The sequence below is a fragment of the Staurois parvus genome, unplaced genomic scaffold (assembly GCF_062004578.1).
Source record: "Staurois parvus isolate SC_StPar_1 unplaced genomic scaffold, SC_StPar_1.0 ptg000183l, whole genome shotgun sequence".
NCBI lineage: Eukaryota > Metazoa > Chordata > Amphibia > Anura > Ranidae > Staurois > Staurois parvus.
The window spans coordinates 1,380,286-1,452,374 of record NW_028317979.1 but is presented as its reverse complement, the minus strand read 5'-3'; the positions used below and the strand labels follow the sequence as shown (position 1 = coordinate 1,452,374).

Here is a 72,089-nt window from a genome sequence, read left to right as displayed (position 1 = left end):
GTGCCTTTGTTTGCATATGGTGTTGTTTATATAATTAACGATTATATAAAAAAAACACATGTGCTGTCACTGAAGAGGAGCTCTGCCCCCCCCGAGGAGCCTTTGCAGTGAATAGACTGTCTTCCTCCGTTTCCTTATACACATAATACAGGGATCACTTGTCCCAGTTAATCCAGGCAGAGCCCACGAGTGTAGACATCACTTCACCTTTTTTGTTAGGGCAAAGAGGAACACCAGGCATACCAGCCCTCGCTACTCGAAGAGAGCCAATTCAGATGTTAAGACTCTCTCTTTCTCTTCATCTTCCCATCACACAACAGAAGAATTTCCAGTTGGTTGGATTAGGATAAACTTTACCTTTACTCCAAAGTTTTTTCATATAACACACATTCTAGTGGTATACAGCCTTTCAAATTAATCATTTTTTAACATAGTGCTGGCATAATCCATTTTTTAGGTGCAAAATGTTATGTGGCTAAGTGGTTAGCACTTCTGCCTAGCAGCACTAGGGGTGCAGGTTCAAATCCCAACCACAACACTAGCTGCCTGGAGTTTGCATGTTCTCCCTGTGCCTGTGTGGGTTTCCTCCCCCAATCCAAAGACATGCTGGAAGGTTCCTGTCTAAATTGGCTCTAGTATATGTATGTATTAATGTGAACTAGGGACCTTAGTTTGTACATCCCTTGAAGGCAGGGACTGATGTGAATGTACAATATATATGTGAAGTGCTGTGTAAATGGATGGTGCTATATAAGTACCTGTAATATTATTTTTTTTAAGTATTCTGGTGCTCAGTCAGTTTTCCTTCATTCCCATGTGTACTCTCCTGAATCCAACTGTCCTTCCCAAGTATAAGGGTATTTCCTCCCAAAAAGTGTACTCACAGTCCATGGTGCAATATAATTTTCAGCCCACGTTACCTCCCATCTGCTTTCTCCTTGGTATGCACTTCAACCAATTGGCTCCTCCCAACAGCCTAAATATAGCCTGTGAAGGGTTCCTAAATGACAGGCCCATTGCATAGCTCTTTGGGACCCTTCCTTAAGGGACCATAACACTCTGTTAACTCCCGTTTACATACAACTCCCGTTTGACACCTTCGTGCCACTACTAATTGACTACCAATTACTTAGAACAACAGAACATAAATTAAAGTGACATTAAACCTTTGGGATTTTTTTTTGTTTTTTAACAAACATGTTATACTTACCTGCTCTGTGCAATGGCTTTTCACAGAGCAACCCTAATCAACTTCTTCAGGGGTCCCCCGCTGGTGCTCCTCCCCCCTTCTGAGCACTCCATTAACAAGCCACTTGCTAAAACGGTACTTGTGCGGGTTCGCTCCCAAGCCATGCTGGCTACGTCCATTGACACAGATAGCGAGGCTTTGCTCCCTCATCATAGGATTTGATTGACAGGAGCATGAGCCCCCGCTGCTATCAATCTTCCTTGTGAGGAGGGTGAGAGACGCTGCTCTCTAGCACAGCGCTGAATCTAGATCAGGCTTAGGTAAGTTAAGGGTGATCCTCATTACAAAAGGGTTTTTACTTTAATGCAAACCATGCATTAAAGTGACTGTAAAGGTTTACTTTTCTTTTTAAATAACAAACATGGTGTACCTACCTGCTCTGTGCAATGGGTTTGCACAGTGCAGCTCTGATCTTCCTCTTCTCAGGTCCCCCACGAGTATCCACTATAGCAAGCCGCTTGCTATGTGGGAACTCATGTGTGCTCATTCCCAAACCCCATTCTGTGTGTACATAAAACACACAGAGCAGGGCTCAGCCCCACCCCCCACTCCCTCCTCCCTAGCTGTGATTGACAGCAGCGGAAGCCAATGGCTCCCTCTGCTGTATCTCAGCCAATGAGGAGAGAGAGAGAGCCAACAGAGCAGGCTTTGGTAAGCATATGTAGGGGGTTGGCAGGGGAATTTGCATGCAGAAGGGTTTTTTTTCCTTAAAAGAGAAGTACGGGTTTTACAAACAAATTGTACATACCTATGTGGATGCAAAATCGATCTGATACCACATCTCTCCCCTGCCGCCTCTGCACTGACAAATGAGCGATCAAACACTGCTGATCGCTCAGTTCTCCCCTCCGCTCTGAGCAGAGAGTCATGACTGTCAGTCACCAGCTCTCTGCTCTGCCCCTCCATTCCTCACTTGAGCATTTGGCTGGAGAGGAGAGGGAGCTGCTGGCTCAGTCTCTAAGAGGCACAGCTGAGAGGCTGAGCCACCTGCTGGCCAGGCATATGGGTGAACCCTGACTGTAAAGTTGGGATCTTTCCCCTGCTTGGACCAGCTAAGAGCTTTAGCCCACTGTTGGCTGAAAAGGGGGTCACAGGAGTGCAGTAAATATTAGTAAATAGATAAGAAAGTATATCATATTTACTTGTTTAAATAGTTTTTTACATTTATTTAGTTACTTCCTGGTTTACAAGCCTAGGCAAATGATGTCATGCATTCCAGGAGTCTTCAGGAGAGGAGGAGGGGTTTTCCCAGCTAAGCACACCCTCTTGCCTGTATGCCTGAGCTAAGGGCAGATGGATTCCAGGACATAATTACTAAATTAATCATCTGTCCTTATTCAAGATGGTAACGGCCAGAAATGCTAGGGGATGTTTTTCTAAGTGATTTCTCAGCAAATGGTTGGATGGGAGAGCTTTCTTTGAATAATAAAAATTAATCAATAGTGCTTTTCATTTGTGTGCTTAGATACAGTGTAGTTCTGCTTTAAGGCTTTAGAACCATTATTAAAAGAATAAAATAAATTACAAATAAAAAATAAATTAAACATAAATACAGTATATAAATATACATTATATAACTGTTAGCACAAGTATTGCATTTCAACCTTTGTTAAGCAAATAATTCTCAACAGAATAACAAAGCATATAAATAAGTGTAATATGACAGGTTCGGAAGGTAGACTCAATGCTCAATTTCAAGATGTCGCCGAACAAAAAGTTCAGTCTTCAGCTCTTGACCAGACCAAGAGAATCTTGTCTTTTAGAATATATTGCCCATATGCAGAAATAGTAAAACACAATTTAAATTCTTTAAGCAAAGAATTGTCCACTCCATAAGAACATAATTGTTTAGGAACGCTGAGAGAATCCCAAACTGCAGCTTCATAAATGGCATGGGGTTCCCACTTCAAATAGTCAATTAATTCCTTAGGAGTATAGTGGAAGTCCAAACCATGGTCCATAGTAAATAGCCTAATTATGTGCTGCTGCAAGCGGGAAAAAGGGGTCAACCAATGGGCATGCCAGCAACCATGCCCTTTCCCAAGAAGGAGGTAGGCATCATGAACATGCTCTCTCTGTGGTACACACTTCAACTAACTCCCCCATCTATGTGTAGCCTATCAAATGGATTTGTAAATGACAGACCCATTGCATAGCTACCTAAAATGAGTCTTCATTAAGGAAGCCTAACACCCTGTTATAGGCATCCCCCTCCACATCCAATACTAACTTTCCCTTACTCTCATACCAGCTATTATGCTACTACATGTGAGGAGTAGAAGACATGTGTTGGCCATGAGTCACTCTGGTTGGAGTTGGACTGTCTCTCCTTACCCCCATATGACAGTACTGGACTTATCACCAAGAGCTGTTAAATTTAAAAAATGGAATTGAGTCACATGCTTCTCTTTAGGTGGACGTACAGGGTAATTCTAGCTGTAAATAGAAGGTACGTATATGCAGAATGGAGGCTTGGAATTAAAGTGCATGGGCAAAGCACCAGTTCATTTTAAAATGCCAAGTATAACTCAGCCTGATTACAAATATTTAACATACAGGTATGATGTTGCCTGCAATGTTGAGTTACTTTAATGCCAGGATAGAAAAGGAAGTATATGGGAATCATATGGGATTCCAGACAGAAACAGCAATGCTGACCATGTATGGCAAGATAAAGGCAAGCGATGATCTCTATTTTGAACATTGCTTGCAATTAAGGAAGACGTGTCACCACATTTAAAAACCTTAGTTAAACCCCTCCAAGGGACCAAGTGCATGTGGCACTTGGTCCCATTCTGGTCTGTTGTGTAGTTGTTGAGCATTGTGGTCAGACATCTAGCCCTACCCCCACTGCTGTCCAACCACACTGCTGACAAGGAGATGAACATATTAAGTTCTGATTGACTGTCAGGCGTCTCTGGCAGTATTCAAGAGGGACTTCACCCTTACCTTTAACATTACACCATAGGCACCTTTAAAAATCCTTTAAAAAGGTCATCTACAAACAAATAGTTATAGATAAAATTTATTGTTTGCATACCTTATTTTTTGTTTCCTCCCCAGTCTTCTCATGGCGTACATTTCACTAAGAGCAGATGAATCCATGCCTCCTAACTTACTGGAATTCTGGGTCTATCTCTTGGAACTTGTCACAGGAACTTTCCAGAATGCATCTGTGAGGCCCTGGTTACATCACCAGCACCTCATTCTACCAAGAAGTAGAAACACAGTAATTGTAAGTAAAAGCAAAAGCAATATTCCTTGGTGTCCTCTGTTGCCCATTCTCACCTTGGGGAACTTTTGTCACAGTCAGCTCTGGCAGGTCTGTGTGATCAGCCAGTTGCTAGTAAACATGTAAGGCACATGTAACAATGTGTTAGGCCCTTATTCTTATTCCCTTAGTGAGATATGTGTAGTTCTCACTCCTGTCACTATATGTCCTCACTTATACTTATGTTATTTATTTAGTTCCTTTCCTTTAGTTCTAACATTAGGGGGAATCCAGCATAGGACTAAGATGTCCTCTGCTGTGGGCTCCAGGCCACAGTCACAGTTGGACACCAAACTCCTGCAAGATTTGGGTGGCCACTTTGTGACACAAGAGTGATATCCTTTATATATCACAACCGTATCTCAGGCTGGGGTGATCAGCAAAGAGGATTTGTGAGTACAGACCCATTATCAATCTGGGAGAAGGTAAGACCAGCAGTCATGCGAGTTCTTTTTGGATATGTGCTCCCCCTAAGAGGGGCAGCACTCCCTTGACTGGTGACAGGGATCAAAGAGTACAGAGTTCACTCCAGTATGGAATACCTTTCTGAGGACAAAGACTGTGAGTATAGTTTCCTCCGGAGAAGAGTAGTTTAATGTTTGAGGAATACTTCATTGGAGCACTGTTTCTTGTTTAACTTGTTTACATTTCCGATTTACACCTCAGGAAAGATTTGTTATTTATTGCTTTTTCATTCCTGTTGGGACATTTGTTATTGAGAATAAGGACTTCTCTTGAAAAATCAAGCATGAGGAGGAATAGAAATGGCATCTGTGTGATAGTGGACTCTGTAAGTGGTGTAGACTAGTCTGGCTGTATCACACTGAAAGCTTGTCATGTCCCTGAGAGTGCGGGTCAGCATGTTAGTGTCCCCCTGTGATGGGCCTAAGAGTTTGGAATATTCAGTTCCTGGTTCAGGACATGAAAAACCCCAGCTGGGCCGGTTGGAAGTCCACATGGTGGTCCAGGGATTTATGTTCCACCAGTGATCAAAAGCAGGAGAAAAGAGTCCTGAGTTCATGGAAACAATCTTGGATAGCCCTGAACCAAAGTATTAAGGTGTACCAAGTAATATCTTGTCATCTCACGTTGGATAATATGGGCTCAGTTTGGGAAAGGAGTAGTTGGCCTGCTGGATGGTATGCACTGCTGCTGTATAGAGTAATGGTTTTGCCTTTTCCTGAAATGCATTGCCAGCTTTGGACTTTGTCATCTTGATGGACCTGCTGTGGCAGAGGTACCTCTGGGTGGTGGTATTGAGAAAAGAGAGATCTACCTCGCTCTTTTATGATGTATACTTGTGCTGCCTGTAGCTGTATTAATGTATACTTCACCACAATAAACCTCTAAAAGTGAGGTCTCTCATACATAAAGTGTCCATGAAACAGTATTAAATCTGTGAAGAGGTGAGCCCCGAATTAAAGGTGTGGATTTCTGACTCCTCTTAACTTCATGAAGCAGGATTTGGCTTAAAAACTGGCTGCAAGGGGGCCTTTTCACGCTGTTTGTGGCAGAAATTCCCCAAGGATAATGAGAGCACTTCCATATAAATGCCCACAAATTGGGCTTCAGCTTGGAGTGGAGATACAGCCAGTATTAACAGAAATAAAATCGTGCTTTTAATCCACAACAGGGCAACAGATCAGAATGGGACCAAGTGCTACATGCATTTGGTCTCCTGGGGGATTCAAATATGAATTTTATATTGTCGTGTTACTTCTTCTTCAAAGCATAAGTACACTTTAATCTCATATTCTTTGTTATTCATTATCCATGCACCCTGAGTAAAAACACCAGTTGCAAGATATACTTCTGTTTGATGAAAAAAAAAACATTTCAAATGCAGATACTTTGAAAGCAGTTTGATGACATCCTCTCTTCTTGCAGCAACTTCTTCCACTCATCACTAATGGGAGTTGAAGATAAATGTGAAAAAAACTTTGAGATGACTGAACAATTCATCTATTGTCCTTCATGCAACTCCCTCTAGTGGTGGGTGGGAGAAATTGCTGCAGGAAGAGAGAATATAAACACGCAGCTTCCAGGCTGGAGGTCCCATGTCTGAAATTTACTTTTAAGAGCAAAACTTGTAAATTACTTTTTAAGCAGGTTGTAAGCACAAGTGAGGATGAAAAGTACAATGCAGGTAGTGTATTGTACATTTCTATAAATTACAGTATCTTTATAAATCCCATCCTCTATGTTTCATCACAGACAGTAGGAATGCCTGGTGGATTAAGCCTGGTGACTGATAAGCGCAGGAAGCTAGCAATGAAAAAACTGTTCTTGACCCCAAATCTCTTGGCGCATCATTTACTTCCATAGACACCAAGGGGGCTTTGGGTGTCCCAAATTTTATTACCAAGTAGCCTAAATTGCCCTCTATGAAGCTAAAGAGGCCCATGGGTGGACTTTGGTGCAACCTCTTATGCCCCTGAAAATCTTAAGTCCTTACTGTGGATCCCACCTAATATACGCCCCCCCCCCCCCCTTATGAAGCACACCCTGAAAGTCTGGGATGGTGTTAAATATTCCAGTAATATATCTCCACCCACCTTCCTTTACTTCCTCTCATGGGTAATCCCCTTTTTATCCTCCTCAGCCTACCATGGGTGTGCAGCCCATGGCATCAACACAGCCTTTTCCTTCTTCAAAAAAGACTTTAGTCTTTCATGGTAAGCCATCTGGGAATGTTTTCAGGTCCCCCTCTCTGAACTCTATCACTATACACATATTAGACACTGGATTGTTTCCCTTATACAAGACAAGGATCATTCTAAATATCTGACTATCTTTGCACATACTTGTCATTATACCCCTTTAGCTCTTATATTCATCTCTTTAGTATACTCCAAACTCAATTGCTTATCTGCACCAACTGTACAAATCTATGTAGCAAGGTGGAAGGAAGACTTAACAGCTCAAAAATCCACAGCAAACTGACAAGCCACTTGATCTGCCACAGCCTCCTCCACTATTATTATCACTACTCTTAAATCTGCCTACAAGGTAATGACCAGGTGGTACCTGGTCCCATCCATACCAGCCCATATATCCCCTGGCCATGTGAGACTATGCTTAAATGGATACCAGACCACCGTTGACATCCTACATGTACGGTTGACTTGCCCAATGCTAGGCCATTTCTAGACCAGGGTCTTTTCACTTTTGCACACATTATTTGGGGTACAATTCTCTAAGGACCCTTGGCTGGCCCTCCTACATTTTACACCCCTAAACATTTCTAAGCCTCAGTTCAAATTGGTTCACTTTGTATTATTGGCCTCCAAGCTTGCAATCACCAAAGCATGGAAAAAGCAATTTACCTACTTCTCTTAAGTGGAACAATGAACAACTTATTAATGAACAACTTACTAGCATTCTTACTAATATGATACGATAAATTCCTAAATTCCTAAAAGTTTAGAATCTGTTTCTCACATGCTGACATCTCACACTTTCCTTGGGGAATTTAGCTGTCATATGAGAAATCTGCATGCTGGTTGGATACCTCCTCCATAATGTCCTTTTCCCTCCCATCTTTCATTCTTTCCTATCTCTTATTTTGCCTTTTACAGTATCTCTACTTTTCAGATGATAACAGATGTCATATCAGTTGTTGATCTCTTGTTTTGTTTATCTTTTCATACTAATTGTAAGCAAATGATGACCCACCCCTCTATGTATTATCCTTTATTCAATAATTTATTAGCTAATATTCCATGTCCTTTATTTGTGAACATCTACTTGTACAATCTGTTAGTAGTATTTATTCTTATGCTAAAATTGATAACGGTATTTTAAAGAAAAAACTTGCTCCAGTAAGTAAAACACATCTAGGCTAGCAATGTGTGATACCTTCATATAGCCTTTAATAAAACTTAGCAAACACTGGTACTCAAACATTTTTTCCAAACTCATCTTGCAACAGAAAAACAGAATGGATGGCCGCACAAAAAGCAATGTGGTGGATGAAATCCTTTATTGGAATCCTTTACATGCAATATAATAAGAACATGACAGCTCCAAGACAGGACAGAGGAGCAGTAGATGCATTTCACACGAACACGTGCTTAGTCATTACTTAGCTTTCAGTCACAAGCTGATAGAGACCAATCAAGAGATATAACATGTGTGGCTTCCTCAGAAGGGTTAAGGTGCCCATTGGCTTACTGCACTTCATAATATAGGAATATCTACTGCCAACATGACCAGTATGTTCTAAAACATTTGGATATATTCTTTTTTACAAAATGACTTTATCATACCAGGATTTATTAAATATGACTGGATTTTGGCTCTCCGGTGATAAATAAACAGCCAACAACATAGCTTGCTTTCCACTGCTTGCTAACAAATTTACAGCTTGCTATACAGCCTTTGGTAATAGGCTGTTGGCTTGGGGCTGTTGACTTTCAAACTGATGAGTTTAAAGGATACATTCACCTCCGAGCCTTTTAGATTGATGCTGGAGATGTCATAAGGATAAGGGCTCCATGGCTCATATTTTCTGGTTCTGTCCCCTGATTAAAGGCTCCTGGGAGGTGGTTAGAGAGGTGCTGGAATGGGTACTTGATGTTGTCCTCCCCCTGGATCCGTTGCACTACCTCCTTGGTCTCCCTTTTAAAGGGATTCCCACACATTCTAAAAACATAAGCACACATATTTTAACGTCCGCCATACGAGTGATTCCTAGATTCTGGAAATCTGTCAAGACACCTACTTTAAATTTTCTTTTGCAAACAATTTCTGCTGTAGGTGAAATGGAGTATCTTACTGACTTACCAGGTGATTACCCTGGCCAGTTCGCAGCTGTCTGGGAGCTATGGGATCAATCCCCTTATAGCAAATGAGTTGGATTGCCTTGAAGCTATGTTAATCACTATATTAATTACTGTTACCTGCCATTTAGCCATGCTATTGTCCTATGTCTGAATTGGTTATTCGTTTTTGTTTTTTATCATGTATACGTCTATATGTTGCTGTGGGTGTATTTACACCCTTATTTGTATATGTGTAAAATTGGGCTTTAGCCCTCAATAAAAAAATTACAATATAAAAAGGATACGTTCACCTTTTATTATAAAAAAAAAATATGTGCACATCTTTTTGCAGGTAGAAAAATGTACATTTATTATTTTTTACGCTGGAGCCTGTAAAGCATTGCAATTGTGATCAGCAGATCGTGGGTGCAATGTCAGGCTTCTGCAGACTCTCAGTACACTGTCTGTCTGTACCTCCCACAGAACTCTGTGAATGAATAATGCAGCCATGTGGGTGGAGCCCTGCACAGTCATGCTGTTTTTGAATTTTGATAGCAGGTACTAGGAGAAGATCCCTTGCCCACTGTCACAGACAGAGGGATCAGAGGTAGAGGAGGCAGAAGCTAGAATGTGTTACATTTTCCACCCAAAATACAAGTAGAACATGTAACATGTTTAAAAGGTAAACTTTGCCTTTAATTATCTTTGTCTGGATCATGTCAGAGGCACAATAGACTGGATTGTTTTAATAACTCAGTATACTTTTTACAAGTCTCTGGTTTTCAGTGTGAATATCTAAGTGCTGATAATGCTGGGTAGATTACTGCTAAAAGCCTTAATGGCACTGTTAAAGAGTCCCTTGAAGCGTAATGGGAAGACTCTGCTGAAAAGGATGTGTAGTCACTTAATTGTGTCCAGGGGTGGGAAGGGGTCAGAGAACAAAATGGGCTTCCAAAGTTCAGAGCAGAAAGGTTGCCCTGTGCTCCTTACTCAATTTGGGGGTTTCTCAGACCTCATTATCTTCACGTATGCACTGTTTGTTCTAAAAAGATTCCAAGTCTGGAGGAAGCAGCAATGCCGTGGATACCATGTACCATAATTAACAATAAAGAACATATACCTGGAGGAACCTATTTTTAAGTATCTCTGCAGTAGGATTGTGTCCTTTTTTCCACTTCAGCAATGGCTGTTTGCATTCAACACATCTCTGGCCATACAATTAACACTTAATAATCTGAGAGTGTTTTCAGATGTTCGATATTGAGTTTAATGGGTATTAAATATCACATTAACAGTTAAAAATATTTTTAAGTGAATTAAGCCATTAACAATTAACAGCCTTGCCAGCTGATCATTTGAAACGATGATCCATCTTTGTAATGTTTCTTCTCTGCTATTTAGGGGATTCCCTCAGACAAACGTTATCAGAACCATGGTATTAATCTGTCATAAGTAAACCATTTTCTTTTATCTCCTACAGCTGCTATTTCACACCTCGCAAAAAGAGCAGTGATGTGAATACAAATGATTATCCAAAACTCACATCCGACTTCATAGGGAATGGACAATGAAAAAAGAAATCACCACAGGCAAAATAATGTTAAAGAGGAACTCCAAGCAAGAAAAAAATAGAATAGGTACTGTGTAAACTGTATGGAGAAAGATGATTATTCCTAACTGTTTTTTTAGGGTTAAGTGTAAGGTGAAGATTTAAGCAATCATTGCCATGAAAACATTTTTAGCAAACAAATACACCTGCAAAATAAGAATACGAGTCCCTGGTTCCTCCTGCTGATCTCCACCCATTACAGGACAGCAGTAATGTGAAGGACAGCAGGAAGACCCAGTGAGAGCTGGTACATATGCGGTATTCAGGTGATCTGGCATACGTTTCCCAAATATCGCATGCGATGTTGAATATGTGAATTCACTATATCCCTTTATGCGGTATTTACCTCAAAAAGCATAAACTCTGAGTAAATATCGTATAGCATGGTGTTAAAGTTAATTCACTAAAGGAAATAAATGCATGCGATAAATAGGTAGGGGACCAAGCTTGTGATAGTTAAGGAATGTGTTATTTTAGCTGTGCAAAGTAAATAAAAACACAGTGTTTTTGACAAAAAAAATGTCCCTTGAAGTAGACCCAACGTCAATCACGATACACTGACCTAAACGAAAAAAACAAAACACAAACCTACACCGATGCTTGGCTTTAGCCTAATGACAGCTCTGCTGCCTACCAGCTGCTAAACAACCTAAGGAGTGGAGCCACCTCATGATGTCACAAGGTGACCCAGGCTCCTTGTGACATCATTGACCGGAGTGGAACTTCCATCCCTAAATGACGAAACGTGCATAGGGTGGGGCATAGGGCATTTGATGTCACCACACATGCTGAACTGTGAGCTCGTGGCTGAGAATTGTGGCCAGAGTGGACAGCTCTGTATAATAATATAGCTATTGTACTTGTGTCAGTGGAGACATGTTAGTGAATTTTTAAAAAATAAAGTAATTGGATTCAAAGATTTTTATGCTATGTGATTTCCTTCTCTTTCCTCCTGGGTATTGACGATCGGGACCATACGAGTATACAAGAATGCAAGAGAGGCTTTTGTGTCTGCAGACTATTGCTCCCTGAGAATGCATGGCTAGCTAGTTACACACATGCCAGCAAATGTTTTTGGTGAGTTCATTTAGTATTTTCCGGTGGTGGATGCACAGCGGTGTTGAAAAAAGAAGGTAAAAAGAGGACAAGGATTAATCACTTGTTTATTTATTCACTTGGGACTTTGTTATATATATACATATTTTGGGACTTCATTCACATTCACATATATACGGGACTTTTTTTGCTGAATTGTTGATTGACATATATTTATTCACTTATTTATTTGTGATTTTGCTATATATACATATTTATTTCATTGGGGATTTTGTTTCATATTTGTGTAGATAATATATAGGATTTTTTTGATTGACACATATTAATTCACAGTATAGTGATAGAAGGAATTTGTTCACTGCACTTCATGTGAGAAATTGATTTTATTTTCACAGAAAAAATAAGTTAGTTTATGGGATCCTATATTAGATGAGTTAATGTATTCCAATTACATGTGCAGTGCCACCCTTGAGAATTTATGTAAAATAGGTTGTTAATTTATACAAGAAGGCAGCAGCATTGCTTATATGTTTTTTTGCGAAGGTGGTTAATACATATCGAGGACATATTGTGGCACAAATCCCCAACCAGGGGCTGACAACTCATGGGGCCCCCGGGTAATAGGGGATCATGGGGCCCCTGTGTCCTTGCCCAAACTCAAAAAAGCCTATGAAAAAGGTACCAGGGGCATCTCATGGGGCCCCCTACTGACCCCAGGCCCTCGGGCAGTGCCCAGGTTTCCAAATGGTCAGTCCCCAAATTTCATTATTTTTATCATTTCAGAGCTGCATAACTGAGACTTTAAACTCACTTTTCCCAAAGCTCAACTAGACAGCACAGCTTGGCCAAGAATCCATCCCCAGCCTGCAGATTGTACAATGAAGGATCAACAGCACACCAGAGAGATCAGCACTCTGCTCTCTTTGTTTGTCAGCAAATTTCCAGTATTAGATCACTAGTACTGTATGATGCATTAGAGTTTGAATGGTTTATAATAATTCCCCTTGCACACCCTGTGCTTTGTTGTGCAGGGGACTACATATATAATTAAAGAATACTAGCTGTATTTAACTCCTTAATGCCGGAGCCTCCCAATCCTTTATCTTAGGTTCTGCAGCATTTTGCAGAAGCGCAGTACAGTCCATTTAACATGATTTCCTATGGGACAGGTTCACATCTCCGCGTTTTCACCCAGTGCGTTTTTTGGAAAGGGTCAGGGACTTTTTTGAACACAAAACATTGCATTTTTGGTTCTATAGACTTCAACGGGAATGCTGCAGAAAAGCATGTATTGCATTTTTGCTGCGTTTTTGATGCATTTTGCGTTTAAAATCTGCCTAGCAGCAAGAAAAAAACAAAAAGGAAAAAAAAAAGCAAAATACATCAAAAACATGGCTAAAACACAAGTGCAAAAATGCAAAACGCAAGTGCAAAAACACATAAAACACAACCTGCATAGGTGTGTACCTAGGGTTAAGGGGTTTTTGATGCCAGCAGGCAGGGTGGGGTTTATGATCATGTGACTGCCATGATTGGTTGTCACAGCGGTCACATGATCAGGAAGCTTTCTGCAATCAGGAGCTTTCCGTTACACACCACTAACTGTGCCCAGAGTGCGTGTGGTGCGTGCTCTTGGCACAGTTCTGCTTTTCTTTGAGGGTGCATATATGTGTACTCTCGGTGCAGAGGTTAAAATAATTTAACCTCTTCACGCCGGCTGCACACAAATGTGCGGCCTCCCAGCGTCTGGGCCTAGACGCTGAGCGGCCGCACATTTGCGTGCAATTAACAAAAAACATATGTGCTGAGAGCGTGCACCCTGCGTGCTCCCAGCACACATATCCGGTACTCACAGAAAGGTCCTGGTCTGCTCTTTCGATCGGGACCTTTCCCAATCATGTGACCTCCGTGATGACGCGTCACGGCAGTCACATGATCCCTAAACCCCGCCACGCCCGTCCCGCCTCCTGAAACTCTTAAAGGGCCGGGAGGCGCCGGCAGGAAGGGGTTAACCTATTTTAGGGAATACATAACTGTATTAAATAGTATATTTTAAAATCTGTCTGGTTTTCAAGTTTAAAAGGGACCCAAATTCAAAAGTGAACAATTTCCTATCTTATAGAGAACACATAGAATATTAACTGTACCTAAGAAGTACTCTGAAAAATCTCTTTTGTCTTGAATTCCTTTTAGAAACAGCAGTACATTTTTCTGTCTTGTAACTGTGCTTATGCTCTCCCATTCCTGTAGCCCCATAACGGTATATCAGCAATGTAAGGTCATCTAAGCACTGCTGCTACTAATGAGCTGCTCACTGTTCTTGCTTGAAAGGAAGCTGTACCTGGGGACCTCAAGTGCAAGGATCCCTCTGCTTCTGCCTTATTCATTATGTGGATCTGTGCTTCCTCACATTTCCTGCAGCTCCGAGGTATTAAGTACCTCACCAGTCATGGGGGCAGCTCTGACATGCAGAAGCAAAATCATGTCCCTTTACCAAGATGACCACCTCCACACAGTAAGACCCAGTAAATTATTCATGGGTAAAAGATCTGCCTACTGGCAATACTGGTGAACAGCTGTTTACCCATTCTTTGCCTTTTCTTGGGACACTGCTTCCGCACTACAGGTCCACTTTAAGGCTTGGAATTAGGGATGCACCAATTCCACTTTTTTTAGACTTTTTTATGTACTCGCCAATACCAATTACCAATATCTGTTGCCTAATAAGAGTAGGTAGAGGGGTGGTTTGGGAGGTGGGGGTGGGAGTTAGGGAGTTGGGTGAGGCTGGGTTGAGAGAGGGGGGTGAGTGAAGGCTGGGTAGTTGAGGGTGGAGTGGGTTATGGGTTTTGAGGTGGAATTCCTGGGGTGGTTGGGATGGAAAAGGCTGTGATTGCTGGGGGGGGGGGAGAGGAGGGGGATGGGAGGGTCATTGGGAGATAGCTGGATGGCTGGAAGGGACCTCTGTTGTGTTAAATTGGGTTGATAAAGGATAGGGCATGAGGGCTGGGCTATGTATTGGTGGCTGTGGACATATTAAAGGAATGTAAGATCAGCCAGTCATTAATTTGCAGCAGTGGATAACAGTAGGAGGCTTTAGGAGTTGAGGACAATGTTGGGAGGGATGGAAGCTGGTGTGGGTTGGGAGCGGTGGGGGTGGAGGAGGGAGCTGGAAAGACATGGGGCAGGGCCCTGGTGCAAGAAACCATGAAGGGCCCCTTCAGTCAAAACAGCATGGAAAAATGTAAGCATGACTAAGAGTATGAAAGTCCTGGAAACGTGCACCGCAGCTAATAGTGGCCATGGCCAGTGGAAGGGTACTAAATAGGGATTAAACAGAATTTGTGCCTGCAGTATACACTGCACACATATACCACAGTGCTTGTGCCCATATTACTAAGGGGCACTTTGGAGGATGTAACAGTCACTCTGGAGGTACTAAGTTATTGCCTCCAGAGTGTCCCCTTACATCCTTCAGAGTGACCCCTTATCCTCCTCCAGAGTGCCCCTTTAGTGCCTCTGGAGTGCCCTCTTACATCATCCAGAGTGTCCCATTACTGTACTAAGGGGGCACTCTGGAGGCACTAAGAGGGCACTCTGGAGGTACTAAGTTAGTACCTCCAGAATGCCCCTTTATATCCTTTACCAAAGTGCCCCCTTATGTCCTGTACCTCCAGCATGCCCCCTAAGTTAGTGCCCACTTATGGCCCGCCTTCTCTTCTGGAGTGCCCCCAAAGTTAATCCCCCCTTATGTCCTACTCTTCTAGAGTGCCCCCTTAAGTAGTCCATGTTCCCTTATGTCCTCCTGCTCCTCCAGAGTGCCCTCAAAGTTTGTGCTCCCTTATGTCCACCTCCTCCTGCGTGGACCCTTTCACATACCTTCTGACCTGGCTGTGAGTGGTTGTCACTTGTGGAAAAATCCTTCTCTATGCCTGCAACTCCAACTCTGTACTGCACATGCGCAGTTCCGGAGCCAGGCGAATAAAGCCAGGCCTGGCTTGGCCTCTACTTGTGTGGATGGGCGTGTGAATATATGCCTCACCCCACTGCCCTATCTGAGGCCAAGCCTGGCAATTCTGTAATTGGCTGGCTCCGGAACTGCGCATGTGCAGTTCAGAGTCGGAGTTGCAGGCGCAGGGAAGGGACGCAGTCCCGGAGAAGCCACCATGGGGGCAGAGGTGACAGCCAGCGGAAGGAGGAGATTGGCAAGGCATCAAAGGTGACAGCTGGAGGGAGGGAAGTAGGAGGAGGAGAAGGCTTCCTGTGAAATCCCAGGGGAATCCCACTGACAACTGAAATGTCATTGGTTGTTAGGGGCGCGCTCCTTAACAACCAACAATTGCCAGCATTCTTTTGTTTACATTTCAGCTGTCAATGGGGGAATCCTGCTGACAGCTGAAAAAATTAACCTGAAGGTATTGGTTTCAGGTATTGGGGAATTTGCACGAGTACAGATACTCATGCAAATGCCTAGTATCGGCACCGATACTGGTATCAGTATCGGTGCATCCCTGCTGGGAATGTAGGCAGAGGACAGGCTCTACTCACTCAGGGGTCCCATTTCCATTCTTATAGGTAACACTGTAAACTGGGTTTAAGTAGATTTGTAAAACCAAATCTATTAGCAACATCTATATAGCAAATATTTGGTTAACAAAAGTCCCTCTTTGCAAAAATTGTCTGAGAGTGTATTAAGGCTGTCTTGTACATTAAAACAGAATAATAATAAAATCTGAACAGGTTTTACTTAATGGCTTATCCATTTTAGAGTGTGAAGGTGAATAAGACCACAAATAAGACTGAAGTATTAATAGAAAATTTAAATCCCTAACTTAATTAAAAACAGAGTCTCCTGCGAGAACTTTTTAATTTACGAGCCATCTTTCTAGAAAATATTCCAGCATTAATTCACAGAGAAGCCATGTTGATATCCACCCTAAATCTTTAAGAACTGATCTCTGAAGAAAAGAAGCAAATGGGTAAAAAATGTAAGAAACTGACAAGCAAGACAGCTTAATTTTTCCTTTTCTCTCTGGAGGCAGCTCAACTTCTCGTTATATATGCATTTAATTATTTTTTTCATAATTTGCAAAATATTAAGTTAATGTTATGTGCATCTGTACTTATAGTTATGTTTCTCTCTGATTCATTACGAAGCTAGGCAGTCGTAGATCACCCTGTGTACCCTGAGTATTTTGCCGAGTACAAAAACACATTATTGCATTTTATTTCAGTGGACTAGAATTGTTATTTTTTTAAATAGTTTTTCTAATATGGAAATGTTTTTGATGATAATTAGCGCATCATTCAAATCAAAAGTGAAATTGAAACCCTATAATGCATAATGAGGGCTTAGCCCATCTGTGCAGGGCTTCTGTTCTCCACCCCAGAGTTGGTCTTGCAACAGGTTACCCTATTGTCAACAATGGCCTTTCTGGGAACACTGGGCTCAATCCACTAAGCAGTATTTACACTTTAAGATCAGTGGTAGAATATGTAGCTCATAGCGTTTTTCAAAATTTTTTTTGCAGTTCACTGAAAAACGCTAATAAAATACCACATGCACTATTTCTAGTAATATTTTAGTAGTGAAAACATGCGGTATTTTAACATCATCATTAACAATCAGGGAATAGCTGGTTGTTAAGGATCCGGCCATGTGCTCAACAACCATGATTCATCTGCTGTGAGCGGGATTTCCCGCTGGCAGCAGAATGTAAACAAAAAGAAGAGCTGGCATAACATTTTTTTTTTAAAGAAAAATGGTGTGGGGATACCCCCCAGAATCCATTCCAGACCCTTATCCAAACATGCTGCCTGTCAGGTCAGGGAAAGGGGGGGACAAAGTGCCCCTCCCTCCTGAACCATACCAGGCCACATGCCCTCAACAGGAGGGGGATGCTTTGAGCCTACGCACCGTGTCCCCATGTTGATTAGGAGAAGGGCCAGGGCTGTGGGGTGCATGCATAACATCAGAATTTGGAAGCCTCGTTTAACAAGGAGGCCCCCAGATACAGCCCCCCCCATGTGAATGAGTATGAGGTACATCGTACCTCATACTCATTCACCTAAAAATGGGCAAAGTAAATAAAAACATAGGCAGTTTTCAACAAGTCCTTTTTTAAAAAAGTTCCCTGAAGTAAATCCAGCACCAATATTGATGAACACTGGCCGCAGACCCACACAACAAAGCCAGGCCTGCACCCAATGCTTGGCTCCCACCAACTAACAGCTCTAATGCCCATCTGCCGCTGGATAAACTTGTGATATCATTGACCGGGGAATGCTGGTTAAAGGGACCTTTTAAAGGAGGCTTCCTGTTAAAAGGGGCTTCCAAATTCTGATAAATCACCCCCTGCACCCCCACAACGACTGGACCAGTGTTGTGGAAAAGAGGCCCTTGTTCTCATCAACAAAAGCGAGCAAAATCCTTTCTTGTATTAAAAGAGGTATAGACTCCAGAGAGAGAGATATCATTTTACCCCTGTACAAATCATTAGTAATACCTCATCTGGAATATGCAGTTCAGTTTTGGGCACCAATTCAGAAAAAGAACCATGGCGGAACTGGAGAAAGTGCAGAGAAGGGCAACCAAACTGATAAGCGGCATGGAGGAGCTCAACTATGAGGAAAGATTAGAGGAACTGAATTTATTCTCTCTTGAGAAGAGGAGATTAAGGGGGCATACGATCAATATGTATAAATACATCAGTGGTTCATATAGTGAACTCAGTGTAGAGTTATTCACGTTGAAGTCATCACAGAGGCACTCTTTACGTCTGCAGAAAAAGAAATGTAATCTCCAGACATGGAAAGATTTCTGCACAGTAAGAGCTGTGAAAATGTGGAATAGACTCCAAGGGCCTGATATGGATGGGGGGGGGGGGGGGCATGCTGTTTTTTTGAATTTTTTTATGCCAGCTATTTTTTTGCTTACATTCTGCTGTCAGCAGGAAATCTCGCTGCCATTGGATGACTCAAGGTTATCAAGGTTAAAAGTAAATGAGTCAAGCGGCTGCCAGCTACTTAACAACCAGATGTTAGGGATGTCTGTGGGTGCAGTTTATCGGTATTTACTGAGCGTTTTTGTTTTTTGAGGTAAATACCGCATAAAGGGGTCGTGTACTGATATTTTCAGTATCACTTGTGATATTTGAGAAAGATGTGTCATGTGACACAAATACCGTATGCGATATGCTTTAGTGAATTGAGCCCACTGTTCTCTGAACCTTTTAAATATTTGGACAAGGGAGTGCTAAATCTATCCATTCAACTGTTCTGTGTTCCTGAAGGGTTGCAGGGCACTTCCCTCACAAAAGTCATTTGCTACATCTGTTAGCATGTCAAAACTGCATGCTGTGAATTGTTATGAATACTTTGGCCAAGTGGTAGCATGTTGGTATAGCTTTCATTTGTAAGTTAGCACCCCAAATGGCCAGGGGCCATACTTCCATGCTGTATGGAACACCAGTAGGATAACATAATTTCACTTGTCAGTGACACCTGTCTCTGTACTGACTACAGAGAGATACTGAACACAGCATGGATTATCTCCACCAGCTCTTATACAAACATTGCACGATATATTTTACTCTCTTCAGTCCAAAGGCTTGGAGGGAAGCTGCTGTATACTTCACAAGACCTTGCCCACCTTAGTCTCCCGTCCACCACCACCTCCTCCTCCTTTCCTTTACTTCTAACTGTTAACTACCCAGAAGGTGAACCTGAAGGTTTACACTCCATTCCCCCTTTCCATTCACTGCAGGAGCACGCTGCCACCCTCTTCACAAGTAACAAGACCAGACGTTGTTACTAAATCAGAACTTGAATAAAAGACATTAGGATCAATACTCCCATTGACTCTTCAAGATAAAGTTCTTTAGAGGTTCCATAAGCAAGGCAAAGTGTCAGTAATCATGGCATGTTTTCTTGGCCATCCTCTCCCGTTCAGCATACCCCTGAAGAAAGACGTGTTCTGAAACTTCTGGGTCACAGGAGAGGGTGAAACACTACTTCTCAGCTCATAGCAAGTGTCACAGGCAGTTTTTTGCTATGTTGGATGTATGATTTTAATATTTGTATGATGTGTCAAACTATAATGTTTCTTAACAACTTTGCAATAAAATTATTCACATTTACATTATTTGTTTTGAGTTGCCTTAAAAGTCCCACCTAAAATGTTGGGGAACACACCTCTGGGTATAGACTGATGTTAATAGGTCTGGAAGGACCTTTTACCTTTTTTGCCTTCTTTTTCTCACCTAGTTATTGATTTGGAATGGGTATATTACCTTTGGGATGTTGGAAACTAGAGAATGAACCCTGTGTTGGATCCATATGCATAACATCAGTCTGGGGTTCAGCTGAAATAGAGCATTCCATTATTCTGCTTACAGTTGTTAATAAAAAAAGTCTGCACAACAAAACAAGTCCAATCCATGAGTAAATACACATACTGATTGTACTTGCTGACTAGATTTGCTATTTAAATTGAAACTATTATAAAGGTACCATTATTACTTATCTGTAGTATTTTTGAAATGCTTGTCAGGTATTTATCAAGCCTTTATCATGCCTTATTTGCATATTTGCAAGTGTTCCCTAGTGGGACAGTCAGTATCCTTGATGGGTGTTACAGTATAATCCTATGGGATAAGCCACCTGGATGGTGTTCTCCTGTGTATATAGAACACAGTAAATATGACTGATACCAGCATCACCATCCCTATTTTTGCAGGGTTGTTCCGATTTTCAGATCCATGGACAGATGGCCAAGACTGAATATATTATCTTAGAAATGTTGTCATGTCTGGATGGTACATGGTAGGTGATTCATAAGGGAAAACATATGACAAAAATATAGACATTTGGCACATGGTGTCCTTCCATGAGCATCACTGTGTCTTCCCTTTAATTTTGAAATTTGTGTCTTTTACCAAGATTACATCACAACGCATATGGTCACAGTATACTATTATAGCCTTTCTAAAATAACTTATATTCTTATTAATTAAAAAAATGGATAATCCACCACCTAATTTATACTATTATAAAACTATTATAGTATAGTTTGCATTCTGCTTTAAAGTTTTCAAAAAATGTTTCCCAAAATATTTTTAATGTAGATAACTAAATCAGTAAAATTTCATATAAGCTTGAACAAGTAGTCATTTACAATATGCAGCTTTTGTTAAAATATTACATAGAGAAAAATGTAGTTACTCACCTGCAGTGTAGTGGGACACATAAGCAGTAGCATTAACCCTTTCTATACATATATTCATCCAGTATTTTTTGTTATATAATAATTCTTTCTCTCACCTCATCACAAGATTGTTAGTTAATTCTTATCAATCACAGATTGACTGGAAAGTTAAAACACTGAAAAAATAAAGACAAGAAAGACCTTCCCTTTTATGTTCCTTTTCAAGAGTCAACAAACTGTACTCATATCACCTGCCAAGTATAAGGTTATTGAAGTATGCTAGATTAAGCAGAAAATCTACAGTCCATCCTGGAGTTGTAGCTGTCACTGACTCAGAACTCTCATTTTTATAGATATTGTAGATGTGTTTTTTCTTAAACAAACTGACAGTCATTCAGTAAGAAAACAATGTCGATGGATACTTGCTAAGAGATATGAAGGATTAAAGTGTATTATTTCAGATGGTCTCAATTTGATTTTAAAAACATACTTACTGGACTGTCTGTGAGACAATTTCCTCTGTATAGTCTCAGCAACAGGGAAATATATCATTGCACATATCCAGGATATGCCAGGTTTTCAAATAACCACATAAAAAGTGACCTAATGAGCCTGTAGACCTAAAACACCAGTAAGAACCAGCACCAGCATTCACAACTATTTAAAGATACTGTATCACATCTCTAAATGACACAACTAAATGAAATCGAAAGTTCCCTGCAAGAAAATGGGTAGTATAGTTGTGACCGGGGCTCACTCCCCCAGCACAAGTGGGTATCTTTAGCTTGTGTAAGCACTCATCAATGCCCAGGACTAGGTGGGGCAACACTCATTTGGTCATCAAACATTATGGTAGTACCATGACTTACCGACACGCCGTACACTGTGTGCAGTAATATAACACAGGCTTCCTCTGTGAAACGTGCTGTCCCAAATTACTAAACACCACCCTTAATGTATGTTGCATTTAGCAGGGACACTGCTGACCCTGTGCTCTCTCCACCAGTCCAGTGTACCTCTGTCACCTCACTCCCAGTGACAGAATGTGGTCCTGCTGAGCACTAGCATGGACCTCATGCGTGCTCTCACTTAACTCCATCAGCTCTCCCGTTCCATGCGGCTTGGCAATGGGGTCCTCGTACCGTGGTTCAGTCCAGGGTACTTTGGGAGAACCAACCGCTATGGAAGGAGCCAGCTCATCGACCCCCTTGCTACTGGAGGACCTGTCACCTTTGCCAGGTACCACTTCATGAATGGCTGTAATACACTCTCTTGCCAAGTTAACCCTTTGTAGTGGTCTTGCTTCACATCACCTTCTGTGCTTTACAGACCCTGGTCGTCTGATACGCCATGTGTTACCATCCACCTCTTGAATAACTTCAGACCAGGCTCAGAATGTTTTTAAAGCTTTCCTGAGAACTCTCTATCGTGGCAACGTCCATGCAAACATAACACAGCTTCAGCCCCAACTGTCTAAGCCTAGACTGCCCAGGTGTACCTTAATAAGGTGAAAATCCATGTATGGTGTCCTCCAAAAGATTCTTTCAATGTTCCAGTACTCTGTGGGACTGCATAGCGCAGCAGCCCCTTCTCAGTTTCCCATGTGCAACAGTGGCTCTCGGGATCTGGCCTTCCCCCTTTTAAATCTGCACAGGGAAGGAAGGGTGGGCCCAAAAAGCCTGGGAAAAGGAGCCCAGACATACCTAACCCCTTCCCAGCCTGGGCAGACTAATCTTGCTAAAACCAAACCTTCTATGCAGGCACTTGCCTACATACTCATCTCTCCACAGATTCATGTCTACTATCTCAGGTGCAACAAAATCTATGTGCAAAGTTTATCCAGGAAAAAGTTGGTTTTAGAGTGAAGTCTTCCCGCAGAGAGACTCTGCTTGCAGCTGGTTGTTGTATGTGGCTGGAGCCGACAGTACTACTGAATACATGCAATATAAACCTTGGTTTTGGGCAAAAGACATAAAAATGTAAGTGCATTTTGTTATTGGTCTTTTAAGAATAAAATGATTTTACACTATGCAGCACCTGTTTGTTCTCTGAGCATGGTCTCGAGGAAAGAGAAGGTGGATTTGAGGAGGTGAGTGGACTGAGTGAAACCATTGATGTCTGGATTAAGCAGATTGTAATATGTGATACAAAACTAAAGTCTGCAGCTGACTAGTGTTTGGCGAGTAGCTAGTGTTCCTGGTGGAGGAGATCACAACGTGGACATTGGAGATTGGAGGAGAGATTTCTTTTAGAACACAAGCATTTTCTTGGATGAGCTTTGCTTGCACATGGATTTTGTTGCACCTGAACTTGTTACTTTATTGAATATATGTATTTGATTGCACAGGACATTTTAATATATGAAACTATAGCACTGGACACTTTTTTTTTGTTTTTTTCATTAAGTTTTTTATTTTTGCATGGTATTTATAATATTTGCACATTGTTTTTAAGTTTGTTCGGAACATTTTACAGATTGGACTATTTATGTTTTTTTGTGTTGTGTACAAATTTCAGGAAATTACAATGTGAATTATATTGTTGGTTATTGCTAAAAGGGGACAGCGCAGTCACCATGTATAGGTTGGATTTTTATTGCTGTCTGTATCCCACTGGGTACACAACAGTGAGTGATAAGCAATATCCTCAATATCAGGAAATTTGGCACTTTTGACAGTCTGTATTGAAAGATTTCCCCTTTTCTCCTGTTCTGGGGTCAACTGTAAAGCTTAGGTTTTTCCCCTCACTGTCTGCCATGAAGACAACAGCTACCAGGATAGAAAGTGGATATTTAGCATCTTCTTTTTGGCATTCATTATATCTGTGCCATTAACGTGTGCTATACTATTTGGTATTATGAGTCTTTATTGGATCTCTGGGGAGGGTTCCCCATTGTAGATCATATACACAACTTAGGTTCTATACCGACTTTTATTTGGCACTTTGTAACTTAGCTAATAATAGCTGGCATTTGTTTTGTACATGTTTTGATATACCTTTAATACATTTTTTTGTGAACAAAAAAGTGGAGTTTAATGGGAGCTTGTAAACCGTCCCCACACTACACAAAATTGTAAAGAAAAAAAAAAGTTCTGGATGTTGTTCCACTTTAAGAACAACACATATTTTGTTGTCTGTAGCCTACAGATTTTATATACAAATTATATCTGTCTGAAGTCATAATGGAGGGCAGTATTGTCCCTTTACCTATTCAGGTGTCTGTGTAAAGGGGAGCCCCTAAAATGCTGATACTAAGCTTGCCTGCACTCCCCCACCACTCCTCATTCTCTCTGTCATGTGGCAGTTCTTGGGTCTAGCTATTGGTTGCTAGACCAAAGCACTCTCACAATGCAAAAGGTCATATGCTCCCCCTACCTGAGTATCATAGGGTCAGGGGCCCCTTTATGAATGGGCAAAGTGACAATGTGTCTTTAAAACCTGGGAATCATGCTCCTCCACAATGTGCTGAAGAATACAAACAAAACTGAAAAAAAAAAAAACAACAGAGCTGTCACTGTAGATGATATGTAAATTTCTAGATTAAAGAGTTTCATGTAACCAAGCGTAATTTTAATAAAAGATGACAAATCTGGAAAAATATGAGAACATGTATGGTACAGACAACAAATTATATCCTGTCATGTACAGTTAAACTTCTGCCACGCATTTTCAAATCTGAATACGTGAACTATCAACAGAAGCCAGGAATATCACTCCTATAAAAAAGTCTTCCTAAAAATCTATGTAACTGTGCCAATTTTTTGATACAGATATTTTCTGCCTGTTCAGTGTAAACAGACGCATTTTCCAGTCTTCATAATAAGCCTTGCACATAATCTGTGAAAACAGTTGAGAGTCCAGCTGCTTCAAATTCTCTTTCTAAATCATCAACCGATGGATATACCTTTACTTCAAATGTAGAAAGTCTGTAATGAAAGGAAATGCAATATAAGATAAACTTCAGGCATTTTTTATTTAATTTCAAACAGAGTGGCTATGAGATAGAACCTTGGTGCCAAACCTGTGGCCCTTTGGTACTTGTTGTGCAGCCCTTGGACACCAGCAGTCTGTAAGGGGAATGAGAGCTTTGATTTGTAAATGGGTAGTAGTAATGATTTCTACTAGCCTCATGTAACATGTCACCAGGCTCTCACTGTCACTTGCAGCATGTTTCCAATATCTAAACAAATCTGCAGCATGTCCACATTTTCTGACCATCATTTTCTCATATACTGTACATTCCTCAAAGTATATTTGCAGTTTCTAACATTCCATTCTAGCAATACATATTGAATGCTAAAATTGTATGTACTGCCCTTTGTTGATATCAGGTGCCACAGCTGAAGCCCCCTATACCCCATAACATGACAACCACTGGGATTAGAACCTCTGTCAGATTTTTTTTATTGTTTCCTGCTACCCCATTGAGAAGATTTTCCTAACCTCACTGTTGTGCCCCTGGGATGGTAAGTGAGGAGAATCACAGGTATAAAATCATTTTTTGATAAAGTAGGGAGAGAATGGTGGCAATCAACGTTCCCAATATAGGGAGCCTCAAGTGTGACCCCTGGCATAAACAATAGTCAGTGAATGCACATATAATGAATTAACAATGATGAATAATACTACAAAAATATATATAATATTTTATAATTTAAAATAAAATTGTGAATTTATTACAGAAAGATGTCAAAGGCTGCAGACATGCAACAAGAGATGGTCAGAGCCTGCAGACATATCTGCATCTGGAAAAGTTCTCCTTACTCTTTTTTGATGGGTGTCATACAGAACAAGAACTTATGGGAATTACCCCAACATGAACACAACTGTAAAAATAATCTCTCTTATAGAGTGGGAAAACCTATAAGGCTTTTCTTACAGTCTGTACCTCTCTTAGGGAGATTTTCTCCACATCCTGCCCAGTTAAAGATTCTCAGGGGTAGATTTACTAAAACTGGTGCAGCTATGCATGGAAGCCAATCAGCTTCTAACGTTGGCTTGCTTAATTAAGCTTTGACAATAGAAACTGGAAGCTGATTGTTTCCTGTGCAGAGCTGCACCAGATTTTGCACCATGCAGGTTTAGTTAACAACCCCGTCAGAGTCAGACATAACAGGGGCTGGGGGGGAAATCAATGAAAACCCAACAGTGGGTCCTTAGACTTCCCATCTATATCCAAAACTAAAAAAAAAAAATAGGGGTTAACATTGGAATAAGCCATGTCAACTCTCATTTCTTCAGTAGATTAAACATCATTGGCACTAAGCACTTATAAACCATGATACTCATTTTTATAGTGATTTAATAAAATGCAGAGTAAATAATCAACAAAAAGTGCAAAATCCTTCATAAAAATATGCAACATTTTGAGCCACCGGACTGGCTCCTTCATAGCATGGAGTACATGTTCCATGCTTGAAAAGAAGCCTGTTTGGTGTCTCAAAGCATCTTTGTTTTTATGAAGGGTTTTGCACTTTACTTGTTGCTGTCTATTTGCGTTGCATTTTATTAAATTGCTATATGGACCATCATGCTTTAAAAGTCTTCTTTGTTCTTGCTCTACTGAAGAAATGTTTGCCTAACCTGACCATACATAGATCGACTCCTGTTCAACCACAGTGGCCACACATGGATCAAAATTCATCTGCTCCCTGCTGAACTGGCCAAATTGTGATCCATGAATGGCCAGCTTAAGTCATGTCATTAGGCTGTCATCTATTTGCACCAAGAATCTGATAAGATGTAGATTGGTGTGAGCTTTATTGTGTGATATGATGGTACCTTCCATTTACCTTTTCAATGGCCAGTGAGGCATTCCATAAGACAAAGGCTGCTGGTGGGACTAACACCAAATCACATGGGAGAAAAAACTTAGAACAGGTTAATATTACTGTCTGTGCTCCATTTGGAAAGATTTTCTATCACTACCTGTTTTGGACAGCTTAGGGCATAGCATAGAACCTCTTTAGAAAATGGACCAACCAAGTGGTTCTAAGTGCATCATACTCAATTGAGTTATATATTAAAATCATACACCTGCTTGTGCTGCTTATATCACTTTCAGATTAAATTTTAATTTAAGATTTATTGTCCCAATAAAAAACACTATTGCTGTTTATCAGTAAGGGAAATTACCTATTTTGCTCCTGTGACAATTTAACTTCACATAAAACACTGATCATTTTCTCTTTACATTTCTTTCCACTGGAGTCCACATCCACTTTGCAGCTTTTCTGGAGGACCAAGTACTCCTGTAGGAGAGACCCCAAACACAAAAAGGAATTGTAAACAGAACAAGGCATTTTAACAGAGCACAGGCTAGGTATGTATGGTTACTGGATACAGACAAGCATTCTGGTCTTGTATAAAATTAGCCCCAAATATGACATCTTCCCGGTTGTAGAAGGAGTGAGTAGATTCTGCACGCCACTTTAACTACTTGCCCTCCGGAAGGTTTTACCCCCTTCATGACCAGAGCATTTTTTTTGCTGTTCAACATTGTGCTACTTTAACTGGCAATTGTTTGGACATGCAACACTGTACCCAAAAGAAATTTGGTTTTCACACAAATAGAGCTTTCTTTTGTTAGTATTTGATCAAAACTGGGTTTTTTATGTTTTGCTATATAAACAAAAAAAACTAAAATTTTGAAAAAAAAAACAAAAACATATTTACTACTTTCTGTTATAAAGCATATCCAATAAAATCAAATTTCTTCACAAATTTGGGCCAAAATGTCTTTTGCTACATGTCCTTAGGAAACAAATATTCCAATAAGTGTATATTAAACTATGGTATATACTGTATATTGAAAACTTGATCAATCCTGATGTACTGGCGGCATATCTAATTTCCTGAGGCCCTAAAATGAGGACAGTACAAATAACCCCCAAATGACCCTTTTCTGGAAAGTAGATAGTTTTAGGCATTTAGTAAGAGGCATGGTGAGTTTTTTGAAGTTGTAACTTTTTGTTACAATTATTCTAGAAAATAGAGACATTAAATAAAATTTGTTTTTTTCACAATTGTTTTACACACTGTCACCAGTGCAGTAGAGACATCATATGACTGGTGTGGTGTGATTAGGGATACTGACTGGTGACAGTATGTTAAAGAAAAAAAAAATCAAAAACACACACAGTAAATATTTTTGTATTCAGGTTTTTAAACGTTTTTTCTTTTTTTACATACTCTCATCATAGTAATTCAGTGTGACAATAGTAACACTGTACTACTCTGGAGGGGTGATCTGGGATTTTTTTTGCTATTACAGTGATGGTCACTGTAATAGCAATGTTTTGAATTGTCATGAATGGGTTACATTGATAACAGCTGTGATTACTGTTGTGAGCTGTGATTGACCTACAGCCAAGGCCGTGGATAAGGGGGTACCACCAGTTCTCTTGTATGTGGCCCAGGCATCTCGGTGAATTGGATGTGGGCAGGGAGGGTCATCAGTATGGGGGGGGGCAATTACTGTAACCAACTTTATGTATGGCTCTCTCTGCAGCAGCTGAAAGCTGACTTCTCCTTTCCCTCCCGCTGGCTTTCAGCTGCTGCATTGAGCCATACAGGGGAATGGTTCCAGTAATTGCCCCCCTGCTGCACCCATCACCTTCCCTGTGCACCATACATTTCCCCCTGCTACCCATGCCCCACAGTGCTGCTGGCTTCCCCCTCTCCTTCCCACCGGCAGCTTCCAGCACACAATAGAATTCTTCTGAATGAAGAGTGGGGGAAAGGTCCGTTAAATATGCCACATCTGCCAACCCTTCTTTCCTGAGTGAACACAATGAGTGATCGGTCTCGATCACTTGCTGTGTCTATTCAAAACTGAAGCATAGTAAACTGCTTTTGGGGGGGAATGGGGGCTGTATGAGGTGACATGGTTTCTAACAGCAGCTCTGCTTACAGCTATCACATGGTACAGGGTTTTGTGACTGGCCCAGGTACCATGTGATAGCTGTGGGCCAATCAAAGCATCACTATAGGAATCACCACTGTTATGAATGAAATTCTTTCATAACAGTTTTGTTGACATTGTGATCATGTGTTCACACAGCGGTACCAGGAGGTGCAATCTGCTGTGTCCATCAGTCGCAGGAGCGGTGTGCTGTGTGTCACTCAGCTGGATGATGTACAGCAGCCAGGAATACATATACATTTCACAAGCAGACTGTCAGCTCTCACATGCACACCCCCACTGACATAGTGACAGCCAGTCAGTGTATACACTGCTCCTCTCCTGTCTTTCTCAGCCGCCCCCTACATCTGCAGTACACACAGTCTACTGTATCGGCACCTGTATCAGCTAAATTTTTCCTATCGGCATTCGCTATTTTCGTCCGATATGTTTCGGTGGCCAAAATTTCAGTGCATCCCTAATATATATATTATATTCACACACACCTTAAAAAAATTAAAGGAACACTTTGAAAACACATCAGATTTCAATGGAAAAAAAGAATGCTGGATATCTATACTGATATGGACTGGGTAATGTGTTAGGAATATAAGGATGACCCATCATTTCATGGAATGAAAGTTATCAACCTACAGAGGACTGAATTCAAAGACACCCTGAAAATCAAAGTGAAAAATTGATGCAGCAGGCTAGTGCATTCTGCTTAAATTTCATTGCAGCAACTCAGAATGGTACTCAGTAGTTTGTATGGCCCCCACGCACTTGTATGCATGCCTGACAATATCGGGGCATGCTCCTAATGAGACGACAGATGGCGAAATTCACACTAGTGGCCTGCTGGAGATCATTTTGTAGGGCTTTGGCAGTGCTCACCCTGTTCCTCCTTGCACAAAGTAGCAGATACCGGTCCTGCTGATGGGTTAAGGACCTTCTACGGCCCTGTCCAGCTCTCCTAGAGTAACTGCCTTTCTCCTGGAATCTCCTCCATGTTCTTGGGACTGTGCTGAGGGACATAGCAAACCTTCTGGCAATGGCACATATTGATGTGCCATCCTGGAGGAGTTGGACTGCCTGTGCAACCTCTGTAGGGTCCAGGTACCACCTCATGCTAACAGTAGTGACAATGATCCTAGCCAAATGCAAAGAAGATGCAAAGAGAAGAGATGCAGCCATGCACAGTGCTGGATATCTTCTCCCCTCTTTTCCTCTTCATACAGGGAAGGGGGAGTTAAAGCCATAAAGGTTTTTTTACCTTAATGCATGGAATGCATTAAGGTAAAAAATGTTTGGGTTTAGAAGCACTTTAACCACTTGCCATCCACGCTATAGCTGAATGACAGCTAGAGCGCGGTTGTCCAGTTCTGGGAGGGCATCATATGACGTCCTCCCAGAACACGCCCCTGGAGGTGGGCAGCTGGTGATCTCTGTGATTGCTGTGTCCTACGGACACAGCTGATCAGATGATGAGGTAAAAGGCCAATCACAGCAGCCTTTTGCAACGTGATCAGCTGTGTCCAGTGACACAGCAGATCACTGGTAAATGCAGTTGCCAGTTATCAGCTGCACTTTCCCCACGCTGTCAGAGCATAAGGAAAGTACTGCCGATAACCGGCAATTGTCAGAGGACGGATTGGCACTGATCACCAGCAGTGCCACCCACTTGTGTCCAGGAGTGCCGCCTCATCAGTGCTCATCAGTGCTGCCTATCCGTGCCACCTCATCAACGCGCATCAGTGAAGGAGAAAAATTACCTATCTGCAAAATTTTATAATAGAAACAAAGAAAAACTTTTTTTTTTTATAGCTCAGAAAATGAAACACCCAGCAGTGATTAAATACCCCCAAAAGAAAGCTCTATTTGTGTGAAAAAAATGATAAAAATGTAATATGGGTACAGTGTTGCATGACCGCGCAATTGTCATTCAAAGTGCGACAGTGCTGAAAGCTGAAAATTGGCCTGGGCAGGAAGGTGGTATAAGTGCCCAGTAGGCTAGTGGTTAAAGAATATGTAAACCCAACATTTCAGATATGCGCCTGCTGTACTATGTATTTGTGTGGAAAAGTATCATTTTCTCTTTGCATTGTTTCCTTTGTGTGAAATACCCGGTGGTCCTGCCAGTACCCCTGCTTTCCTATTAAAAATTGACCACACTAGGAATAATAGCACAGCGTGGTCAATTAGACGTGTCCTGATATGCTCCCCCCTGCACAGCCATTAACTGGGAAGATCAGTATGCTGCTGTTGCTTCTTATGCAGTTGAAAACAGGGTATGTAATCACTTATAAAAAAAAAGGAAAGAAAAAAGGTATTTATAAGTTTTTTAAATTTATACAGTATATAATTGTTTTTCCTTTCAGTTCTATTGTAAACTGAATGGGTTGTTTTACAAGGTGGAGGTTCAAATACACTTTAAGTCAGGATTCAGTCAGCTGGTGTTTGTTTGCATTAGAACGCTAGCATGCTGCTAAGCTTCTACTGCCATAGAAAAAAAATAGGAGAGGAGCTGTGATTTCAGTGCCCCTGTTGTGAATTTTGAAGATAAATTCCTCCACAGTGCCTGCAGCCAAATAGGTGAATGAGGTCTTGTTTTAAAGTACTTTTACTACTAGCTCTGAATATGTAAATGCTTTTATGTACATATTCTGGGCACAGGTTCATTTTACATTTTTTTCATCATAGTTTTAGTTTTGAACTGCTCAGATTTGAGACAAGTTTACTGTAATAAGGTCAGATCTTTCTGCTTTTTGTTTATCGCTGGGTAAAGGAGAAAAGGAGCTTCACTACTCACCCGAATACTACTCCTGTCTCCTTGCAAGAGAATTAGAATTATTTTGCCCATGAACATCAGTTTTCCAGTCAAGTTTAAATCAGCAGTCCATTTTTCTACTGTCCTGATATATCTGTCCTTTGCTCTCATGTGATCTAAATGTAAAAGCATTGTCCAGGTTCCCTCGTCAGTCACGGTGCCTGCTGACAGAGGGTGGTTTTCATCCGAAATGGAATCCCCAATTAGAGTGTTAAGATTCTGTTGTGCCCACAGGACCAAGTCATGTATCATCGGTTCTGAGAGATGCTGGCCAGCTTGGTCAAGTAATTTGTCTCTGAGCTCCTTACACTGCACCCTGGTAAGTTCTTCCGAGCTGACAGATACATTTGGTAGGGTGGATGGATATGTAACTGGCAGATCAAATATGAGTCGTAGACGAATTTCTGATTCTGTTAGCTGCTGCACGCTTGTCTGAATCATTACTGTTATTCCACTCTCTGCAAAACATGGAAACTCAATCAACCACAATGTGATATCCCGACAGCAATAAATCAGAGGAAAATTACATTTTCCAATAGCTCTTCAAGTCATTCGTCTTCTGCTAAGGACTTCAAGAATCAAATGTTAATGGACAGTTCAAAGTTACAGGAACTCTACCATCAAAATAAAAGAAAATGATTTTTTGTTCAGGCTCAGTGGGGAAGTAGTGTCTTTTTATGTTACCAAAAGGATAGAATACATAGCTTTGTGTGTTAAAGCGTTCTTGAAATAATGTGTATGGTTTATGATAAGGACTGTGAAATTCCAGAAACCAGGTAGCCAATGATCCCCCAAAAATTATAGCTGCCACTTAATCCTAGGATCATTTTCTTTTGTTGCCGGGATTTCTCCCATCCTGCATCTCACTTCATAACAGTCAGCTTCATGCTTTCAGACTGTGGGGTTGATTTACTAAAACTGGAGCGTGCAAAATCTGGTGCAGCTCTGCACAGAAACCAATCAGCTTCCAAGTTTTATTGTCAAAGCATAACCCCCCCGGCGGTATTCCCGAGTGTAGCGCGGGATTAAGTTTTGGTACCAAAAGCGGTAACCCCGAGCTATACTCGGAAATACACTGCAGCGTTGCGCCGGGATCCCTTCTGCACTTACCTTGTCCTGCGGTCCCGCGATGTCCCCCTGCAGCGTCCACGGCCATGTCCTCCGGCCAATGCCGACATCCGTCTTCCAGGTTCTGTTCCCTGCGAGCGTCGGTACGTAGGGGGGGCGGAACCGGCGCAATTTCAAAAATGTAAAAATTTGACATTCACTCAATACACTAAAATCTGATAGTATTACATTACTGTATCAAAGCATTTCACATACATTTTGTCCCTAGTGCTTTGTCCTGTCCCCTGCCTGCATTTTTACTGTTCTTTCTGCCTGGAAACTGAGAAATGTCCATGGCGTCCAAAAAGCGTCCCTTTAGGTCAAAAGCGGTTTTAGACCAGCTAGAGAACAGCGATAGTAAATCAGAACCACTTGCAGAATTGAGTGATAATGATTTGTGGGGAAATTCGTCATCAGACACTGAAAACGATTTTGCGACTTTGCTCAGTGATGTGCGAACTTGGCGCTCTATTTCAAATTTCAGCGTTTTTGGTTTGATTACATTATTGAATTAAATGTATTATTATATTATTTTTTATGATTATTTATTATATTATAATTTATGATTTTCTGTTTCAAATTTTATCATACCCGGGATGTTTACTAGACTCTTGTTCGGACAAATTTCAGTGAGTTATTCCTACAAATTACAGGCCTACAATAAAAAAACAACAAATTTCCATTGAAAACAATGTACCCCTTTGAGTACAGAAATACTGACATAATCAGACCACTAGGGAGGTTAACTGAACAAGCTGAAGTTAGAAGCTGATTGGCCACCATGCACAGCTGCACCAGATTTTGCACTCTCCAGTTTTAGTAAATCAACCACTATGTGCCAATATGGAATGGTTCAAGCATACCATTAAGCCCCAGTTCACATATATGCGGCCGTGCGGGCCACGTTTTGCACGGGCACAAGATCCCATTCATTTGAATGGACTCCCGTGCCCCCTGACACGCAGGGAAGAAGTCCCTGCACTTCTGAAAATGCAGCCCGCATGGGAACCTCGGTTCCCAGTACGGTTGTCTTTTCCCGTGCGGGCGGCGTGCCATTAGAACTAATGGCACCTGCCCGGGGGTCCACATTCCTCTGTGCGGGTGGTGCGGCTGCACGGATTTTCATTCGGATCTGCAGCGGTACCACCCACACAGATGTGAACTTAGCCTAAAGAGACATCTTCAGGGAAGCCTATCATGTTCCTTAATCATTTTTTAAACTGCTGCGCCCACGATTTCACCTAGTCCTCTTACATCTCTTCATATGTATCCTCATGTTTATTAATTACCTCCTTGCGTCTTACAAACCCATTCTTCAGGATTCTCGAATGATATCTGGTCCCTTTGCCTCTTCATAACCACTTTTCTTTGTAAGCATCTATACTTTACCAGTTTCATGATAGGTCAGATATAGGATAAGTGTATATAAGGCCAAAACCTTTTATGCAAAGCTTGCCATGCTGTATACCATTCAATATCTTCCTGCGCAGATCTGCTTGGTAGCCACGTTGTAACAACACCACCCGCTGCTCTTTGCCCCCACTGTCCTTTTTTCTTACTCCTCAGCCCCCTCTTTTCCATTATAGCCTCTCCATCCTGGTCGGCCCCTAGTGCCCAAAACATAAGAGCGCTGTCCGAGGTTTTAAAACATGAAAAATAAGCAGCCTCTGGGCCATGTTCCGTGGGTTTGGAGCGGCAACTAAGTGCAGCATAAAAGCACATCTTTATAATAAAGCCAAAAAGACATGGAGTCTATCTCAGTAAAAGTCATCAGAAACAGTGATGTAGCCAATCCCGGAAGTCTCTGCAAGCACCCTGGAACGCGGAACCGGATCCGCGCTCTGTACACATTACCCTCCATTATAGACACGTGTGTTCTGTGGCATTTCATTTCACTATAAAATCTCTACAGAAAATAGACAGCAGGCACACTAAACAATGATGTGCAAGTAAGGAGACACAATTCTGAATCTGTATGTTACAAGGACTCCACACTACGGATCTTAGATGTGATATCTTACCAAGTAATGTTTAGGTGTGGCTCTGAAGTATGTGAAGGAAGTATTTTCCCATTCTGCCTTCCTCTCTCAAATTTCAAATCAGATGATGATTTCAAATGATCTCTCTTAGTGTCCATAGGTTTACCTTCATACCATCACCGTTAAGTTTGCAATCACTTTTACCCCCCGGTCACATCAAGCCCGACTTTCAAATCGTGCGACTTACAGTGAAGTAGGGGGACCTGCCGGTTTCAGGTGCAATTTGCAAGACATCTGACACAGATGTCTATGCAAATCGCACCAAAAGTAGTGCATGTACTACTTTAGAAATTGGTGCAGCTACAACCAAGTCCATACCGCACCGATATGACCGCTGTAACTGCGGACAATAGGGTGCGACTTGCAAGTCGTATGGTATGCAAATCACATGCCAAGTCGCAATCAATGTGACCGGGGTCTTAAGTTTAAAGTTTCAGTTACTCTTAAGGTAAAAAATTGATTTTCCGGCATAAACTAAGCAAACCAAACAAGGAAATTGATCAAGCCAGCTGCACATACAACCAGGAAATATTACAAGTATGGTAAGGATATGACAACCATTTTATTTACATTAAAGTAATTATAAAGGCTTATTTTTTTTTTTTAAATAACAAACATGACTATACTTACCTGCTGTGTGCAGTGGTTTTGCAGCCCGGATCCTCATCTTCTCAGGTCCCCTGCTGGCGCTCCTGGCCCTTCCCTCCTGTCAGTTGCCCCTACAGCAAGCAGCTTGCTATGGGGACACCCACTGCTCCGTTTGTTCATTCACACATGAAGTCGCGGCTTGGCCCTCTCCCCTCTTTCTTCTCATTGGCTCACTGGCTGTGATTGACAGCAGTGGGAGTCAAAGGCTCCCAATTCTGTCTCAGCCAATGAGGAGAGGGAGCCCCGGGATAGCCGAGACTCCAGTGCACATCGCTGGATTGAGAGGGGGCTTAGGTGAGTATTAGAGGGGCTGGGATGCTGCACAGAGAAGGTTTTTCCTTTCATGTATAGAATGGATGAAGGTAAAAAACCTTGAGCCTTTAGAACCACTTTAAAGCCCAAGTCCAGGAATTAGAAAAAAAATTACTCTTGCAATATCCCCCCCAAACATTGCAGGGTTGAATAATATTTTGTAGGATATTTCGCTCTCCACCTGCTCTGAGACATACAATAGATAGCAGCTAAACTCAAAATCAGTTTACTGCAGCAGATCAGGCAGCAATTGCAATTGATTGCCAGAGGTTACAGCATATTCTTACCGATCACTGACTGCTTTATAGAGGTTGCAGAACATATTACGGCTCACTGATTAGTTGCTAGAGGTTACAGCAAATGATTGCTGATTGGTTGCTAGAGGTTACTGCACATCCTTACTATTCACCAATTGGTTGCTAGAGGTTACTGAAAATTGTTACTGGTCACTAGTTGGTTGCTAGAGGTTACTGCACATCATTACCGCTCACTCATTAGTAGCTAAAGGCTACTGTACATCGTTACCAATCACTCATTGGTTGCTGAAGGTTACATCACATCATTTCCTCACTACCTGCACACCATGGACTGAGAAGGTTAGGGGACCCAACAATAGACAGAAAACTCCAAGGACTCCTGGGATCAATGGCAGTGCTGGGAGGGGGGTTGTTGAGATCAGGGGTAGTGGTGGGGGGATGGGATCAGTGGCAGTACTGGATGGGGATGGGGATGGGAGGTGACAATTCTACACTGACCACCAATGTTAGGGGAGATTAAAACTGATAACCAATGTAAGGGGGATTTACACTGAGCACCAGTGTAAGGGCAATTCTGCACCAATGTAAAGGAAAATTTACACTGGTCACCAATGTAATGAAGAATTTACACTGACAACCAATGTAATGGGGGATTTTACACCAACCACCAATACATTTCTACAATGGCCACCAATATAAGGGGGAATTTACACTAACCACCAGCATAGGTGTTGGTGGCAGGAACCTCGGGGGGGGAGGGGGGCATAATATACATATGAATGTCCTCACGATTTACCTATGAATACCACATTTCAGCCACTATTTACATATGAATGCCACATTGTCCTCGCTATTTACACATGAATGCCGCCATTATTTACATGTGAATGCTAACATGGTGTGCACATGTCATCTGTACATGGCAATAGGACAGAGCCAGGCAGCATAAGTGACAGCACTTCACACTGAGATATCAGACACTGCCCGAGACAAAGACTTCAAAAGGACAAGATGACAGATGGCAAGTTTGGGGTAGTTGTTTTGGGCCCTACAGCATTGGCTGGGCCCAGGCCAGCTGCCTTTTTTTTGCCCTCCTTAAAGATGGCCCTGACCAGGTTTGCCAACAGTCATAAAATCAAAGACGGGTGGTAAAATCTGTGATTTTTACGTCTGTCCATGAATGTCCATTACAATGTCCGTAACAGACATTCATGGACAGATGTAAAAATTACCGATTTTACAAACTGTCCTTGATTTTACTGACAGTTAGCAACCCTGGCACATAGATATTTGAAATCCAATCCCCTTATCTATTTTTTTTGATTCTAGCATTGCTTCCCCATCGTAAAAAAAACAGAACCTAAAAAAATAAAAGTTGCAGATGAAGGAAGATTGTTCAAGAAAAATTGGACAGAAAATTGCTTTTTTGTCGAGGCAAATACCAAGGCACTTTTCTTAATTTGTAGGGAATTTTTGGCAGTTTTCAGAGACTACAATTTGAAAAGGCATTATATGCAAAAACATGCCAACACATTCCAGGCGTATCAAGAAATGTGTAATAAGGACAAAATAGCGATAGGTACATTATCTATATCAGTGAACATTAACTTGTGATCTGACCGACTTTTTCTGCTCATCAGCTTTCTTTAACCACTTCCCGCCCGGCCCATGTAGATAAATGGCCAGTCGGGAGCGCTGCCGAAGCGGGTTGACGTTTCTAAACGTCACCCGTGTTCACTGCTTGTGTGCACTCCCTGGGAGCGCGCGGCACTGCGATCGATGCCCGCTGTGTCCAGAGCACCAATCGCTGTATGGTACCTCACTGAGGTCCCAATTCATGTGATCCCTGATTGGCCAATCAGTGATCACATAAATAGTAGTAAGCAAGATGTCACTTCCTGACATCATTGCTTACTACATGTGAAATCTGTGAATGATCATAGAGGTCACATGGTACAAGGCTATTCACAACAGCCTTGTACCATGTGACAAGCTGTGACCAATCACAGCTCGCACAGTATTTCTCAATGGCTACAAGAATGCAGCCAGAGAGAAGGAGAAATTATTGTTTTTACAGCCTTTATGAGTGTAAAAGCAATCAGTGTAAAAAAAAAAAATCTTCATCACCCCCCACAAGTAGTACAGTGTCACCATGGTAAGGGTGACAGTATGTAAAAAAAAAAAAAAACATAAATAATATAAAAAAATAAATAAAAATGTAAAAACCTTTTTTGAAAAAATATAATTTTTCGTTATAAACTAATTTGGGTTATTTTTTTTTTACTAAAAGGATAGCTAAATACATTTTGGCCAAGATTTATGAAGAAAGATTATTTGCAAAATTGTATAAGAAAAACACTTTTTTTTTTTTTTAATTTTTTGGACTTTCATTTATATAGCAAAAAAATAAAAATCCCAGTGGTGAATAAATACCACCAAAATAAAGTTTTATCTGCCTAAATAAAATGCTAAAAAATTCATATGAGTACAGTGTTGCAATTGTCATTCAAAGTGTGATAGCACTGAAAGCTGAAAATTGGCCTGGACTGGAAGGGGGTGAAAGTGGACTTGAGGTAAGTAAGCCAAGTACACACAGGCCAAATATCGGCAAAAATCAGCCGGTTCAGCAGCAACTGGCTGACTTTTGGCCCGCGTGTACAGATGCCTGTCCGACAGAAGCTGGTCTCACACCTGAAAAACCAGCACCTGACCGGCATCTGATCAATGGCTGTGTACGCTGATCAGTTTTTTTCTATTTCTTTTTACTGCACTCTTATTAGCTTCCCACACATTATAGTATCCATGTGCAATATAATGTCATAATAGTTCTTGTAGGATTACGATTCTTGTATGATTCTTGCATCCCCCCGTCAGAATACAATAGCTCAGCAGGGAGATCGCTGTACTAACATTTTGTGTGTATATTATGTGTGGCCCAAGGCAATTCCTATTCTTCCAATGTGGCCCAGGAAGGTGAAAAGATTGTACACCCCTCATCTAGAAGCTGGAAACTACTGCAGTAGACACCATTTCTCCAGTAATCTCCACTAGTTTCCCAGGCCCTGTGATGAGCAGGCGGTCTGACGCATTGTGAATGCAGGAGGTTGGCTGCTCAGTGTGGCCAGCATTCAGAGAATGCTTTATATTTTCTGAATGGATGCAAATCGTTCTCTGACTGGAGAAGGTGGACAGCATGGTATCTCCACCCACCTTTCCACCTCATCCAATCAGAGAACGCTTTGTATTCATTCATAAAATATAAAGCATTCTCTAAATGGCGCCTGTACTGAGCGAGTGTGTTCACAATGTAGGAGAGCAGCAGCTCAGCATGGGATCCAGAAGCAAGTGGAGATCACAGAAGTAGTGGTATCTACTTCAGTCATTTCCATCTACCAGGTGTATCAGCCAGGAATCTCTTTAAAGTGGTTCTAAAGGCTGAAGCTTTTTTGCTCTCATACATTCTATGTAGGTAAAAAACCGTCAATGTGCAGCTCCACGCTCAGCCCCCCCCCCCCCCCCCGATACTTACCTGCACCCTAGCTTGATCCAGCAATGTGAACAAGTGCAGTGGCTCTCCCAGGACTCTCTCTCCTCATTGGCTGAGACACAACAGCATAAGCCATTGGTTCCCACTGTTGCCAATCACAGCCAGTGAGGAGGGAGTGAGCACGATTGTCTCCAGAACAAGCAGCTTGCTATGGGAGCACTCAGCAAGGGGGAGGGGCCAGAAGCACCCCCAGTGGAGGGCCCAAGCGGAGAATCGGGGCTGCTCTGTGCAAACCACTACACAAAGCAGGTAAGAATGAGGAGTTTATTTTAAAGAAAAAAAAAAAAAAACAAGCCTTTAGAACCACTTTAAGAGATGGGTTAGGGTGGTCCGTGGTTAGGGTTAGGAGGGTTGGATCCTAGGCCAAAGTTGTAATAAAAAGAGTGTTATCAGATGTAAACAAAGTACAACATATAGATTATACAATAAATTATATGTCAGAATATATAGATTAGGGTGGTCAATCTTTAGGCTCATAGGCCCAGAAAAAAAAAAAAATATATACAGTTGCAAGAAAAAGTATGTGAACCCCTTGGGATTACGTGGAGTTGTGCATGAATTGGGCATAAAATGTGCTCTGAACGTCATCTAAGTCACAACAATAGAAGAACAGTCTGCTGAACATAATACTACACAAACATTAGATGTTGCCATGGTTTAATTGCACATAACATGTAAACATTCACAGTGCAGGGAGGAAAAAGTATGTGAACCCCTTGGGATTACGTGGAGTTGTGCATGAATTGGGCATAAAATGTGCTCTGAACGTCATCTAAGTCACAACAATAGAAGAACACAGTCTGCTGAACATAATACTACACAAACATTAGATGTTGCCATGGTTTAATTGCACATAACATGTAAACATTCACAGTGCAGGGAGGAAAAAGTATGTGAAGCCCTAGCTCAGGGGTCTGCAACCTTTAAGACATAAAGAGCCACTTGGACCCGTTTCCGAGAGGGAAAAAAAGACTGGGAGCCGCAAAACCATTGCAACATTTAAAACAAATCCGACACTGCATATATTGCAAAAAGCGCTCTGGTCATGAAGGGGGTTTAAGGGCCCAGTAAGCAAAGGGTTAATCAGGGCCACAGTGTATCGTCATAATCACAATCATAGCCTTAGGTCAGTGGTGGGCAACCTTTTTTTTCAACTGAGCCAAATCTCGCCAAAACCACGATTGAAATTTATTTTGAGAGAAACATTTTTAAAACTGAAAATACATCCCCCATATAGTAATTCATCCCCCATAGTAATTCATCCCCCATATAGTAATTCATCCCCCCTATAGTAATTCATCCCCCCTATAGTAATTCATCCCCCCTATAGTAATTCATCCCCCATATAGCAATTCATCCCCCATATAGTAATTCATCAACCATATAGTAATTCATCCCCCATATAGTAATTCATCAACCATATAGTAATTCATCCCCCATATAGTAATTCATCCCCCATATAGTAATTCATCCCCCATATAGCAATTCATCCCCCATATAGTAATTCATCCCCCCTATAGTAATTCATCCCCCCTATAGTAATTCATCCCCCCTATAGTAATTCATCCCCCATATAATAATTCATCCCCCCTATAGTAATTCATCCCCCATAGTAATTCATCCCCCCTATAGTAATTCATCCCCCATATAGTAATTCATCCCCCATAGTAATTCATCCCCCATATAGTAATTCATCCCCCATAGTAATTCATCCCCCATATAGTAATTCATCCCCCATATAGTAATTCATCCCCCATAGTAATTCATCTCCAGTATAGTAATTCATCCCCCCTATAGTAATTCATCCCCCATATAGTAATTCATCCCCCATAGTAATTCATCCCCCATATAGTAATTCATCCCCCCTATAGTAATTCATCCCCCATATAGTAATTCATCCCCCATATAGTAATTTATTCCCCATATTGTGTCAATTCACTTACCTTTGCTCCGCGCGTTCCTCTCGCTGTGTTCCCGCGCCGTTCTGGTCTTCAGGGCGGACTGTGAGAGAAGAGGAGTTCGTCACGCTGCCCCGCCTACATCCTGACAGCCAATGTTTGCCAGCGGGCGCCCGGCACACAGAAGAGCTGCATTAAAAGAGCCGCGGCTTGCCGACCCTATTGCCTGTCACCTGGTGGGCAGTGTGCTCCGGAGCCGCAGGAAAGGTGAAAAAGAGCCGCATGCGGCTCCAGAGCCGCGGGTTGCCGACACCCGCCCTAGCTTAATGACTTCTCCCAGAGCTAATTGGAGCCAGGAGTGAGCCAACCTTGACTCCAATCTGTGTGATGATATTGGATGTGTTGCTGACAGCTGTCCTGCCCTTAAAAAACACACACCTGTTTTGGGTTTATTGGTTTCAAGAAGCACTGTCTGATGTGAACCATGCCTCGCAGAAAAGAGCTCTCAGAAGACCTACGATCAAGAATAGTTGACTTGCATGAAGCTGGAAAGGGTTACAAAAGTATCTCCAAAAGCCTTGATGTTCATGTGTCCACGGTAAGACAGACTGTCTACAAATGGAGAAAGTTTAGCACTGTTGCTACTCTCCCTAGGCGCGGTCGTCCTGTACAAATGACTGCAAGAGCACAGCGCAGAATGCTGCATGAGGTAAAGAAGAATCCCAGAGTGTCAGCTAAAGACCTACAGAAATCTCTGGCACATGCTAACATTTTTGTTGACACATCTACAATAAGGAAAACATTAAACAAGAATGGAGTACATGAGAGGACACCACGGAGGAAGCCATTGCTGTCCAAAAAGAATATTGCAGCACGTTTGAAGTTTGCAAAAGAGCACCTGGATGTTCCACAGCACTACTGGCAAAATATACTGTGGACAGATGAAACCAAGATCGAGTTGTTTGGGAAGAACACACAACACTATGTGTGGAGAAAAAAAGGCACAGCACACCAACATCAAAACCTCATCCCCACTGTAAAACATGGCGGAGGGAGCATCATGGTTTGGGGCTGCTTTGCTGCCTCAGGGCCTGGACGGATTGTTGTCATTGATGGGAAAATGAATTCCAGAGTTTATCAAGACATTCTGCAGGAAAACGTATGACCATCTGTCCGCCAACTGAAGCTCCGCAGAGGATGGGTGATGCAACAGGACAATGACCCAAAGCATACAAGTAATTCAACAAAACAATGGCTGCAACAGCACAGAATACGCCTTCTGGAGTGGCCCAGTCAGAGTCCTGACCTCAACCCGATTGAAATGCTGTGGCATGACCTTAAGAGAGCGATTCACACCAGACATCCCAAGAATATTGCTACACTGAAACAGTTTTGTGAAGAGGAGTGGTCCAAAATTACTCCAGATCGTTGTGCAGGTCTGATCTGCAACTACAGGAAACGTTTGGTTGAGGTTATTGCTGCCAAAGGAGGGTCAACCAGTTATTAAGTCCAAAGGTTCACATACTTTTTCCTCCCTGCACTGTGAATGTTTACATGTTATGTGCAGTTAAACCATGGCAACATCTAATGTTTGTGTAGTATTATGTTCAGCAGACTGTGTTCTTCTATTGTTGTGACTTAGATGACGTTCAGAGCACATTTTATGCCCAATTCATGCAAAACTCCGCGTAATCCCAAGGGGTTCACATACTTTTTCTTGCAACTGTATATATATATACCGCCTCAGATCTGGGTGGTGTACAGCTAGGTATGGCCATGTGAATGAACCCTAAATCTACGGCATCTCTTTCTAGCCCTTGTATATTCATATCCCTGGCCCCTGTGTTGTTCCAACATAGCAATCCTAAATACTTCATTCTTGCAAGCAGAGATGAGTTTGGGCGTCCCCCTAACTCATCTCTATCCAAACTTCCACTTTGCACTCTTTAGAAGTCCAATCAGCTGCATGGACACGTCCTTATTCAGTCAATGTCATCAGCTAAATATAGGCATGGATCCATATAAGAGTACTGACTACACCAGCATCCCACCCCTTTGTTTATATGTGCTGCAGGTGGGGAGTGACCTGGCCTTCAGGCCAATTGGATTTCAAAAGGACACGAAGTGGAAATCTGCATAGAGGTGAGTTTGAAGGATGTCAATACTTCCAAGTATGGGAGACCATGTAATCCTCTCTGACAGATGCAGTGCTCAGACCTAAGTGGCCAATCTCCATATGTGGAAGGGGGTGACATCATCAGTCTTATGTAAGCTTTAACATAAAGCCTTCATGGGGTTTATTTACTGGATGAATGGGGGGGCAAATGTAAGATACGCATAAACTGGGCACGGGGGCCCATTCACACCATTTTTGGCACAGGAACATGTTCATTCTGAGGCTTCATGCACACCGAACATTTTCAACGTGGCTGTTAGGAGCATCTGACATTTTTTTTTCTGTCTATAAATGCCCCAGCATGTTAGTCTATGTGTCCATGCACACATAGGCATTTAAAGTCAGGGGCATTTATAGGCAGAAAAAAAAATGAAGCAATGTGATCAACCACTTCCTTACCGTGCTATAGCTGAATGCCGTCTACAGTGCAGTCGTCCATCTCTGGGAGGGCATCATATGACGTCCTCCCAGAACGTGCCCTCTGTGCACCCCCAGTGGCGCTCCTCCAGCACTGGCTGGCTGTTAGCAAAACACAGTGTGATGTGCAGAATACGATCGCATGGGTGTGAATACCCATGTGATCCGATTCTAGTGCGGACCAAAAAAAGGGTCCTGCATCTTTTTGGTGCGGATGCGGTGCGATTGGATGACAAAATGTATGGCTCCAATCGCACCGCACAGAATTCACATGATTTGCACAGGAATGCGGTGCAGTTATACCGCACCACACAAGTGTGAACCTAGCCTCAATGCGTGTTAATGCTTTGAGTGTTTGAGCAATTCATTTCAATGGCCAGAATAAATTGTGATTCTGATCAATCAAATGCATTAACGCCCAAGCGTTTGACGCACCTAAAGGCATTACACGCATTTACAAGGGTCAAGTAACTCTTCTGCCCAAACACCGCTGCCAGGAGGAAAGGTCTCTAGGACGGATGAAGAGGTGCCCCTTGTGCATGAATCCTGAGGGTGCATCCATTCCTGCTATTAATGGGGTTATCTCCTGCAGCTAATCCTTGGGAACTCCTGCTGGGGACCCCACATGTAATTGGCATTGGGTGCATTGTATACACCCGGAATGACATCCCTAACGCACTCTCACTCTGTGCTGTATGTGTATGCTGCTGAAAATGCTGCAGGATTCTTAGCCTTTTGGCCTACATTCAACTGAATTGGCTGCCCTGACACAACACACGATCCAATGTGCAGATGTTTAACACGCTGGCTGGTCATCATGGACCCAAAAGGGTCACTGGGGTTGATTTACTAAAACTGGCGAGTGAAAAATCTGCTGCAGATGTGCATGGTAGCCAATCAGCTTCTGTTACCCCCTTCCTGCCCAGGTCTATTTTCATCCTTCAGAGCTGTCACACTTTGAATGACAATTGTGCGGTCATGCAACATGCTATCCCATAGGAAACTTTTATATTTTTTTTCACACACAGAGCTTTCTTTGGGTGGTATTTAATCACTGGGGTTTTGTATTTTTTGCACTAATAACGAAAAAAAAAGAGCAAAAATTTTGAAAAAAATAACGTTTTCTTTGTTTCTATTATAAAATTTTGCAAACAGGTCATTTTTCTCCTTCGCTGATGTGAGTTGATGAGGCAGCACTGATGGGCACAGATGAGGCGGCACTGGAGCGGCTTTGATGAGGAGGTACTGATGATGCTGCAATGATATGCGGCACTGATAGGCGGCAATGATGGGCACTAATAGGTAGCACTGATGGGCACCAATGAGGTGGCACTGGGGGGCTTTGATGAGGAGGTACTGATGATGTGCCAATGATATGCGGCACTGAGAGGCAGCAATGATGGGCATTAATAGGTAGCACTGAAGGGCACCAATGAGGCGGCACTGGGGGGCTTTGATGAGGAGGTACTGATGATGCGGCAATGATGGGCACTAATAGGTAGCACTGACTGGCAGCACGGACAGGCACAGATTGGCAGCACTGTTAAGCACTTTTGGGGCTGCACTGTTAAGCACTTTTGGGGCTGCACTGATCAGTGCCCTGTCTGCTTTGACAGTTGTCGATTACCGGCAATAGTTTTTCAAGCTGTGACAGCGTGAGGAAAGTACTACCGATAGCCGGTGTATTTACATGGTGACCAGCTGTGATTGGACACAACTGATAGTGTGGTAAAAGGGCGCTGCGATTGGCCTTTTACCCTGTCATGTGATCAGCTGTGTCCAAAGGACACAGCTGATCACAGACAGTGCTGGGGGCACATTCATATGACATGCTCCCAGAACTGGACAACTGCACTGTAACCGTCATTCAGCTATAGCGCGGTAAGAAAGTGGTTAAGCTTTGACAATAAATCCTGGAAGCTGATTGGTTACTATGCACAGCTGCACCAGATTTTGCACTCTGCAGGTTTAGTGGATCTCCCCCATTGGCTAGCTCTAAATGAGCAGTGACAGGATCCCTCCAATCTGATCCCTCCCATCCTATACACACATAGATCTAGATCTGTACATCCTGGTCAGGTGGAAGCCCCCCTGATCGCTGCTCATTCCCAGTAGTGGGGGTAGTAGTCCTCTTGCTTCCCTCGGTCAGCCCAGCTTAGGGATACAAGCGATCCATAAACAATGAGAAATCAATGGCTGGATCGAGTCTGTGACAGATCACAGCTGACACCACGTCATTCACCTGAATGTGAGAGAACTTCAAACTCCCCCGGCTCACAGTATATGGCTGACAGCACAGAGACCTCCTCCATCACTGCCACCTCTGCCATGGCCAGGCCGGAGCCCTCATCCATGTCACCGATCAGCAGGACTTCCCTTTCCGCTGCTCTATGGAGCGTCCGCTGCATTGCACTCGCTGTCCACTGGGTGGCAGAGATTTTCTCAATTGACATACAGGTTCGCTTACAACCACAAGGTGGCGCTAATGGCGCTTCCATAATGTTTAATGCTTTTTCTTGGGTTTGTCTGAACATCATTGTCATTTTTAGATTAAAGGATAATTCCCCTTTATTATTTTTTTTTTCTACTAATAATATTAGATGCATATATTTTTGCAGGTAAGAAAAAAAAAATTTACAATTTAGTGAGAAACTAAGCACTTTCTCTTTACATGCAAAAAAAGGAATATACAGGTGTACCTTGATTTACGAATTTAATGCGTTCTCCGGGACGTTTTGTATTGCGAAAAATTTGTAAACTGAAACACGGTTTCCCATAGGAATGCACTGAAAACCAATTAATCTGTTCCAGAGGTTGGAAAAAAGTAAAAAAAAAAAAGTCGCTGGCACTATAGGTCAGTGCCGGTTTTTTAAATGTAATTACCGACTTTTTTTTTCTTCACTATAGGTCAGAGAATCAGCTGTCACTTTCCTCCCAGCTAAAAGAGAGTTTCCTTTTAGTTTGTTTCCCGAGATTAAAGAAACAAAGTGTCCTTTAGTTCGGGGAAATGTGACCGCTAATTCTGTGAGCTATAGTGAAGAATAAAAAAAAAAAAGCCGGCAATTGCATTTAAAAATCAGCACCAACATACACTTCGTATTGCAAAAAAAATTTGTAAACTGAAGCATTATTTTCATTTGTAAACCGAAAATTAAGTTAACCGAGCATTCGTAAACCGAGGTACACCTGTATACTACCTTACATGAACAGTGTATTTTCTAAGCAATAAAATATAAATAATTAATCATTTAGAGTGCCAATAAAAATACAAAAAATGTTAGCTGCCCCTTGGAGTGAGAAATCACTTGTGACCATGAGTACAATAGATTGCACTCACCAACCGTAGCCAAGGTTAACAAGGAATATTGTTCTCTTATTATGTATGTTTAGCACCATACCTTATTTTATTATATGGTCACACAAAAAAAATGTGCATTTATTATTTTTTTTACTAGGAGCTTGCAAAGCATTGCACCCATGATCAGCAGGTCACAGGTGCAATGCAGAGCTCCTGCAGACTGTCTGTGTATGTCTACCTTCAATACAAGCAGGTGTTACACACTGACAGGAAGCATCAATGAAATACCTGGAGCACTCAACAGCACTCTGATAGTTCATTGAGAAGTACAAGCTGTCATCCGCAAAGGCTGTCAGTACTTGCAGTTCTCCCATTCACAGAACACTACGAATGAATGATGCGGCTGGGTGGGTGGAGCACCACACGGCCACTTTTTTAAAAAAATGTGGCAGCGGGTGCGGGTGAAATTCCCTCACTCGCTGTTACAATGGGGGATCAGGGTGGAGGTGTGGGGGCTGCTGCAAGAGTAACATGTTACATGTTATACCCTGCATATAGCAGAACATGTAACATGTTACAAAAGGTGAACTTATGCTTTAATAATGTAAATAATACAAATGACATATTAGATGAGCCTTTCTCAATCTTTTTTACCTTGGAGGAATCCTTGGAAAAAACTTTGAGATCTCTGGGAAAACCCTGACATAATTTGAAGGCCACATTCACATCTGTTCATTCTGGGATTGCATTTGCAGTGCTACGAATTTAATGGTTTGGATTCTGCACACAATTCCAAAAAACAGCAGCATAATGAGCAATGTGCGTTTAGGTGCCATTTATCTTCAACGACACCCAAATGCAGTGTGATTTTGACATGATTAACAAAATATAAGAAAAAGTGCCTGGCTCAGTGCCAAAATTTGGTCCTTGAGTTTCTTTGCCACAACAAACACACATAGGGGCAGCCCATTGAAGTGTATAGTGACTAGTGGAATCAACACAAAGTCACAAATGGGAACTCAAGTTCCTGCTACATGAATTGTGAACGGAGCCTTAGATGAATCACACTCCTCATTACACAAAGCATAAAACGTATTTGTCTCTTTGTAGAGCTGTCATTTATTCTGGTCCAGTTTCGAAAGTGAAAACATCTGATGATGCCACTGCTCAGGGAACTTTAGTGAACCCTACGAAGAGCCACCTGGGGTACAAAAAAGAATTTTAGGAAATGAATTTGTAAAAAAAAAAGACTACCAAGATAAAGTGCAAAAACAAAAAGGTATAGTGCACACCAGAAGAATGTGTCAAAGATTTACCAGAATATTTCTGAGCTTTTATAACTCCTGCTGAAGCCACTGTATTGCCAAGCATTCATATGTGGGTCACTTCTGGGTTGAGTAGGGAAGGGTAGAGCCCTAAACACATGCAGTACTCAGTACAGTGTTCAGCCTCTTATAGATGCAGCGTGCCTCTCGGATGCACTAAAACACTGGGAAGGAGTACACAAAGCAGCTAAAAGTCATCTCTGTGTCATGCTGGCCATTAAGTGATGGAAAAAGATAAAGTCTACAGTAAATTTTCCAATGGGGACACATATTCTGGTGAAAACTGCCTGGAAAGGGAATTTTGCTCACTCTGTAGAGAGTTTCTATAACTTCCTGTTGTTTCTCCACGTCCCGAAGTAAAGGAAATCTTCTCTATGGGAGACAAACCGCAAAAAATATACTAAGAAGGATTATAACCAATCTACTACTCTATCTGTACAGTCCCCAGGACCCATCTCCACATTGGTGGGACTGCCCGATAGTCCATGACTTCTGGTCAGTGATATTTACAATAGTATCCACTTTATTTAGCACCATCTTTAGGCATAGCCCATGCCATGGCCTTGCTTAACCGAAAACCACCTGATCTGTCCTCACACAAGTTTAAATTGCTGCTACAAATTACTACTGCAGCTGAACAAACCATTGGAAAGGCCTGGAGTATATCTTAGTGTAGCTGCAGCCAAATATATAGTCATGCAGGCTAGGATACTTGCAAAAGTCAAAGCCACTTTATTGGACAAAGTGAATAAATACAAACGTCTTTAGAATCCTTTTGAATCCTTAGATAACACAGTATCTGCCTTCCAATTTTGATGAAGCATTATTACTCCCCTAATCAGGGGCGGACTGACAAGTCATGGGACCCCCAGGCAATAGGGATCATGGGGCCCCTGTGTCCTTGCCCAAACTCAAAAAAGCCTATGAAAAAGGTACCAGGGGCATCTCATGGGGCCCCCTACTGACCTTGGGCCCTTGGGTAGTGCCTGAGTTTCCAAATGGTCAGTCCACCCCTGCCCCTAATACTTACACAGCGCACACCTGTTTGTCATCTTGTCATCGGCTTCTCAAATCGCTAGTCCTCCTTGGGCCCCACTTTTTTCCTCCCTCTCCTTCTCTTCTGTTCTTCAATCCCTATTTCTCCTCTACCCTCTCTTTTCCTTACCTTTTCTTCATCACTCTTTCCTTCTTACCACTAGTCGTACCAACGTACAACGCTGTACCCAATGTCATCTGTAATCCCACATTATGAGGATATGTCTAATCAGAGTCACAAAGCTACCATGCTATGATGACATCTCCCATGTGGCCCTCACATATGGTGATCACAATCCTTACTTTCATGGGCCTTTTCTGCCCCCATCTGTCCCTAGGCTTTCCCAGCCAGTGGTCTCCATTTAAACCAAAAGCAATATGTCTTGCAATGATCCTGCTCATGAAGGCATGGCTAACCGCTAAAGTCACCTTGACATTTCCTTATCAGAACACAAACCTAGTATTTTGACGTGCATAGAATTTATTGGAATACAATGTCATACTGAAGCCTTTGTGTCTCACAATTGTTTGTATGTCTGTACACCCTGTTGAATCTCAAATTCTATATTCAGCAAAACAGAAAAACAAGGAAAAAAATAAAGGTTTAGTTTAACAGTTTCTAGGTAGCTGTTTGATACTTGTTAAATTCTTGTGGGATCCAAGGCTCTGCAGATTAACACTGAGATTTAATACTGCATCAATTTTGCTAGCTTCTGACAGGTGATGAAAAAATGCAGTTCTACCATATATTGGATAAAGAGAACACGACTATAAGCTTCACTGCAACTTGGGTCCTGTCATCAGTCAACATGTTCTAATTTGTCTGTAAAGCTTACAACAGTAATCTCTTCAGTTAGTTGTTACACGTATTACTTTAGCCCTGCTTCAGGGTCAATTCACTCAGCTACATGAGTTATTTTCAAAGAAAAGTCGAAGCAAAGCACAGGACAATGATCCTTTAGCAATTAGAAACAAATTTTAGTTGAGCCTAATGTCTTGGGTTCAACAGATCCCCACAAACCAGAGGCCCCCAAAAGATATAGGCCAACCAACTTGAGAAATCCGCATGCAGTCATACCAGAAAAAGTGTCAACCATATTGAGTATCCAAAAGATTTGATTATATCCACAAATGATAAAGATCTGGCCAACACGTTTCAGTGGCCAGAGAATCCCCGTTGATTGGGTCTTTAAAAGTGTCTAATGGACTAAAAACACAGCAATGCCAATCCCAGACAAATAAGTCTAAATAGCAATATAATGTAATAGTAAATGCTCCTATAATTAGCAGCAATGCAATGTACTCTGCACTACTGATAAAGACACAGTCTGTATTTTATATCCTGGCTAATTCCTATTTGTCCAGGAGCATTGCTGTGTTTTTAAAGCCCTAAGGAAGGGGGATTCTCTGGTCCCCAAAATTCTTTGGTTCTTTGCCATTTGTAGATATAATAAATTCTTTCAAGCTCTCAAGATGGATGTCTGGTGATTTTTTGGTACAATCAGACAAGCTATTTTGTCTGTGACACCTTGGAGAACCCTTTAACCGCTTCCTGACTGCCCTATAGCAGAAATACTGCTACAGGGCGGCACAGGCGCGCAAAATCACGTATGCATTTCTGGGTATGGGGCGCGCGCAAGCACAGCACAGCCAACCAAAGCAGTGTGATTACAGGGAAGCACACAGACATAGCCCCATAGTAAAACACTCCTAGCACACAGTTAACCCTTTGATCACCCCTCATGTTAACCCCTTCCTGCCCAGTGCCATTAGTACAGTGTCAGTGCTTTTTATTAGCACTGATCACTGTATTGGTGTCATTGGGGATGCCAGTGACACCAAGTCAGTTCCCTCCAGTGTCAGAATGTCCACCGCAGTCCCACAGCCCTGCTATAAGTTGCTGATCGCCACCATTACTAGTAAAAATTAAAAAAAAAAAAATCCATATCTATATATATATATAAATATATATATATATATACCACCATTTGTAAATGCTATAACTTCCACGTAAACTAATTAATTTACACCTATTGGGATTTTTATTTTAGCAGACGTAGCAGAATACATTTGGGCATACATTTATGACCAAATTTGATTTTTTTTTTTTTGCTGGACATATTTAATAGCAAAAAGTCAAAAATGTTTTTATTCTCAAAATGTTTGGTCTTTTTTTATAGTGCAAAAAATTAAAAAACACACGGGCGATCAAATACCACCGAAAGAAAGCTCAATTTATGAGAAAAAGGACGTAAATTTCATTTGGGTGCAGCACTGCATGACCGCGCAATTGTCAAAGTAACGCAGCGCTGTAACGCAAAAAATGGCCTGGTCAGGAAGGGAGGTAAATCCTCAGGAGGGCAATGTCAAATATAAGGTAGCAATATTTTACCTCCTGCAAAAAAATGTGTGCTGAACTTTTCCAAGTCAAAGTGGTTGCAAACCTCTAAAAATGAAAAATGAACCAAGCATATCCTTCTATAGGTAGCACCCTCTTACACAGGTTACTAGGACGTTAGGTAAATTTAGTTCTTTTTGGCTCCTTTTTAATCACTGTAGGAGCTTTTGATTTCTTTTGGCTGTTCTGGATTTCACAGGCTGCAGGTTTGATTGTTCTCACCGTCCTTCTAGAGGTTTCTAGAACATAAGAGGTTGGGCAAGTCAAATAGGCAGCATAAAATGTATTGTGCTGCAGTCAATCCCCTGGAGGTGTGCCCAGTAGGTGGATGGCTGAGGGGCACATAAATAGTCTGAACTTTGGAACAGCAAGGTCTTCCTGTTGAAAGGATTGTACCTGTCTGAGTGGGGGTGGCTACCCCCCTCCCATGCAGCAGTTCTACTGATCTGAACTGATCTTCATCAATGTCCCAGCTGTGGTATAGATGGGGGGCCTATTTCTAAATCCATCTGGAGCTAAGGATCTGGTCTCGAAAACTCACTGAAGAGTGCCTGGTGGAAGCTGAAAAGTGCACAGCTGTCCTGTGGCATTGTGTGGGAGGTGTTAACCTCAATAAAGAGGAGGATACTGGGAAGTTACATAGTTAGTCTGGATGAAAAAAGACAAAAGTTCATCCAGTTCAACCGTAAAAAAAAAATCCTACACCCACAGTTGATCCCAGCTACTGCTGGGAAAAAAAATTCCTACCTAATCCCCCAAGAGGCAATCAGATATTCCCTGGATCAACTTTACCTATAAATGTTAGTATCCAGTTATATTCTGTGTATCCAAGAAAGAATCCAGGTCTTTTCTAAAGCAATCTATTGAGCTGGCCAGAACCAACTCTTGAGGGAGTCTATTCCACATTTTCACAGCTCTCACTGTGAAGAAACCTTTCCATGTTTGGAGATTACATTTCTTTTCCTCCAGATGAAAAGAGTGTCCCCTTGTCCTCTGTGATGATCTCAGGGTGAATAACTCTACACCGAGTTCACTATATGAACCACTGATGTATTTATACATGTTGATCATATCACCCCTTAATCTCCTCTTCTCAAGAGAGAATAAATTCAGTTCTTCTTATCTTTCCTCATAGCTGATCTCCTCCATGCCTCTTATCAGTTTTTTTGCCTTTCTTTGTACTTTCTCAAGTTCCCCAATATTCTTATTGTGACTGGTGCCCAAAACTGAACTGCATATTCCAGGTAAGGTATTACTAATGATTTGTACCGGGGTAATATGATATATCTCTCTGGAGTCTATACCTCTTTTAATACAGGAGAGGATTTTGCTCGCTTTAGCTAGAAACCCCAGCTTGGCATTGCATGCCATTATTAAGCTTGTAATAAAAGATGTTAAAGTGAGCGCGACTTAAATGCAAAAAGTGTATCAATGTGTATACACAAAACCGTTAGTGAGCAGCTGATACACCGAAAAGGTAACCAAGTAAAACCTCCAAAACAAACATATATAATAGATAAATGGTGCAGCGCTAAAAACTAGAGTACAGTTTATACACACAATATATATAAACATGCATGATATCACTCTGAGGGTGATCAATAAATACAAAAGTTCAGTGTAATAGTGCGGATCATGGAAAGATCCCAATTCAAGGTGAATCGGTGAAGTGGCATTGGGTCCTTATGTTCACGAGTAGGCGAGTATATTGACCATTTCTTGCAACCTCTCGTCATAAGGACTTCTGCCTATTTGAAAGACACAAAGCAAGTACTCCAAGACATTAGTAACATCACTATAGATAAAGGTACTTTTTTGGTTACGGCAGATGTAACATCTTTGTACACAAGCATAAAACATTCTGATGGGATGGAGGCTGTTGATTTCTTTTAAAAAAATTGTGATTTTATACATATGTCTGATTCGCATAAGAATTTTATTTTAACTTTATTAGACTTTGCGATGACGAGGAACTATTTTTGGTTTGGCCACAACTTTTATTTGCAAGAAAAGGGCGTGGCCATGGGGGCAAAGTTTGCCCCCAGCTTAGCAAATCTGTTTATGGCCAGATGGGAGGAGGATGTCATCTACGCGAGAGACTGGCCCGAGCTCTCTTTTTATCGTAGATACATTGATGACATCCTCCTCATATGGAATGGTGAGGAACAAGCCCTTTTAAACTTTTTTACCACCTTGAATTTTAATTCTTTAAACATCAAGCTCGTGTTTGAATACAGTCAAATTAGTGTTAATTTTCTGGATCTGGTATTAATAAATTATAACGGTAAAATAATGACTGAAACCTATTTCAAACCAACGGACAGAAACGGCTATATTTCAACTGATAGCTGTCACCATCCAGTTTGGTTACGTAATATACCAAAAGGTCAGTTCTCCAGGATCAAGCGTAATTGCACCAATGTGGAGACCTATTATAAACAGGCTAAGGTAATTAAGGATAAATTTGTGCAAAAAGGGTATGATGGCCCCACCCTTGATCAGACCATAGATACCATAGGTAAATCGGACAGAAGTTCGTTGTTAAACAAAATTCCTAAACAAAAATCAAAGCAAATATGTCCGTTTATTACAAATTATTCTTTACAACACAGAAAAATCACGAGTATTATCAATAAAAATTGGGGGATTCTGAAATCGGACCCAATATTAAATACACTATTGCCGGAGAAACCTGAAATTATTTTCAGAAGAGTGACATCGCTCAGAAATAAGATCGCCCCCAATATAGTTGATCCACCCAAAAATACTATTATGTTCACTAATTTAAAAGGATTTCATCCCTGCAGAAAATGTGTTATCTGTCGATGCAGTAAATATACTAATAAGAGCAATTATTTTATTTCCACAACAAGAGGTAAACAATATGACATGGATGATTTTATAACTTGTACTAGTAGATTCGTGGTATACTTGCTCCAATGTCCGTGCAACCTCCAATATGTCGGGCGTACTACTAGACGCCTTAGAGACAGACTGAAGGAGCACGTTAATAACATCAAAAAGGGATACAAAGATCACTCCTTATCACAGCATTATAAGATCCATCACAATAGCGATCCCTCGTCACTCAAATTCATGGGCATAGGCATTGTAAATGCCCATTGGCGAGGAACAAACAGAAAACGGGCGGTATCTCAGCTCGAATCGCGGTGGATCTATGAACTTGGGTCTTTGCACCCCAAGGGATTGAATATAGATTTCGATCTAAATTGCTTTTTAGACAATAGATAACAGAAGGATGAAGTATTCCTACCCTTTTGGGTCCATATAAATATATATAGTTTTTTACTTGAACTACTATGAACATTTTAGGATTAAATATCATATTATTATGAATATAACCATACACATGTTATTAGCATACAATAATCGGGCCAATTTCCTGTTATCATTATTCATTATTTTAATGAAGTGTCTCTTCTCATTTCCCGTCATCGTTTTTAAGACGTTTTTTAACTGGCGTTTTTAATTTTATTTTTTAATTTTTAGTTTTTAATAGCCAATATTAAATATTCATTGTGATATATGGATCTAGTACCATATTATTTTAATCATGTGTTTTTATTATGTAATCATGAGATTTTGGATTGTATTAAAGTTTTTGACCATATGTTTTCATATATATTTATACACATTAACTACTAATATAAATTGTACACATATATTGTATTTATGCATTTCTGTCTGACCATATATTTTAGTGCTATTTATATTTGTATATTAATAGAGAATATTTATGCTGATTTAGTCCCTGACCGGATTTGATTTCAGCAAAATAGAATGGAGTTTATGTAATAATATATAGTTTTTTATATATATATTTATATATATATATATAACCCTGAGCTACTTCCATGTCTTCTTATTTATAATAGGTTCCTAAAGAATATCCCCTGTGCACTGAACCTGATCCTAGGAGTGTGAGCAATCTCTCTTCTCAGTTTGCACAGGGATGCCTTTGTAAAGGTTTTTTGGCTGTATAAATCCTGAGCAGTTAATACTGCTCCTTTATTCCTTCACACTGCCAACAAAATGGCGCCGCACTGTAGGAGACTTCCTGCTGTAGATCGCATCCGCGATCCACGACAAAATGGCGTCGATCGCTCGCGCATGCGCAGTAGCGTGGGAAGACGACGCCGGCGTTCTGCGCATGCGCGGATAGCCGAGAAAATGGCGGCCGTATTAGGCAAATTTGCCATTCACATTTATAAATAGCACTGATGAGGATGTCCTGGCCAGCCCTGGACCCTATGAATACGTGCATCGCACGAAACGCGTCAGGGGGGCAGCAGCAGCAGGACACCTAACCACCTAGGAATGCATATGGTCAGTAACTTTTTGGTTTATTTTTGTATGTACCCCACACCAACCAACCCTGAATAAAAGCATCTAAAGCAGTATCACGCTATGAGGTCTCTTATTGGGCACTCTGTGTGAGTGCTATCATTCGCAGTGCCCATCTGGAGGACTCAGGACCCTGGTGGTGATACCTGGTAGCGGTTTCAGATGACTTCACTTCTGTGGAACTGAGATGGTGATCTGGGTACAATCTGATCTGGGATCTGATGATCGTTTTATGGCCTGGTGACGCAGGATTACATATCGCGTATATTAAACGCACATCTGGTGAGTGCGTTTTCCACCTATTTGTGTGATCACACCTACCATCACACCTTGGATCAGGACGTCCATTCACCTTGAATTGGGATCTTTCCATGATCCGCACTATTACACTGAACTTTTGTATTTATTGATCACCCTCAGAGTGATATCATGCATGTTTATATATATTGTGTGTATAAACTGTACTCTAGTTTTTAGCGCTGCACCATTTATCTATTATATATTATTAAGCTTGTGATCTACCAGAACCCCCAGATCCTTCTACACCATTGATTCCCCCAGTTGTACTAATGGAAGAGTTAAGCTATAATGTGACATTGTCAGTTCTGACCTGAGCTCAAAATCCTAGTGATTGTATGCTGTTTCCCTTTGAGTGAAAGTGCCAATCGTAGCTCTAACTCTCTCCTACTGTTTCAAGTTCCTACAACCAATAAATATAAAAAGACTGGTGAATGACCCGTTGCTTTGTGTCTGGCTGCCTCTGCAATCGAACTAGTTAAAATACAGCTGTTCCTTCGAGGCTAGCTCTACATATAATGTGTACTTGCCTCAATCCAAAGCACCAAGTGTGATTTCCTTCTTCTCTCATACCTTTCCTATCTGTATAAGTAAGTGTTACTAAACCCAGGACCCTGCATTCACTATGTATGGTCTCCCACAGTACACACATGGAAATGACATTATTTTAGTAAATATAAACTGCTAAATTCCTTTTTCGTATCAGCAATTAGAGCAGTCTTGTGAATTCAGCAGAGCACTGGTTAAAGCTTGTAGGAGGAGTTTTCTTTCTGATCTAGGAGGATACAAATCCCCTGAACTCTATCTGGATAGTTCTGATTGGCCCTGTGCTGATTACATGCACTCTCCCAAGGAAAAAAAAAAAGTCTCTAGCAATACACACTAAACTGAGCATGTGCACGTGGCTACGGGTTCAGTCTGTCTTATCAGGAGATAAGAAGTGGACATTTGCACAAGAGAAAACAGGATTAAATGGCCCTTTTACACAATGCAGAGGATTAACCCCTTAGGTTTCACAGTGAGTATAACAAGCATGCTTTACTGCATATACAGAGTGATATTACTGTTGTGGGTTTAGTAACACTTTAAGCATGCTGCCTAGGGAATGTCTGGTGGGATGCTGTGCAAGTATAGCAGCCACGGCGCCTGGCAGGGACAAACCAGGCCCGTTCAAGGATGCCAGGGATGCCATGTTTGAAATTGCAGCTGCAGGGCAGGCAGTACTGACAGCAAGCCAGGCACAGGCACATCTGGAGGGAAGCTGAGGCTGTCCTGTTTGCAATAGCACCAGCAGCAGTAAATGCAGGGACTCCCTTTAGTGCCAGGCAAGTAAATGCCGCATGACTTGGAACTAGGGAGGTTGCCCAGATTTTTCAGTTGCACCATACATACATACAGTATATATACATAAATCCATTCCCCGTATCTCTAATTTTTTTAATTCTAGCATAGCTTCCACATTGCAAAAGAAAACAGAACCCCAAAAAGGAAAAGTTGCGGATGAAGGAAGATTGGACAAATAACTTTTTTTGTTAAGGCAAATGCTAATGCACTCTGCCTAATTTGTAGGGAATTTGTAGCAGTTTTGGAAGACTACAACTTGAAAAGGCATTATATGCAAACACATGTTGATAAATTTGAGGCGTATCAATGAATGTGCTGTAAGGACAAAATAGCGATTGGTACATTATCGATACCGAAGATGAGACGCCGCTCAGACCAGCCAAGTGCATATGTGATGTATGGCCTCAGCCTACGCTGCTCCGGCCACAGACCTCTGAGGCCAAGGCTTGGTGGCCAAGGTGAAACATATCAGAGGTTGTGGCCGGAGCAGCGCTGGCTGAAGTCATACACGGCATAAGTACCAGGGCTGTCTGAGCAGCGTCTCGTCTACGGAATACTAACACCTCTGGATCAGTGAACTCCGATGCCTGCTCTCACATTCTGAGCACCACTGGGGAGACACTCAACCATCCAGCTTTGAATGGTGCTACAAGCCTTTTTGTGACCATTATCTACGATCGCTGATCGTTAACTTGTAATCTGCCTTTTTCTGCTCATCAGCTGTCCTTATTGATAGTGTATTTTTCATGCATGGCCCATGACAATTCCTCTTCTTCCAATGTGTCAAAAGGTTGAACCCCCCTCCTGGTCTATACCAACACCAGATAAGGTCCCACTCCCCTCCAGCACACAGCAGGTGATTGACAGCCTCAGCCATGCATGTTTCCCTATGAGACCATGTAGAAGAGATTTGTCTATTCCCTCCTTTCAGGTCTCAGATTACACTCAGCTCTCCTCTCTGTACTGTGCAGTGTGTGACAATAGATCCTTGCCCCCTGCCTGCTGGAGTGGAGAAATGCTTTTTAAACTGTACATTGAATGGCTGTGGAAAAGAAATGGCTACAGATAAACAGGTACAATTTATTTCATCTCTATGTTTCAGAGCTTATATGTAAGGGTTTACAACCACTTTGTACAAAATGCATCAACATTAATTATTGTTCATGTAGTAAACCAAGCTAATCCAGTAGGTTGTGTCTACATACTGTACATGTGATGGATACAAAAGAACAAACCACCACCCATGGGCGTGTGTAGACCAGAACAATGATCTTCTCTTATTTGGGTCTGTTGAAATATACCATTGAAAGTGTTTTCAATAGGTGCAAAAAATTACACATTGATCCACCAGAAATCTTGTAATTGGGAAACGTCCTATGCTTTCACACGAAGTAAAATTCCTACTCAACTGGCTGATTTTTGGTCCATGTATACCAGCCATTAAAGCTTCCCATAGATGGGTCAAATCTCTGTTGGTTTAGCAGGGACTGGCTAGGATTCAATCCATCTATGGTCAGGCTGGTCGTATTGAAGTCGATCCATCAATTGACTTCAGTACAACCAGTCTGTCTGATTTTTTTTTTTTTTTACGTGATCACTGCTGATAGCTATAGCTGCCAGCAGTGATCATTGTGTTCTGCCAGCTGTGAAAGCTCTCCTTCGGTAGAACACAATAGTGCTGCAGGAAGGATTCCTCCACCAACACTATGTTGATGGGGGACTCAAGCAATTTTCTTTTCTTCCACCTGTGGTGGAAGGAAAGAAAATTGCATGATTCATGGGCTGCTTAAAGGGTAAATTCACCTTTCGTAACATGTTACACCCATATTCAGGGTGTAACATGTAATAAACAAAACGAACACCGCACCCTGTTGTAACAGCCAGCGGGGGATCTTCTCCTCTCTGCTATCTCTCACACATGGTTGTGTCATTCATTCAAGGTGTTCTGTGAATCAATGAACAAGTCCCCCGATATCCTTTGTGGCCTTTGTCGGCTTGTAGTTCTCAATGAACTACCACGGCGCTGTTGAGCGCCATGGTAGTTCATTGAATCTTCCTGTCAGTATATCTGCTTGCCCATACATACTGTATGGCCAAACAGATATACTGAAAGGTCTGCAGGAGACCTGCATGGCACCAGCGAGGAACATTTACTGCCAGAAAAAACTATAAGACAATTTGTATAGTAAATGAGGTTTAATCTTGATAAATACAAGGTTATGCACCTGGGGGCTAAGAATATGCATGCATCATATATGCTATGGGGAGTACAACTGGGGGAATCAATGGTGGAGAAGGATCTGGGGGTTCTGGTAGATCACAAACGTAATAATGGCATGCAATGCCAAGCTGCGGTTTCTAAAGCGAGCAAAATCCTCTCTTGTATTAAGAGGTATAGACTCCAGAGAGAGAGAGATATCATTTTACCCCTGTACAAATCATTACTAATACCTCATCTGGAATATGCAGTTCAATTTTGGGCATCAATTCACAAAAAGAACATTGGGGAACTGGAGAAAGTACAGAGAAGGGCAACCAAACTGATAAGAGGCATGGAGGAGCTCAGCTAGGAGGAAAGATTAGAGGAACTGAATTTATTCTCTCTTGAGAAGAGGAGATTAAGGGGGGATATGATCAACATGTATAAATACATCAGTGGTTCATATAGTGAGCTCGTTGTAGAGCTATACATCCTGAGGTTATCACAGAGGACAAGGGGGCACTCTTTACATCTGGAGAAAAAGAAATGTAATCTCCAAACGTGGAAAGGTTTCTTCGCAGTGAGAGCTGTGAAAATGTGGAATAGACTCCCTCAAGAGTTGGTTCTGGCCAACTCAGTGGATTACTTCAAAAAAGTCCTGGATTGTTTCTTAGATACACAGAATATAACTGGTTACTAACTTTTATAGGTAAAGCTGATCCAGGAAATATCCGATTGCCTCTCGGGGGATAAGAAAGGAATTTGTTTCCCAGCAGGAGCCAATTGGATCATGCTTTGCTGGGTTTTTTTTGCCTTCCTCTGGATCAACTGTGGGTATAGGAATATAACTTTTTTTCTATGGTTGAACTGAATGGACTTTTGTCCTTTTCCAGCCAGACTATGTACTGTATATAGACAGTTTAATTCTGATAAGACTCTCAAATCTATAAGTGTCTTATAGTATTTTCTAATAGTAAATGTTCACTCACTGGCATTGGGAGGCTGGCACTTACTTTTTCTTCAGTCCGGGATGGCTCTCTGTAGTGTCTGTGGCATCAGGCAATGGGGTCTCCTCCAGCTCCTCCCCCTTCACAGTCACGGGTGGCCCACAGGTCAGCTGACCGCTAGCTCCTTCCCACTGCTGCGTTGGCCATATTGGAGGGACTGAGCAGCCGTGCCGCAGAGACCCCCAGGAGGGGCGCAGGTTCCAGACGAGAGGCAGCTGAGCTGCCGCATCTGTGTTGCATTGTGCCCCAGCTCCACATATTACTGTACATGCGGCCCCTGCCCACCGGGCAAATGTCTGGTGAGCCCTATGGCCAGTCTGGGCCTGCTGCCCAATAATCAATTATGCATGCTAAAATGAATATGTAACTGTTATGGATATTACTGCACTGCTATTGGTAAATGACAGTAAATAAATACTGGAATGTGCATTAACCACTTGCCCTCCTGAGGATTTACCCCCCTTCCTGACCAGGCCATTTTTTGCATCACAGCGCTGCGTTACTTTAACAATTGCACGATCATGCAACACTGCACCCAAATTAAATTTACATCCTTTTTTCCCCACAAATTGAGCTTTCTTTCGGTGGTATTTGATCGCCTCTGCATTTTTTTGGGGTTTTTTTGCGCTATATAAATGTAAAAGCGACACTTTTGAGAAAAAAAATAATTTTTACTTTTTGCTATTAAACATGTCCAGTAAAAAAAAACAAATGTCTTCAAATTTAGGCCAAAATGTATTCTGCTACATGTCTTTGCTAAAAAAAAAAAAACAATACGTGTAAATTAATTGGTTTATGTGACAGTTATAGCATTTACAAATGGCGGTATAGATACTTGAATTTTTTTTTTACTTTTACAAGTAATGGCGGTGATCAGCAACCTATATCGGAACTGCGGCAGGCATTCTGACACTGGGGGGGAACTGACTTGGTGTCACTGACATCCCCAGTGACACCAATACAGTGATCAGCACTAAAAAAGAAAGCACTGCCAGTGTACGAATGGCAATGGGCAGGAAGGGGTTAGCATGTAGGGCGATCAAAGGATTAACTGTGTGCTGTTTAACAGTAAGCTCTGTGTGTGTTTCACTGTAATCACACTGCTTTGGATGGCTGTGCAGTACACAGTCATCCAAAGCAGTGTGCACAAGCTGACAGGGAGAACTGTATTGTTTATATACAGTTCTCCCCGTCGGAGATCCTCGGCAATCACCTGTCGGGACCCTGTGATTGACAGCAGTGGTAGGATGTGTGTCCCCTACCCGGAAATGCAAAATCGCATATATATACAGTTGTGACCAAAATTATTCAACCCCCAATGCTGTAAAGGGGTTTAGGGACTATAGTGTACATTTGGAATTGTATTCAGAATCAAATCCTACAAGGACGTTGTAACTACCCAAATGCAACTAAAATGACATCAATTGTTTATGTAATACAGTAGTAAATGGTTCTTATGTGGTTTCTTCATTGCCACAATTATTCAACCCCTTAAAGACTACCACTCTGAAGAACAGAGGTTCATACAGGTGCTTTCCATCAGGTATTGAAAACACCTGTGGATGTCACCGAGCAGCAATCAAGCATAATAAGCACCAATTAGGCAGCTTTAAAATGACTGTGATACTCAGCTCCTTCTAGACATTTACTGGTGTGGTTACAAACATGGTGAAGGCAAGAGAATGGTCCAGGAAGACAAGAGAAGAGGTGATTTCTCTTCACAGGAAGGGCAATGGCTATAAGAAGATTGCAAAGATGTTAAACATACCAAGAGACACCTTAGGAAGCATCATTCGCAAATTCAAGGCAAAGGGCACTGTTGAAACGCTACCTGGTCGTGGCAGAAAGAAGATGCTGACTTCGACTGCTGTGCGCTACCTGAAGCGTAGAGTGGAGAGAAGTCCCCGTGTGACTGCTGAGGAACTGAGAAAAGATTTGTCAGATGTGGGTACAGAAGTTTCAGCCCAGACAATAAGACGCACACTGCGTAATGAAGGCCTCCGTGCCAGAACTCCCAGGCGTACCCCCTTGCTGTCTCCAAAGAATAAGAAGAGTCGACTGCAGTATGCCAAAAGCCATGTGGACAAACCACAAAAGTTGTGGGATAGTGTTCTGTGGACTGATGAAACAAAATTAGAACTGTTTGGGCCCATGGATCAACGCTATGTTTGGAGGAGGAAGAACAAGGCCTATGATGAAAAGAACACCTTGCCTACTGTGAAGCATGGTGGAGGGTCAATCATGCTTTGGGGCTGTTTTGCTTCTGCAGGTACAGGGAAGCTTCAGCGTGTGCAAGGTACCATGAATTCTCTTCAGTACCAGGAGATATTGGATGGAAACGTGATGCAGTCCGTCACACACCTGAGGCTTGGGAGACGTTGGACCTTTCAACAGGACAATGATCCCAAGCATACCTCCAAGTCCACTAGAGCATGGTTGCAGAGGAAAGGCTGGAACATTTTGGAGTGGCCATCGCAGTCACCAGACTTAAATCCGATTGAGAACCTCTGGTGGGACTTAAAGAAAGCAGTTGCAGTGCGCAAGCCTAAGAATGTGACTGAACTGGAGGCCTTTGCCCATGAAGAATGGGCGAAGATACCCGTAGATCGCTGCAAGACACTTGTGTCAAGCTATGCTTCACGTTTAAAAGCTGTTATAACTGTAAAAGGATGCTGTACTAAGTACTAAGATTGAATGTCACTTGGGGGTTGAATAAAACTGATAATGCTGTGAGCACAGAAAAGACATTTGTGGTTATTTCATTATAACTGTTATGTTATATTTGTCTGACCTACAAGTGCCTCTTTAATGTAAATGTAAGCAAGATGACTGAATGATCAAAAGCAATGTCAAACTGGCCAAAACACTCAATTTCAGTGGGGGTTGAATAATTTTGGTCACAACTGTATATATATATATATATAAACATAATGTGATTTTGCGTACCTGTGCCGCTCTGTAGCAGTATATCTGCTATAGGGAAGTCGGGAAGCGGTTAACCACTTTTGGCCTGCCCACCATATACTGCAGACAAGCGGCAGCTACAGGACCAGCAATGTACCCGTATTTGCACTACTACCCCCCCACCCCGGGACCTGTTGATCACGTGATCGCAATGACAACAAAGTTTTTATGGATCAATCCCAAACTTTGCTTCTGTTCCTGTTGAGCTGTGATTGGTCCACAGCTCTCACATGACACATGTGGCCAATCATAGCACCCTGTACCATGTGACCAGTTGGAGCCAATCACAGATCACTGTTATATTGAACTTTTGCAATGCAAAGTGTAAGAAAAAAATAAATAAATCCCTGATCACCCCCAAGAGAAGTACAATTTTACTATGGTAACATTGCATTATTCTGATGAAAGTATTTAAAAAAAATAAATCTTACAAAAAAGAGATGTTTAAAAAAAAAAATTTAACTACTTGACGCCCACCCACGAACAATGTGCAGGCAAGTGGCTGCTCTGGACAAAGCGATGTAATTCTGCGTAGTTTTCTATTGCCCAGTGTGCAAGCGCCCCCTGCTAATCCCTATGCCATCCAGGGAGAGAAGGAACACGGCACGGAGTAAAAGCACTACATTTTACACATGCACACATTAGATTAGCACATTTAACCCTTTGATCACCTAGTCACCCAGCCAGTGCCATTAGTAGTGTCAGTATATAGAATTTTTCACTGATCACTGTATTACTGCCACTAGTGACATCAGATCATGTCAGAGTCTGTAAGCTCCCGTCCCAGCCAGGGTCAGCTAGCGTTAGATTGCCCGCACACTATCGCACTCATGCTATAGGTCACTTATCACGGTCATTACTAGGATAGTGTTTGCACAGATCAATATATTGGTCATGAACTATACTAGTGCCTCCTTTTGTATGGTTTCCCTAAAAACGCAGTGTTGGCAGGATCAGCCCTGTTCCCTGCCAGCACCTCCCTCAGCGGTTTTTCACGTAAGATTTGTATCAATTGATTGTGGGCCAAAGCCGTTTATATGCACAATACATCTCCGCTCACCAAAATTCAGCTCTTGCTAAACAAATCGCATGGAAACCTATCACAGTTTCTGAATTTAAAACTTTTTTGGGCTTAACCCCCAACATGGGCATTACAAAAAAGAACAAATTGCGGTCATATTGGTCCACAGATCCCATTCATCATATGCCCAACATGGACCAGCAACGTAATGGTACATTGCTGGACTTTGAGTGGTTATACCGAGATGATGCCTGCAGCTATAGGCATCATCCTGGTATCATATTTTCCAGCTTATGGTCGGCTTTCATGTAAAAACAATCCTAGCCGCTAATTAGCAGCTGGATCGCTTTTACAAGCAACAGGAAGGGACTCCCCCCACCGCTCCTGCTGCCTTCAAAGGTTTTGTAGGGCATTCCTGTCCCACCGGGACGCAAAAATGCATTGGACAGTTTGGCTGGCTGACAAGAGAGCTGAACGGAGTCTAGAAAGCCTCCAAGCATCACTATGGTCTAAGAGACCGGAAGCTACGAGCATTTCATAGTTTCGGTTTCACTGGATATAAACAGCGCCATTTTAAAATTAGGAAAACATCTGATCACACCGATCTTGGTGTGATCAGATACTTTAAGGGTAGAGGAGAGATTTAGAGTCTAATAGACCCCAGATTTCTCCGAAAAGAATACCTGTCACTGCCTATTGCTATCACAGGGGATATTTGCATTCCTTGTGATAACAATAAAGGTAATTAAAATAAATGGTACAGTGTAAAAATAATAAAAAAAAGCAAAACAAACAATTAAAAAAAAAAATTACCCCCATTCCCCGTGCTTGCACGCAAAGGCAAGTGTCAGTCCCATGGCGGTATGTAAACAGAGATTGCACCATGCATGTAAGGTATCACTGCAAAAGTCAGATGATCGAGGGCAGTAATTCTAGCACTAGACCTAATGTGTAAATCAAAAGTGGTGACCTGTAAAAGGCTTTTAAAGCGTTTCCTATGAATATTACAAATTTACATAATCTGTCACCGTTGCACGGGTGTGCACAACTTTAAAGCATGTCATGTTTGGTTATCCATTTAATCAGAGTAACATCATCTTAAACAACTGGGCAATATATTGTGTTTTTGTGCATTAAAATTATAAAAAAAAAAAAAAGTGTGTGAAAAAAATTGCTGTGCAAATACTGTGTGACAAAAAAAATTTCAACACCCACCGTTTTATTCTCTAGGGCCTCCGCTTTAAAAAAAATATATAATGTTTTGGGGTTTAAAGAAATTTTCTAGCAAACAAAATATTTCAAGTAAACAAAAAGTGTCAGAAAAAGCTTGGTTTTCAAGTGGTTAGAAAAGTGGGTGATGACTGGCATAAGCTTCTAATGTTGGCACTGAAATGCTAGGATAGTAGAAGCACCCTCCCCCCCCCCACCAAATGACCCCTTTTTGGAAAGTAGAGACTCCAAGGTATTTGCTAAAGGGCATGGTATGTAGCAGATCTCCTTTGTTGCCACAAGTTTTTGTAAAACGAAGGAAGAAAACGAAAATTTATTTCTTTTCTTGTTAGTTTTCAAAACTGACAAATTATATCTGCAAAATACTCACCATGGCTCTTATCAAACTCCTTGGGGTGTCTACATTCCAAAAAAAGGGGGTTATTTTGAGGTGTTTGTACTATCCTGGCATTTTAGGGCCTCCAAAACTGTGATAGGTAGTGAGGAAGTAATTTTCCAAAAATTTGTGGCAAAAATAAATAAAATGTTCCATGGACTCAACATGCCTCTCAGCAAATTCCTTGGGGTGTCTACTTTCCAAAAAAGGATAATTTGAGGTGTTGTTGTACTACCCTGACATTTTAGCACCTCAAGAAATGTCAAAGTAAAAGCTGCGTAAATTCCACAAATTTCACACAAATCCAATAAATATACATGTATTGTGATTTTTTTTTTTTTTATTTTTTTTTTTTTAACCAAAGACATGTAGCAGAATAAATTTTGGCCTGAATTTATGACTGAGTTTACTATATATTTTTTTTTATAACCGAAAGTAAAAAAACATTGTTGTTATTCAAAATGTTCAGTCTTTTTTTGTTTATATCATAAAAAATAATCCATTGGTGATCAAATACCACCAAAAGAAAGCTCTATTTGTGTGACAATAAATCGGACAAATTTTGTTTGGGTACAAAGTGCATGTCCGCCTAATTACCAGTTGAAATAGCGCTGTGCCGAATAGCAAAAAAAATGGCCTGTTCATTAAGGGAGGTAAACCTTCCGGAGGGCAAGTAGTTAAACTTCCTAATCAAAGCAAAAATATTGATTGCATTCTATTTGAAAGCATTTTATTACAATTAAAACTCAATGAAAGCAATTTGAAAATGTTTTATTTTGTTTAAAAGTCTGCCATCCTATATACATTAAATATTTAGCTACATTTTTGTAACGTCTGCAAAGAGGGGGATTTGAAATAAAGTCCTGTTATTGTATCTTTTTCCATCTTTCGCAGGATTGCCCAATTAGGTTTAGTCTTCAATAGATTTAGAGGTCAAACGCCACCAGGCCACTTTCATTCTGTCCCACACTGCTGTCATGGAGTCATACGCAGGACGGACATCCAAAATTGAAAACTGATAGTTTTTATCCACTTCTCCTCCGTCATAGTAGTCAATAACATATCGGACTTTCTGTCCACAGCGATCTACAATCCAGTCATGGCGATCAAAGGGGAGTTCGTAGCTGTACAAGAAAAGGGCAAGTACAAGTTAGCACTACTAAGAAGTTTAGGACTCAAGATAAAGAAACTAGACCCAGTAAAAATCAGGATACCGTTTTACAACCTAGAGCTGGTAAAATGACCACATACAACCACCTTTTATTTTTTTTGTAATCAATTTTTTTTAGCAATTAAATTTGTGCCTATGCACACCTTCTCCTCTGACTGCTAGCACAGTTTACAAATCGCAAATGTTCTTGATGCATTAATAGTTGTGTTTAATAATTGTATGCGTATTAATAGAGATGAGGCCCCCTTCCTTCATAGTCTTAATTTTTAGGTATGTTGCTTTTCCAAAGCTACACTTAAAATAATGTTTTGTGATAACTTAGGATGAAAACCTTGCTTTGCATAATTGTTTAAAAAACAGTGGTTCCCAACCCCTCCAGTACTAAGGACCACCCTCGCAGGAGACAACCCCTCCACGGACCGGTGCAGCCGTGCAACCTTCCTTCTATCTTCCACATCACTAACCTAACCATAACCCACGGATTTCAAATCGCAAAAATGTCAAGCCTCTGAGTTGACTGGCTGCTCTAGATCAACTGGTCAGATCCAGCGTGGGGGATTCTGGGATTGGTAGTACAGGGTGGTCTCAGTTTTTCTTCAGGTTCTCAGACTACAATTCCCGGAAGTCGAAGAGAGGTCAGGAACCATGAGCTAATCAGCGCTCTCTTTCCCAGAGTCATCCCGTGTGCCTGCAGCAGATACTCTCCTCACCATCTGTGTTGATACATGGCATGTGTAGCAAGAGATACATCGCACAGGGCTGGTGGGAGCCCAGGCGGCAGCACGAGCAGTCACAAATACAAAATCAAGCCTTGCTCACCCACCGCCCACCCCCCAGTGTGGCCCGGCACCCAACAGGCATTGGTACAACACTGGCCCACAGCCTGGGGGGGGGGGGGGAGGGGTTGGGGACTTCTGGTTTAAACCTGGGATGATTTGATTAAATTCAACTAGTTTAAAGCATCTGTATAACCACAGCTTTTTTTTTTTTTCTTCTCAGTTTGCCAAGATTGTGAAAAAGGGGGGCCACTCTAACAATCAATTCAATTTATGAGATAAAGACTAATATACTGTAACCTATATGGTTAGCTTAACACTCAACATGCTTACTGGATGAATGAGAACATAGGGATAACTTTATAACGGAGTTGCTGCTCCTTCGCTGTCTAATCAGTAGACTATGGAGGGGGCCTTGATCAGATTGTATTGCTCAATTGCACTAGAGAGAAAAGGAAGGTCACCAACCTATCTGTACTCTCTGGATCACAAGAGAGGCTGAAGAGAGTTAAAAAACCTCTCTCAACAGTCAACATAAGTATTCAGCTGTATGCCTGGAGTTACTTTTAGCTGAGGAATACAAATAGTTAGGATGAAAAAGCAAAACATACCCCAACCATGATCTGATTCGTGCTCTGGGTGAATACTCCTTTGCTTTACCACCAAAGCGAATTAGACTGGGGCCACAGGGACATTCTCTAAAAAGAAAAGAACAATACAAATGTACTTAAGAACCAGTTATACAGTCTCATCATTTTTTTAATATGGCACAAGCCAGGGAATCACATGGGTTTCTGTGGTTAGTTTTAGGTTAGAGCTGCAATATGCCAAAAAATCCAAGCACAGTCAAGGGTAATAACAGAAAAGTGTAACCAATACAACATTTTTCCATGAAGGGTTTCCCCAATATCCTAAAGACCCACTATAATGAAAAAAAAAAAAAAAATACTGTATTCTAGTAACTATCTTTTTTTTTTTCCACGTGGCTTCATTTATATTTTTCTCTTTATATGAATGGTGACCAAGCTGTCAAGCCAAAGTGACAGTCACAGACGTTGGGACAAACCATAACACATAGTTAACATAGTCACTTTTGATTCATATGGTTTAAGGTCCAACTCCCAAAAAAAAAATAATAATAATAATCTTCTTTACATTGTGCACCCCCCCCTTTCCCCACACTGAAAGGGTAAAAGATTGTTAACTCTAGGGAACGAAGAATAAGGTGCAATACTTTGCTTACTCCTCACTTCAGAGCTGTCCTCTGCCTTGTGGGCAGACCCTTGCCATCTTCACAAACAATGCAGGGCTATCTGGTCTGCACTGTACATTATGACGTCATGCTCAGAGTGCCTTATAGGAGAGGCTTCTGGGAACCAAAGACAATGGAAGACGCCTGCCAGAATGAGGGGCAAGGTAAGTAGTACACCTTAATTTTCATCCCCTAGATCTTAGGAGCATTTAATCCTTGCAATGCAGGAGGGCCCCACCGCAAAAGACATTTCTGCACAATTCCCAAGTTGGGCCTAAGTAGTTCTAAAGGCTTTAGTCAACATCTGTTTTTTCCATTAAAAACTGGAAAAGGACAAAAAACAAATGTAAAAATGGACAAAACGGACCGTTTTTGCATTGGTAGTGGATGTTAAAAACCAATTTAACGCGACTGAATAAAATAAACAGTCCGCACGTGTGAAAGGGGCCTTAAGGATCTTTACCTTAAAGTGGAACTTTACTCACCCTCAGTCCAGCGATGTGCCATTGCAGAACTCCCCATCTGAAGATGTCACAGCTGGCTTTTGGGTCTCGATCACTCCTGTGCATGCACGGGAGTTCCGTCAGCTTCGGCATTGCTGCATTTCTGCAACGAGCTGTGCGTGCACAGCTCACTGTACAGGGCACACAGGCAGGTAAGCAGCTTTAATGCAGATGTCTTTTAATGTCTTCTGCATTAAAAATCCTGCCTGTCTGCCTATTTTTATTTCCTAGCATAAAGTTCCACTTTAATGTATTCCCTGCATTAAGGTACAAACCCTTCTGTGCTAAAGGATCAACCCCCCCATACTTTTATGAGGAACTGTGCCTGAGAACAGCAGCTCTCTCCTTCTCCCGACAGGACAAATTGATAGCAGCAAGAGCCACTGGCTACCACTGCTGTCAAATACTGTGATAAGGAGAGGGGGGCAGAATGAAGCGGCTTCCTATGGCGGCACACTGAAGACAGTAGGAACCAGGAGCCCAAGTGGGGGGACCCAAGAAGTGGAGGATTGGGCCAGGGGTAGGCAACCTGCGGCTCTCCAGCTGTTGCAGGACTACAAGTTCCATCATGCCTCTGCAAGTCATAGCTGTAACTGTCAATTTTGCAATGTCTCATGGGAAATGTAGTTCCACAACAGCTAGAGAGCCGCAGGTTGCCTACCCCTGATTGGGGCCAATCTGTGCAATTCTATTGCCCAAATCAGGTAAGCATCACGTTTAAGAAGTAAAAAAAAAAAGTAGGGGTTTACAGTCACTTCAATGCTTTTATTTTTTAAAGAAAAAATAATTTCAAGCGGTCACAGTAACAATTTAACTGGAGTTGGACTTAACATCTACTTGCCGTCTACTTTGGGTCCATCTAAAACTACCTGTCCACACAATGACAACACTGCAGTGATTTCACTGTAGAACGCACAGCATTATCTCCCTGATGAGAGAAGTGGAAAACCAAGCCAAGTTCTGGACAATGGACACTATACGATACAAATTAGTATTTCTGCTGTAAGAACAATCCTTCTGAAAGCACTGCCATATTTGAGTAAATGAAGAGTCCTTGCATGTTCATGTCTACTGCATGACACTGGTAAGAAGTCAATCATGCACTAAGCACTATAAAAAGGGAAGGGGAGAAGGCATGGCTTTTACAATATATATTCCAAAAAGTGGAGTCATTTATTAGGATCTACGGGGCACTAACAGAAGGCTTTATCCTAACAAAACAAACAAACAAACAAAAAAAAAAAGG

General features: G+C 41.7%; 2 protein-coding genes across 2 annotated transcripts in view; both read right to left on the bottom strand.

The window, feature by feature from the left end:
• Positions 1-24,698: 24,698 nt before the first annotated feature.
• Positions 24,699-46,683, bottom strand: RWDD3 (RWD domain containing 3). The gene is made up of 4 exons (XM_089677278.1): positions 46,524-46,683; positions 31,863-32,338; positions 27,286-27,401; positions 24,699-25,076 (listed from the first exon to the last, which is right to left on the bottom strand). The coding sequence occupies exons 1-4, from the start codon at positions 46,633-46,635 to the stop codon at positions 24,965-24,967; spliced, it is 816 nt and encodes a 271-aa protein (XP_089533404.1). The 5' UTR covers positions 46,636-46,683; the 3' UTR covers positions 24,699-24,964.
• Positions 46,684-67,896: 21,213 nt separating this feature from the next.
• The window catches only part of HCCS (holocytochrome c synthase), an 18,562-nt gene continuing 14,369 nt past the window's right edge, over positions 67,897-72,089 (bottom strand). Inside the window, exons 7-8 of the mRNA XM_089677277.1 lie at positions 69,700-69,786; positions 67,897-68,265 (exon numbers count right to left, since the gene is read on the bottom strand). Coding sequence (XP_089533403.1) covers positions 68,052-68,265; positions 69,700-69,786 — 301 coding nt within the window. The 3' untranslated portion in view covers positions 67,897-68,051. The remainder of the gene's footprint in view (positions 68,266-69,699; positions 69,787-72,089) is intronic.

Bases quoted from the DNA above. Each gene is read 5' to 3' on its own strand.
- RWDD3 (XM_089677278.1), bottom strand. From the start codon at position 46,635: ATGGATGAGGGCTCCGGCCTGGCCATGGCAGAGGTGGCAGTGATGGAG. The intron at 32,339-46,523 runs GTGAATGACGTG...CATGTTTTGCAG, and splicing joins TGAAGTTCTCTCACATTCAG to AGAGTGGAATAACAGTAATG. The intron at 27,402-31,862 runs GTGAGTAGTGAA...TCTCTCCTACAG, and splicing joins GAGACAGGAGTAGTATTCGG to GAGTACTTGGTCCTCCAGAA.